Source organism: Phasianus colchicus, chromosome Z (genome assembly GCF_987193195.1).
Source record: "Phasianus colchicus chromosome Z, bPhaCol1.hap1.1, whole genome shotgun sequence".
NCBI lineage: Eukaryota > Metazoa > Chordata > Aves > Galliformes > Phasianidae > Phasianus > Phasianus colchicus.
In genome coordinates this window covers 60631385-60696407 of record NC_143476.1, presented here as the reverse complement: position 1 = coordinate 60696407, position 65023 = coordinate 60631385, and the positions used below count along the sequence as shown (strand labels likewise).

General features: G+C 39.5%; 2 long non-coding RNA genes and 1 pseudogene across 4 annotated transcripts; 1 reads left to right on the top strand and 2 right to left on the bottom strand.

Moving 5' to 3' along the window:
• Nucleotides 1-4452: 4452 nt before the first annotated feature.
• Nucleotides 4453-26076, bottom strand: LOC149913025 (uncharacterized). Of its 2 annotated transcripts, none has more exons than XR_016461876.1 (3): nt 25998-26076; nt 12195-12385; nt 4453-4673 (listed from the first exon to the last, which is right to left on the bottom strand). It is a non-coding gene; the product is annotated as an uncharacterized LOC149913025 (long non-coding RNA). The 2 variants fall into 2 exon arrangements; XR_016461877.1 differs by lacking the exon at nt 25998-26076 and adding an exon at nt 13834-13932.
• LOC149913024 (uncharacterized) lies at nt 24382-36220 on the top strand. Of its 2 annotated transcripts, none has more exons than XR_016461874.1 (3): nt 24382-26279; nt 27958-28002; nt 29111-36220. It is a non-coding gene; the product is annotated as an uncharacterized LOC149913024 (long non-coding RNA). The 2 variants fall into 2 exon arrangements; XR_016461875.1 differs by having other exon boundaries at nt 26191-26279; nt 28696-36220.
• Nucleotides 36221-57463: 21243 nt separating this feature from the next.
• Nucleotides 57464-58315, bottom strand: LOC116228792 (ATP-dependent (S)-NAD(P)H-hydrate dehydratase pseudogene; annotated as a pseudogene).
• Between the last annotated feature and the right edge of the window lie 6708 nt (nt 58316-65023).

Sequence of the window (65023 nt, the reverse complement as noted above, 5' to 3'; positions counted from 1 at the left end):
ACCTACGAATACTCAGAAAACAGAGAGAGTACAGAAGTATTAGGCCTTAAGCCTTTCTCCAAGAGTTCTTGGGAGTTCTTTATATCATCCCTTGCCTTGTATGACACACCTAAGAGAATGTGCCACTACTGAGTCACCTGGAAGACAGATCTTGGCATAGTTTCTCCTTTCCTGCCCCACATTTCATTATTTTAAAAAAATAAAAAAGTCTTGAAGTGACACCAAGTTCTGCATACATCCAATACCTTTTTTCCCAAAGCAAAACTCTGTTTTCATAGGTAAATAAGCATGCTGTTTAAATTAGGGCACCATTTTTTGAGGGCATGGAATGGGAAGGTAAGGTCAAAAAGAAAAGTGCCACAAGCTATTTTCCTGTCTTGAGAAAAGATGGGAAAACAGCCTTTGCTTCAGAGTAGCATTTGTTTCAAAAGAAGAACACTGTATTTATTGTCAAAGTCTGGGGAATTTGCAAACATAACTACATCTTCAAAATGTCATGGAGTCCCACAATAAGAAAAAGATGTATGGATAGCTAGAGATGGGAAAGTCCTTACACACACACAGTAAGTGCAAGTGAAATGCAGGAAACACAAAGCAGGGAGAAGGAAGGGAGCAGGTTCCATGAGACATACATTACTCTGCTCCCCTAAAGAGCTGCAGCCATGTGGGGTGGGAGGGACGAGATGACATGCTAATGAGGCTGAGCTAGATTATGCCTATTCAGCAAAACAGGCTGGTTTTTGTTACTTTCCCTGAAGTAGTTGTAAACTATTGGATTACCTCTTTTGGCAGGAAATGCTGTAGAGCCACTTCCTGAAGGGCATTATAGGCCATATTAATGCTAAATCACAAGCCATCCTTAAATTAATATAAGTTTTCTGTATTCTTTTTCACAGGACCAAAATTTGCTTTGGTGTAATGAAAAAGTCCATTTCAGACTAGCACCTACAATTTATTCTCTTGCAGTTATGGGCTTTTAATGCTTCTTCCTTTATGTTTCAGCTGGACTTAACGACTTAATTTTTCAGCTTTTTTTGCAGCTATTGCTACTGTATCTCTGCACTTTTCCTGCTGCTGTGTTGTGGGGACTTTTCTTTCTGTGAATGCTTTTCCCTAGATTCATCAATTGGCTTTTTTTTATCAAGACTTCGAGACCAATGTTTCTCTAGTGGACTATTTTCTTTATAACTTTGAGTAAGAGGTCTTTGTCAAGCACTCTCTGTTCTTGCCTCTGATGGGAAGGTGAATACAAGATAAGCCTTGCCCCTTTCCAGACCTCTCAGATGGAACTGGCTCCAGGCTGTATAACTTCATTATGTAATTTAGCTTTTAGCAATAATTTCAATTTGGATGAAGTTCATATTTTTCATGAGTTATTACCTAACTTCAAAAGCAATGTCTTCATAGTTGCATCAAGACACAAGGCCTTATTCAAATACAGAAGCTATCATAGTGGAGAGAATACGTTTAACAAGTGCCATGTCACAAGTTCTTTTTCACAGTTTTTCTTCAATAACGACAAATCTTTGCACAGAGTGATTAATTTATGGTTAATATCATTTTAGGAACAAGTAGTTCTTTTTTAACAAACACGGTAGCCTGTAAAAGAGCCTGGTGTCTAACAGCACGTAATTGTTCCATTAGAGAATTATTGTGAGTACTGAGGGCATTGGCATCAACACTGCCATCACATGGTGCTCCTTGCCATAACCCCCCTGTGGTGGGTGCACTGTTCAGTACACTGTGCCCTTAGTTTTATTGTTGCTGAGTTTATCTGGAGTGTTCAGATCCCTAACTGTTCACAACCCACCGCAGCCATGGTCATTGCTGTGAGAAGGAGGGGCACCAAATGGTGCTCCTCACTTGTGGAATTCCTTCCCTTGAACCATGGGATCTGAACAGTAACAGAATTTTGCCTATCTCCATCTTTCCTGTATTCAGGCTGTCCTAGTTGTAGAAACACAACCTTATCAATGCATAGCTTTTGGGATTCTTGTACTGACGTGCTGTAACCCAGCACACCCAGCTGTCACCCAGCTCCCAGGTGCTCACAGTTTGTGGTGCCACCAGAGTCTTTCTGCTTCCTGCCTCAAAACGGTTTCTTTGACTACTTATCTTTGGATTTAAAACTTGCTCAGTGAAAAGAGCATCCAGAATTATCCTTTCAGTATCAATCGTTAAATATGCTTATGTTTTTTCAATTCTTATATGCAAATATTTTTATATCCTCTAGAGGATAATGGTCTTGTCACAAAATCACTTCAAATGTCGTTCTTAACATTCTTCTCATGAGAAGAGAAAGCTGAAAGACCATAAGCAGTGAAGTTCCATTTTATTGTAAGCAGTCCATAAAAACTGAGCTCCACAGATACTTGATAGAATTCTGATGCTGTAGTACCTCTGCTACTATACCCAGTTTTTGAATATGTGACAGATGACAGTCTCTATGTGTTTTGGTTTCTGAATTTCGCAAAGAAGAAAAGATATTTTTAAACTTGTGATGGTGTAAACTTAAGTTCATTTTTCTTTACCCCATATTTTTGTGTGCTGTCATTGAAGATACAGAGCCTTTGTAAATTTTCTCCCCAGGTCCACCCATTATCCATTCTTGGTATAGTATGCTCATCAGAATATAGCCCAGCTTTTGCTTGGCATTTCACTGCTTTGTCACAGAACTCCTGTAGATTGGATGACCTTTGTCAGTCCTAGAAAGAAGACATTTACAGAAGTGTTCTCTCTAACGTTTCCAAAATTTTGAGGACTGTGAAAGGGAGACAGAGGGAATTCCTAGAGCAGTTTGCAGAAGAATGAAAATGCAGAATATTTGAGTATTTACATCAACCTGTGTGTATTTAACACCTCATAGGATCATCACAGTGTGTTTCAGTATTTTTGCATGTAAAATATTCAGCCCAATGAAAAGTTAATGGTCATTCTGCCTGAATCTTTAAAGGTTGTGAGAGGGATTTGTTTACTTGTTCCCATGAAGTTATATATTTCCTTCAACACATGCTCAGTTTCTGCTATTAACATATCCTCTGTGGAAGTAATTTTCTTTTCAAAACTATTAGTGCCAATTCTATATGATGTTTCTTGAGTGGTATTCCCAGAACAACAAGATGCTGTAATACAATAACTTTTACAGAAACTTGCACAATACACATACACCTGGCTATATTTTCAGCAGAAGCAATAGGCTGCAGATAAAAACTGAGGGCAGTCTGTGACATACAGAATAAGTAGAAAAATAAGAATACAGATCTTCAGCTGCATGTATGTCTGTGGAAACTCTAGATGAAAATCTTATTCGGTTGATGTAACTACTAGCTACCTAGCTCTCTGCAGCTGGTTAATATTCCTATATGCACACACATATACAAATGATTCTACTTTTTCCACTATGAAATCCCCTTTGACTGAGCTTAATAACTGGGCTCTAGACTCACTACTATTTAAACTGTACAATTTATCTTCAGAGATTTGTGTTGCTGTTTGGTTTTCGTTGAATAAAATGTGATTGAAATTGATTTAGATAGTTTTCTTAACTAGAAAAAAGCCAATATAAATCTTATTCTGAGCAAATTTTGGATATTGTGCTATCATTTTTTTCAACTGACTAGAAAAAAAAATCATTAAGAAGAAATAATTGTTACAAGATTTTAATAAAGAACATGTCAAACCATTTATATCTGAAAATAAAAGATTGATGTATTTTGTATAAAAAATAAATTAATCTAATGACCAAATTAACTTTTTTCTTTAAGATTTTATTTTATGCCCAGCTGATGTATCAAGCAATTAAAGTCCAAGTTCTCCAATTTGTTTGATACTGGCTATTTTCCTGTTGATGGTACCAGTTATAAACATAATTCTTCAGCTTTAACTCTTCACTTTAAGCTAAGTATCAGTGCTAACACTTTTTCCTGTAAAATCCTACAATTTGTGATTTTGTAATGAATAAAGTTACAATACTGTGCACCACTGTCCATTTACATTACACTGCGAACCTGATCCAACTCCTGTGTAACCCCATAAGAATGTCTCCACTGACCACACTGAAGTTCATAACTACCACAATACCAGATTCAAAAAGGTTAGAACTTTATCCAAACTTTTGATTCAAATCCATCTGCAGTAAAACTACAAAGTAAATTCTTTATTTCATCTTAGTCTGCAATGTGTATTCTAATTGTGCAGAGTTTTAGAGAAGAAATTAGGCTTATAATGGCATATAAGGAGCTGCTAGTCTGCCAGTGAAAATACTCCAGCAAGTATTTTCATTGGCAACCGTATTAGAAAGCCTATTGCTATGTTTTGACATCAGTGGATGTTTCATTCCAAATGTATTATTTATATACTATTCACATACATACTGGTCATTTTTTGTCTGCTTTGTTTTTGTTTATTCCTTTTAAAAAAATAGTGTAATGTTGATATCCTTCTGAAAAATAACTGTGATATTTGTGCTTTTATTATCAATAAATGTGATTATTTGGTGGATTCAGGCTCACATTGGCTTACATTAGGCACATATAGCAACGTTTTGTACCTTCCACCACCCATGCAGGATCATGAAACTTGACAAAAGAGAGATGTTGGTGTGGATTCTCTTCTTTCCAATTTCACAAAAAATTCCTAGTAGGTACACATAAGCAAACAAAAGCCTGACGTACCTGCAGAAATAAAAAATCAGGATAGAATTTGTTTTGCAGACCATGATTATAATGGCTTGTGAGAAATCACAGAATCATAGAATCACAAGGTTGGAAACAACCTGCAAGATCATCTAGTCCAACTGCCTTCCCATTCCTATTAGTACCACAAGCTACTAAACCATATCTCGTAGCTCCTCATCCAGGTGCCTCTTGAACACTGCCAGGGATGACAACTCCACCACCTCCCTGGGCAGCCATTCCAGTGCCTGACCACCCTCTGAGAGAAAAAATTTCTCCTAATGTCCAACCTAAACCTCCTCTGGTACAACTTCTGGCCATTTCCTCGGGTCCTACTATTTGCCTGGGAGAGGAGGCCAAGCCCCTTCTCATCACAACCTCCATTCAGGAAGTTGTAGAGTCCAATGAGGTCTCCCCTGAGCCTCCTCTTCTCCAGACTAAACAATCCCACTCCTTCAGCCGCTCCTCATAAGATTTGTGCTCCAGATCCCTCACCAGTTTTGTTGCCCTTCTCTGGACACGCTCCAGGTCTTTCTTGTAGTGAGGGGCTCAAAACTGAACACAATAATCGAGGTGCAGCCTCACCAGTGCTGAGTACAGGGGGATGATCACCTCCCTGCTCCTGCTGGCCACACTATTTCTAATGCAGGCCAGGATGCCATGCAACTGTCATTACAGTTGTTTGGATTGTATATTTTTTCTTGAAAGCTCAAGATACAATCCCAGCGTAAATTGCTGGGATTACCATGTAATTATTTTTCTGAATCACTTTTTGATTGTTCCGGCTTTGAACAAATCATATAGATATGAAGAAGATAGATCAGATCTATGTTTAAATATTTGCACAAAATCTCTATTCATACATAGTTTACAGTATCATAATCTGGAGCATATTTATGCTTTACATAAGAAGATAAAACCACTTTGAAGTTTAACCTTCCTTGACCATTTTAAATTTGATACATTTTTCTAGAAGGAGAAATTTGTTGAGAGAGCCAGGTATAATTGAGTGCATACAAGATCAAGGGAATCTTGAGCTCATAATTTTGTAAAATCTTACCTTTGCCCACAAACACAGGTCTTCAGAACAGTAAATAAGCATATGGATAGAGTAGAAATATTTTCAGCCCGTTTTTTATTTATGTCTTCAAATACTTGAAAATGACCACCAGTTTTGCTTCTAAAAAGAACTTGTGGTTTGTGTGAATTGCCAAGTCCATGGCCATAATTTAATCCACGCACTTGGCTTGTATTTCTGATATTATAGGAAGTCCAGTTTTTTTGTCATCACTGAACCTATTCAAAATACAGTGTTACACATACAAATTTTAATTTTGTGGTGGTAGCTCACCTCTCATTTTCATCACCTATCAAAAACTCTACTGAACATCCATTTGTGAATAGATGAAAAAAGCTTTAAAATAGATACATGGAGTAAATATTAAATGATTTACTCTTGTCCTATCAATTTGCTGCTAGTCCCAATTTTGTGATCTTGTAAATTTGGAAAGCAAAGTAAATTATCTGTCTGTTTCTGTTTTCTTTTAAAATTTACCGGTTTTTGCACATCCACATACACAAAATGCCAATTCTTCTTCAATTAAGGAGTGTCACTGCAATCCCACAAATGTTTAGCATGGTAGTAGATTTGAAACCATTACCATTAGGAACTGCTGTGCATCTACTGTACAATCCGAAGACAGCTGAAATGCTGTGCAATCTCATTCTCAGAACAGCACTTCTTAGAAAACTGGGCAATACATAGAATACTATATCTGGATGCCCCAAGATAAATGTTGCCTAAAAGAAAGAAATCCTTAACTTGTTTCTCTTCATTGCAATGAGAAAATTAGTGTGGTCAGGAAAATCTGGAAGACTGTTAGAAAAAAAATCATTGTGGTCTGGTTTGAAACACATCAGTGGATTTAAAGAAAATCTTTGCCTCAGGAATGTTTTCTTTTTTGGGGGGGGGAGAAGGGGGGAGAGTTGAGGGGGGCAGAATAAAAATGTGGAACTATTATCAAGCAAAATTTTATTGAACATATTAATTTCAGAATGCATCTGTCTTGCAACGCAACTCAGTGTTCATCTTTTCCTCAGATAAAAGGCATATTTTTCAGTACTTTAGTGCAAAATGATTAGAATTATTCAGATTAATCTTCAAATTTTGAGGTTCATCCAAACTGATCAAAGGAGCTTTACTTATCACTTAAGATAGGTAGTTTCTCTAGACTGATACTCATGTGGTCAGAGTTGTTACAGAACTACCAACAAAGTTCTTACTGGACTTGGATGTGCACAGAGTTAGCATAATGACTCCTTAGTAAAAAGCTTTGATTTGCTGTTGAAATGTGCTACGTAGGAATGTTAATATTATTTATTTAAAAAATAAACAGAATCCAAACTGAGCACTCCCCAAACTCTGAGAGAATGCTGAAACCATATCCAAAATTGTGGTTTTAACTCAGCTATAATTTACAAGTTATAATTGACATTGAGCAGAAGAAGTACAAAGTACAATGATAAATTCTACTCACCATCCAAACTGAAAAAATATAAGTGTTTTCTTTGAACTACACAAAACAAAAGAGAGAGAGAGAGAGAGAGAGAGAGAGAGAGAGTAAGAGGTTTGGGATTCTTTGCTCTCCTCAGATAAAAAAATAAAAGATACTGACCTGAAGAAATAAAGTTTGCCAATTTCAAAACAAATTGAAAATGTTGATAAACCAGTATTCTGATTACAGCAACTGAGCAGAATTAAGGAGCTTTCTAGTGAAAGAAAAAGGACCCAGGAACTAACTATTGTGGAAGCCAGTTTTTAAAAACTCTTACAGATTTAAAAGTCTCTGTATAAACGTATCCATAATTTTCCTATGCCAATTTAATCTTATTAATGACAACTGTTTGACACACAGGTCGTGAGAACTAGGAAGCAGACATACAACTGCTGAGTGACCCCACTTCCAATTGACCTCAGTGTAAATTACACCTTGGATGATATTCTGACAAATCAGGGTGTTAAAGAGCATTAATGGCTAGAAACAGATTTTCAGCAATGCTAAGAAACAAATTTGTCTTTTGCATGTTTGTAGGCAAAAGTAGTAGTAGGCAAAAGTATCCTTTGACTGTCGTCCTGTGAAATAATTCATAACTCCTGACAGCTGATCAGTTTTAGCATAAAGCAATTATTACTGAACATTAATAGAAATTTATATATTTTTTGTGTTTGCCTCAGGCTGAACCTTATTTTTAGTGAGAGTAGAGCCCTTGTGAGGGAGTACTAAAAGTATTAGAATTCAGGGACTAAGCATAAGTTTTCTATGAAAATCCATGAAGAGAATGATTTCATATGTCAGTAGGAGAAGTATCACTAAAACAAAATATAAGAGAACAATGTATACCATAAATGCACATCAAGCATAATATCAATACAGATGGCACAAAACTGGGAGGAGTGGCTCTTATATCATATGGTTGCACTGCTATCCAGAGGAAGCACAGGATGGAGAAATGGGCTGACGGGAATACATGAAAAAAGTTTTTTCTTCTCTACACAGAACATGACTGGAAAAGATGTTCATATTATAGGAGAAAATAATTGTTTTCTGTGGTTTAATCAGTTCATTCGGATCAAACTTCAGATAAAAGAAGCTGTACAACAAGCTGAAACTGTTGTGTTGCCAAGAATGGAGCAAATTTGAATGGACATGAGTAGTGATGAAAGAAAGATGCTGTGGAGAAGAAATAGAACAGGAAGACAGTGTACTATGTGGAACACAGAAGAAATGCTTTAAGTGAATTTGTGTTTTACCCATAGCCAATTCAAGCACAAGTGGTGGCCTGCTTGAGCCTGGCTTTAGTAGCCTGAAGAAGGGAAGGTGCGTGTGTTTGAATAAGGTCATACCTTTCTCTTGAGACATTTCATTCCTCTTGGCTAGAATACTTATAGGGTAAAATTACAAAAACCCATCCATGCCTAAATGCAGAATCTCTTCCAAATATCTAGGCAAATGTGTGAAATATGAATGCATATTACCTTTCAGGTTTATTTATGCACAGCGAAGAGTTATGAAACCTTTTAATTTCAATTACCACTTTAATTAACATAATAACTTAGAATAGTACTATTTATTTCGCTTTGGCTTTCTCCCAAGTCAAAACCACAACTCTCATTCTATATATCTTCCTTGGCTAACAAATATTCTGTCTTTGCAGTTTTTATGTCCTGTTTGTGTTCTTTCATTTTGCTGCCAGACTTCCTATTTGCTTACATGGGACAACCTCCTCCATTTGCTATCTCATAACTATGAAATGTAATAATTACCAGGTGCTGATGAAGTGTCACAGGCTTTGAGAAATAAATACCAAATTTTAACATTGTAGGAGTTGCATTAATAGCTATAAGAGAACACACAACTAATAAATCAGAGAGACGATGCGGTCAAAATTGTACAGAATTAGAACAGCTTTTTTGATGGGACACAAGTATAAGGAACAGAAATATACTTTAGAAGTTTACAACTGAAGGCATTCATTATGAATTTCTTGCATCCTGCTATTCACAAGAGTGAATAAATGCTTTGCAGGCCACTTAAATAGCAGTGTTTTTTCCCCACTGAAAAAAAAGTCATAGTAAAAAGACACTTGCTGAAAGGAGTGCTGAAAAGAGAAATGAAACAAGTGCTTTGTCATTCTTATGTTACAAATGAACAGTCCCGTTGTGACAAGCCAATACAAAAGAAGAAAATCTTAAAGTAAAGCTTTGATTTTATATATTCAAAATGCACCAGAAAATGTCAAACTAATAAAGTGTTTTGTTACAGAAATTGGGCCCAAATACTTGAAGATCCTAATCTGTTGAGTATTTCTGGAGTATCATAGAGCTGCAAATTCACTTGCGTTGAAAGAGACCATTTTGATCAAGATCAACCTGACCTATAAAGTCACATCTATAAACCATGTTCCTTAGTGTTGTGTCCATGTATCTCTTCCATACACCCAGGGATGGAGACTATGCACTTTCCTTGGCAGCTGATTCTCATTTTTTACCTCCCTCTCCAGTAAGGAATTGTTCCTCACACTCAATCTAAATCTGTCCTAGTACAACTTGAGATTGCTTCCTTGTGTCCTCTCATCTGGCACCTGAGAAGAGAGACTGATGCTGTCCTAAACACAACCCCATTTCGGGTAGTTGTAGGGATTAATGAGGTTTCCCCTCAGACTATTTTTTCTCTGGACTAAACCCCAATTCCTCAGTCACTCCGTATATGTCTTCTTTTCTAGTCCCTTTTCCAGCTTTGATGCTCTTCTCAACACGTGCTCAAGCAACTCAAGATCTTTCCTAGCACATAGGGGTCACTGACAGGTGGCAGTAGTTCCCTGGATCATCCATTCTACCCTTAAAATTTGGCGTGACATTGCTTTTCCAGTCACCAGGAACTTCACCTGACTGCCATGGCTTTCCAAGTATCATTCAGAGTGGCTTGTTACTACAGCAGCCACTTCCCTCAGAACTCTGGGATGCATTTTATGGAAGTTCAGGTTCTTCACGTGGTCGGGAACCTGGATCTTCATTTACAGCAGGAGGGGCGTTGCTCCCCAGTGCCCAATTTCCGATCCAGCTCACTCCTTGTCAGTGTCTTCCAACACAGGACGCTGGCTACTCTGGAAACAACTGACATTACTAATAAAGACTATGGGAAAACAGATAGATAGATAGATAGATAGATAGATAGATAGATAGATAGATAGATAGATAGATAAAGTACTTCAAGTTCTCCTTCTCCTGTTAATGTATTTATAAAAACAGTTTTGATTTGTCTTTTACTGCACCAGCCATGCAGAGCTAGCTGGACGTTGGTCCTTCTAATTTCCTGACACTTCTGTAGTACCCAGCCTGTTTTTCCAGAGTCTCTAAACTCTCTTCCCGAATTCCTGAGGAAGCTCTCTCTTCAGCTATGCTGGTCTTCTCTCACACCAGTTTTGAGTGTGGTGTGTTGATAAGGCCTGGCCTTTGAAATTTCATTATTGAAGAAGGCCCGACCTTTCTGACTCTTGCCTTTCCAAACTGCATCCCAGGAGACTCTGTTAGGTAGGTGAGTCAAGATGCTAAAGTCTGCTCTCTGGAAATCCAATTGCTTTCCTTACTTCACCATGGATCAAAAACTTAGATGAATATAAAACAAGAAAATCTTGGAGTAAGGCTTTGATTTTATATTTTCAAAAGGCATCAGAAACTAATGATGACCTAATACAGTTTTTAATTAGAGAAATTCTATTCTAAATACCTGAAAGTCACAACCTTGAAGGTGCTGAGTATTTCTGGAGTATTGCTGGCACTCATTCTGAACAATATTCAGATCCGTTCTGATGACAGTGATTTTTCCTTATGCTGGTACTTAATCTGGTCATCAGTAAAGCCAAACTAGCCTGATCTTTGATTATGTATTTTCACTATTATTTTTATGTTTTTAGGCACAACATTTCTGGCCCATCCAAGCAGCAAATTATAAATGTAAAAAATCATTATTAAGTGCAGAACTGCAGTAAACAAAAACAGTATAATTTAGAGACTAAGAAACCACAGGCATACATACAGTTCTGTGACCCTCAAGGTGCACTGGGTTACATTATTTTTATATACAGATCATGATGAACATGGAAATATAAAATAGTATATTTTAGATCAGAGAAAACATATTTCCTGCAGAGCAAAATGGAAAGGAACAATTACAGTCTTGACATTGCCAAACACTGAACTTCAGCAAAAGGGTTAGAAAATTAAAAGCAAGAAATGCCATTTTCCATAAGCAACATGATACAGTATGTGATATATTTACAGTAGGATGTGAATATTTGTGGCTGTAAGTTTGTGATGGGGAGACCATTTCTCCTTCTCCACTGATATAATATTTCAAACAGTGGATTATAATTTTTGGATGCTGTTCAAAATGTACAAAATTCAAAGACTGGTGACATAAGTTCACTTCATCTATGGTTTCATTTAATAGGGCTTCGCTGTATTATTTTTTATAACTATACTATTTTCTGCTTTATTGCTGAATCTTTCAGCTAGCTCGCTTTATAGAAAATGTAGCAGTTTCATGAGCTATAGTGATGTTACAGTGGTTGCATGTCTAAGTGTGTATGTACCTACCTATCTATACCTACGAATATATATATCTCAGAACACTCACTGTTTTAAACTTTAATCATGCATAAAAACTGCAAAGTGCTCAGAGTTTGAAATGCTTTCTTGAGTGCTACAGAAATAAAATAAGAGTAGTTTTGGCAGAGTTTAGGATGGATCAACTGCCTAAAGGTATAGTGTTCCATTTTGCTGTGATAATCTCTGGAAATATAGCTTCTATTCCAACCAAATTAAATTCCCCAAAAGAAGTTTAGGAATATGTCAGCCTGTAGCAGCTGTAGAACTGCACATTTTCCCTCTTGCCGTACTTCCCACCATACATCAGACCATGAATGCTTTTCCTTGCTTTTGACTCTCCATTTAATACTCACAGACTGAAGTGAACATCCAGAAAACTTCCTCAAGGGTAGGAGTTCCCACACTAATGTTTCAGCCTGGCCCACACTGCAAATGAAGAGACATAGGACAACTTCTCTTTGGCATCTAACAAAAACTGCTGGCTTGTCAAAATTACACATGCATAGGTAAAGAGACGATGAAGGACTCAGTGAAATCCTGTGGGCTGGGAAAGACAAAATGTTCTTATTAACATGAGCTTCCTCACACAGACATGGGGTCTCAGAAAAAAAGACTAAGTTTAGGTACTTAAGTTTATTCTGCTTTTTTGAGAGAATCACAGATCTACCTCCAATGTAATGTTAACACTTTAGTGTTTTTGTAACAAACTCTAAATTCTGGAGTCATTCTTTTGAGAATCTCAGCTACACAAGACTAAACAGCTTGTAAGAATTGAAGGAATAGAATGAAAGCATAAGATGGCTGTTTTGAAAATCCTACAATGTCTGCTTCAATTTCATTTTTATGAGGAAAGGCTAAGCAATCTGGGTCTGTTCAGCCTTGAGAAAAGAAGACTCAGAGGGGATCTTATTAATGTTTACAAGTATCTTAAGTGTGGGAGTCATAGGGACATGACTTGACACTTTTCAGTGGTCTGTGGGGATGGGACAAGAGGAAATGGTCATAAACTGGGGCATAGGAAGTTCTGCACCAATATGCGAAGGAACTTCTTCACAGTGAGGGTGATGGAGCACTGGAACAGGCTGCCCAGGGAGGTTGTGGATTCTCCTGCTCTGGGAGGAGACCTGCCTGGATGCCTACCTGTTCAGCCTGCTGTAGGGGGCCTAATTTGCAGGGGGGCTGGACTCGATGATCTCTAGAGGTCCCTTCCAACACCTACAATTCTATGATGCTGTAATTCTGAGATTCACTATTTTGAAGCACCACTTGCACCTGCTGAGCAATGCTGAGTGTGCTCAGTGTTGATCTGTACATTCTATTTTATACTGTGCTGTGTTCTATATACTTTTGATCCTGAGGAGGACTGAACGTTTCCGGCTGAGTTCCTTCCAGAGGAAGAAAAACATTTTAAAGCTGTTTCTTAGAAACTACAAAACAAGATCCTATTACAAAGAAAAGATGGACTTAAATATGGAAAAACCTTCATCTCAGTGCTAAATTAGCTGAATATTTTCAAAAGAGAGAAAACAAGCAGTAGTAGGATATTAGGAAAGGAACAGAGAAATTCACAGTCAGTATAAACATAAACACAGCTAATATGAAATATAAACTGAAAAATGGACAATTTTCCTTCAAATTAAACATTATATATAAATGGAAAATCAAGGCTGGAGCTGTGCTACTGCAAAACAGTGAAATACCAACCAAAATATATAGATTGCTCTGAAATTAATAGCTCCTATTTGTTTCCATGGAAACTACATCTCAGACCAAGAGCACAACAACACTATTTGATAGAGCAAATTCTCAGCTACAAAACACTATTTTCCAGCATAGTCATCACCATTAGCTACGCATTTCCACCAGTGAAGAAAAGAAAAGTACAAGAGTCCACATGTTGCACTCACAAAACTCTTGGTCATCTAGATGGCTTATCTTTCACCTCACTGTCACCACTGCTAAAATGCACCACCACTGCCTCACTGTACTTACATCCACTATTTGGTCTCCATAAATCTTCAGGGAGTGTCCATAGGTGTCAACGGCTGCAATTTTTTCTGCATGGAAGGATTCAATTCCACGCCTTTGCTTTATACTCATTTTCATGTCCGGTGCCATTCTGCCAGACTACCCCTCTGCTGCTACCTGTTACGTGGCAACAACAAGGAATGGAATATATTCTGGAAGGTTCAACCTCTACTGCTGTACCTCCACTATCCACATTTGGTGTTGTGGATAAACATAATAAAATAGGATACACTACTTTCAGAGAAGCCTGTGTCATTCTTGCAGGGCAAGAGATTCATAAGGTGGGGGAAAAAAAGAAGGCATTGTTTTGTGATTTAAAATAATGCTTAGAATATGGAAAATGAATGATTTTAAAACACAAGGAACAAAGAATTGGTTACATATAGAGACTTCTTTTAACCTTATCCATTGTGGCTTCAGCTATTGTAATTTCTTTAACAGGAGAAGCAAAGCAGAAAGGAACATCTTTATCTGAGCACAGTGGGAATTGTTTAAAGGACAGAGAACAGCAGAGAAGCTGAAATTCCATGCTCTCCCTAAAAGGTGGTATTTCTTTCCTACAACCTATTAGAACATTAACTGCTATATAATTAAAAATAAAGTTCTTAGTGAAGGACTGAAGAAAAGCTTCCCTCTTTTCTCCCATGTGCTTTTCAAGATTTTAGTTTGTTGCCACCGTAAAAAATTTTCTTTATACTTTCAGCCTTGCTTTCCTTATTATCAGGAAATACATTATCTCTTTGAGATAATGGTAATCATGATCTCTTACAAAGTTTCTTGCAAAACTTGCCAATATCTTGGACTCCAAGCAGTAATGGAGTAAAGCCTATGCTTGTCATTTCTTACCTTTTATATACAGAAGACTTTTTTCAAAGGCATAAGTGACATACTGCATTAGTGTTTTAAAGTGTGTAAATCCCTAGTAACTCATGCTTCCTGGCATACATTTTGTCAGACAGCAGCATAATAACGTCCTGAACTGGTGACATGGCACACTGCAGACGAGGACTTGAGCCAGAGAAACAGCTCCCTTCCCCGGCCCTGGACTAACAGAAGTGGGAGCCTTGCTTGCAAGCAAAAGTTTCTAAGAAGAAAATGCTCTGAATATCCACAGGAAAGCTGGTACAATCAGTACACAGGATTCTCCCAGACAATCTAAGGCTTTACTGGGGAAGAAAAAAAAACACCACCACAACAGAAATCCTTTAACTCAGTACATAAATGCAAGAGGATTGTCAAAATGGGTAGGCAGTTTTATCACACTAAAAATTGTTATTCATATAAAGTAAAGCTTTGTTTAGGCTTCAGTGAAAGCAACCAAATTTTAACAACAGAAGTTCTGTTCTTCACTTTTTTTATCTCCCTTTCCACATTCAGCTCCTCTGTCCCTGCACCTGCTTCCAGTTTTGGCTTCTTGGCAGTTATGCTTAAAGAGACATCAGCTGGCAGTGGCCAACTGTTAAAAGCTCCCCTGCAATGCAGCTTTGCAAGTGCCAGCCATTTATTCTCTGGTGCATTCCAGCTTAACACAAGATTTCTCTCCCCATCTTTTCTCTGCTCTCAGATTTCACTTCCAGATAACAGCAAAAGATTTGAATTATGGCCTACTTTTTTGAGAATGGGTGAAATGTGGTCATTTCTGTTTGCTGTTGTTTTTGTAATATATTGATCTAATAGGTCTTGCAGAGAATTTCAACTATAACACCATTTCGTCATTGCAGACATAGCAGTTGGACCACAAGTTTTGTTCTGTTTGAATGGTTTGTCCTTCCAGGCAGATGGCAGGATAGCTAAGCTGCAGAGATTTTGGTGTTATTTTCCTGCCTTTGTGTTTCCTCTTCTGCTTTTCGAAGTCCAGAGTGCTATCCTTGAGAAAGAAATATACATAAAGCAGGAAACAAAAACAGGGGGAGGCAGAATAAGTATTCAACACAGACAGATTGCTCTCATGCTGCCTTGCAGTTCACAGCTCAGTCTGATCTCCAACGTACTAGAATAAATTTAGAGCTATTAACAACATCAGATTCATTAGACTGGCTCCAGATTTCCATGCATGGAGGGATAAAAAATTGGCCCTAACCAGACATTTTTCAATTCACTAGATTATTTCAGCAGAGAATGAGAGAGTGCCACAGATGTGTGTGAATTCCACAGTATATTTTCTTTGGAAATTTCAAACTTATCTCTGTTGTGTGTTGTCTGAATTCTCTTCCTAAGCCATCTGGGGAGATGATAAAGAATGTGATTTTCACAGTCTGAACTTCCAGCGTTTCTTGCTGTATCTCAGACTCTCTGGAGATAATGCTGGGTGGGAAAGCATTGCTCCACAGCTTCCAGTACAGATAGCTTCCAGTACAGATAGTTTTTTTTTTTTCTTCCTTTTTTTTCTTTTTTTTTTTTTCTGCAGCAGCAGTTTAATTTCCATATTCCTGTTAATTTGAATATGTCTATTGACTATAACCAAGGTTGAACCATGTTCTTCTTTGCTGAAAGGTTGGCCATGAGCCAGCAGTGTGCCCTTGTGGCCAAAAAGGCCAATGGTATTCTGGGGTGCATTAAAAGGAGCGTGGCCAGCAGGTCGAGGGAGGTTATCCTCCCCCTCTACTCTGCCCTGGTAAGGCCTCATCTGGAGTACTGTGTCCAGTTCTGGGCTCCCCAGTACAAAAAAGACAGGGATCTCTTGGAAAGAGTCCAGCGGAGAGCCACAAAGATGGTGAAGGGCCTGGAGCATCTCCCCTATGAGGAAAGGCTAAGTGAGCTGGGTCTGTTTAGCCTTGAGAAGAGAAGACTGAGAGGGGACCTGATCCAGGTCTATAAATATCTAAGGTGTGGGGGGCAAAGTGGCGAGGCCAGACTCTTTTCAGCAGTGTGCAGAGACAGGACAAGGGGAAATGGCCAGAAGCTGGAGCATAGGAAGTTCCGCACCAATGTGCGCAAGAACTTCTTTACGGTGAGGGTGACGGAGCACTGGAACAGGCTGCCCAGGGAGGTTGTGGAGTCTCCTTCTCTGGAGATATTCAAGACCCGCCTGGACGCCTACCTGTGCGACCTGGTGTAGGGATCCTGCTTTGGCAGGGGGGTTGGACTCGATGATCTCTGGAGGTCCCTTCCAACCCCTACGATTCTGTGATTCTGTGATTCTGTGATTCTGTGAAAGCTACGCTGTTCATGGAAGCGAGGAACAGTGTGGGATGGAAACATTAGTAAGGTCACTGCACACTGTCTCTTTGGAGTAGAGAAAAGGGGTATTTCAGAACAGCTACAGTAAAGCCAGGGTTGAAAGTAGTATTGAGTTTTGGAGAATACACAGCTCTGAAAGAGCCAGTAGGAACAGTACCCAGTTCCAGATGCTTTGCTAGATTATGTTTCTTAAATGTGAAAAGCTTAGATGCAATCCACAAAGTGTAGGCCAAGAACAGACACGTTTCAAGCCTCTGAGGATGCCTCTGTCAATGGCATATAAAACAGTTGCATCTTAATGCCTAGTTTGTGTTTGAGAAATTGTGACTCTGAGAACGATGCTTAGAATCCAAATGTTCTGGCTTGGAAAAGAATGCTCACATGTAAACCTGATCCATAAAAATACCGAGAATGGAAATGACAAGTTCAAGCATTATATAGTATGAGGTGAAAGAGATTTTAAGTTGTGAAAAACTTAACTATCTTCTGTTTGATTCAGGGGAAGGTAAATTCTCTTTTCTTTGCAAACAAGAAACATTGCATCAAAGATACATGGCTCTAAACCACAGAGTGACTTCCAATAACCTGATTTTTTTGCTATGTGCTTGGGTCAAAAAGGGATGGAGATTAGTATAATATCATTAGGCATATTTTTGCTTGTAACTTTGAATTGGAATCTAAATCTTTCTTTCATTAACCCTAAGATTGCCAGGTAACTGAGAAAAAGGAGGGAAAATCTACAAACACTGGGAAACTCTGTATGCCTTTAATTAAACAGCATGGAGTTGAAGTGCTCAAGCACAACTTTCGCTTACATCTGTTCTAAAGCTGCAGCTGCCCAATAAGAGTGGAATAATATAGACCAGGTTTTGTAAAGTTGCTCTTGCAAGATATAGAAAGTGGATACCTCTTTTGCTGTCTTGAAATGGAGGAATTTATTTCCCTGTAAAATATGAGCTTGGCTCAAATTTGGCTTTCTTTCAGAAGTACTTGATTATATATTGAATGTCTCTGATATAACAGATCATTCTAGAGTTTCTCAAAACCTTTTCAAAACTACAAGCATCATGGAAAAACTGAAAGAACTGTCTGGTTTTGTTAACAAATATTGTTTTTGTCCTAAAGATTTGGAGCAGCTTCAAATGCTGAGTGAAAATTACAGGACGCTGAAACCTTGTGAACAGATTACTAAAAACAACTTGAGCAAACTTTGCATTCCCCAAATTCATATTATTATCAACTCTTCTGCCCCTATGCTAGTCTAAAATAGCCATACTATCTATATAGATAAAAATACAGTCTTTCCTACTTAATATGTAAACTGAAAGCTTTTACTGCAGTAAAACAGGATGGGACTGGGGGTAAAAATCTCTGATAGAGAGAATGCTTTATTTCTATTAATGCTAATTAATCTTAATGAAACTAGAAATAATTCACCTGATAGAAAATCCTCTAAAATTGAAAAGCCAAAAGGAAGGAGAGAGTTGGTTCCAGTGTATGTGATAGGCTACAGAAGAAAACAACTTTAAGAAAGGAAAAATTACAGAAAAAATAGTGAGACTACAAAGGCACAATCCATGTAAAAGTGGCATGGAAATTATTGTTATTATCCACTGTCTTGATTTTGGTTTCATACCATACAACACAGTAGAACTGTTTAATGGGAAAACAAAAATCAGAAACATGCATGCATATGCATGTGTATGTACAAACACTGGACAAAAGTTCTGAAAAACTTTCAAACATCTTCACCAAAAAACAATCATCTCTTTTGTTACTCAGGTTATTACTGCACTGGGCAAATCAGTTATCCAGGGCTTCACATTTATTCACTTCAGCTAACATACAAAAATTATAAAACAAATTAATGGGCATATTTTTGAATGCAATGAAAACTTTGGGAGAAATGTTGAGTCTATAATCTCAAGTGCTACACTGAATTAAAGGACAGAGAGATTAAGTGGGAGCAGCATCCAGAGAAATACTGAGATCTCAAAATGCTTTGAAAAGGATGGAATCCATAATAACAGTTATCCTTAATTGATAATAACACTTTACAACTGAGAGGAAATGTGCTAGGAGAGCGGAATTTAAAGGAATGTGCAAATATACAACTAATCATTTCTCTCTGTCTATTCAAAGTCAGATGCCTTCATGCAGGTGGAAACCAGGGATATTGGGAAGGAAAAATGAAGCCTTAAATAATCTCTGAGAAAAGCAGTATCATTTTACAAGATTAGAAAATCCTCAAACCTAGTCTTTAATATTTTGTAATATAAAACATTGTTTTGAAAACAAAGCTTTCACACGGAAGGAAAAACTAAACCGATACAGAATGTTTACTACATTTTAGATCTGCAGTGAATTTTGTTACCGAATTCTGAAGTAAAACCCACATTTCAGTGATATCAATAGAATAAGGGTTCATTTCTTATTTCTTGGTCAAATTCTGTCATAAATAGCAATATTTAATCTAAAATCCTAGTACAGTATAAATCAACCTGTGCTGTTAACCTCTCCTGATACAGAAGGAAATGTTAACTAGGCATTTCTAAACAGCTGGCATATTTCAATCCAGAGGCTCAGAACCTCATGCAACCTTCTGTAGGGAACCTGCTCTAGCAGAGGGTTGGCTACATGATCTCCAGAGGTCCCTTCCAAACCCTGCAATTTGGATTCTGTGAATGTGGCAATTGGCTTAAAAGTGGAACATATTGCTTAATGCAATATTTATTTTTAAAGTATTATTTGAAGAAGGCTCATGAAGCGTCACACAGTACTGAGATGCCTTGCTTCTACCTAGCTGAGTATCTTACACAGATACAAAATTGCTTGAATAGTTTGGCAATAGATATATGCCTGATATTTGGAAAGTTGTTCAGAGCATGTTGATTAACCACATTCTACATTTTCAAGCAAGAACATGTTGGTTTCATTCTAAACACATTCACAGTATTTAATTGATAACTATCCCACATTTACATAGTCCTTAATCTAGAAGGGCTTTGAAGTACTTTGCAAATTATGGAACAACTCATTGTGAGGGAAATCATCTCCCATTTTCTGCACAGAGAAGGAGGGCAAAGGATTTTATCTACATGTGAAATACTGCTTTTCCTCTCTGAAACTCTGAAGAAGCCAGTATACTGCTTCTAAAGGGCCAACTTAGGCAGAGTGTAATTAGAACCTGTATTCTGTTCCAATAATATGCACTTTTGCTGATACTTCGGTTACCTGGGACTTTAGATGCAAGATCTGCTCTGACTTTTATCTCATGTCTCTTCTTCCTTTGCACTCAGTGCTTCTTTTTGCATCTATTTTCTGACTAGGATAGTAGATGAGAACAGTCAGAATTCCCTTAAGCTGACACCAGTAGAGCATAGAACATCTGCCAGATGCACTTCCAGAAAGGTGGGCTCCCCTGAATACAAACAGGGCCATTTTCACACTCACATGTTTTCTGGGAATGCATCTAGAGATACAAAAATGATCTTTGAGTAGAAACTTCCTAGATCCTCCTCTCATATACCTTCTCCAGCTGGATGTTATTGGTTTTCCAGACCAATGGCTGTAACCTTCAAAAAAATGATGGAGCACAAATCTGGCATTATAAAAACTTTCAGACTAAACAGTGTATAGCAGTGTCCCATGGCTTCTGTGAAATCTCATTTTGCACATGCTTGGATTCTCAAGCAATTTGCATTTCCTCTGTTTTTCTCCTCCAGGATGTCAACAGAAGCTGCAAAAATGTCATCTCTTCTGGTGTGTGTTTTAAAAGAAGAGTGTATCACTCTTTTTCCTAGGGTCCAAAAATAATATTCTTTTTGTATATATTCTATTTATCTTGGTGAATTCTTGTATTTCCATTTCCATACCATTCCACATCTTTTTCTTTTAAATTTAACTTTCAAACACAGTTGGAAATTCAGCTCAGTTCAGTTATAAACAAACAATCCGTCATTTTTCATGTAACTAAAACAAAGTAATGCTCACTGAATAAATGCTCCTTTAATCAAGATCTCCATCTTTCTGCAAGTGCGTAGTCTCTTCTGTGTTTACAGCATGCAGTTAACACATACTATTATTTATTCTAAACCTTTTACATCTGAGAACTTCAGATAAGTTAAATTCTAGAGTGTCTTGTTTGCTGCTGATATCTTCGGATGCAGCACAGTCCACTGAAGAAAAAAACCATCTTGCACTCATCTTAAAATATATGTATTTATATACATGTACACACACAGTATACATACAAATGTATACTGCCCAATAGAAGGCTTGACTTCTACAATACACAGAAATACATAGACTACTCCAAAAATAATGCTTCATATTTATTTCTATGAAAACTGCAACAGATACAAAGAGCACAATAACGCTATTTGACAGATAACATTCTCAGCTACCAAATGTTATTTTTCAACAACGACATCATCAATAGCAATGCATTTTTGAAGAAGAGCACGCAGTGCTCATAAACATATTCACCAGTGGAGGTGATCCACTATTGCTATCACCACTACTGAAATGCATCACCCACTGCCTCACTGTGCTCACATCCACTGTTTGATCTTCATAAATGTTCAGCAAGTGGTGATGACTGCCAATGGCTGAAATTGGTAAGAGTCTTTCCATGACTGGGAGCAAATTACTGGGAGTGAAATTTAACTGTTTTAATCCTCTCCTTCTAGAACAAAAACTTCACTTTTAAGGATAGTATGCAAGAAACAAAACAGTATGCAGATCTTGATTACAAGTAAGAAATGAAAGAATTGTAATTCATATCTCAAAGTGAGGAAAATAAAGAATTCTTAAAGAAATTATCCACCTCCCTTCCTTGTACTATCTGGTTGCTACCATGTTTACTTCCCCAGGTTTCTGGACTCACAAAGATACCTTGCCAAACCTAACTCAGACAAAGTACAAGGAGAACACTCTTATTCCTTTCTTTGGAGGAAGGCTGGGACTACCAATATTTGGCACACAGAACTCCGTAAATATTGGGAAGGAGGGAAAGGATGGAGAGGGAATGGAAGAAAAGAGAAAGAGAATAGATGCCTTCAGGATTCCCTATGTTTTTGTTGGCAGAGCTCCTTGTTTGCGGTGCAGGTGTGCAGGAGACCTCCCTGTCGTCACCACAGCAACCTGCCCATCTAATCTGCTGAATATATATTGAAAAAAAAAAAAGAAAAAGAGAGAGAAACAAAAAGAAAATCCATCCACCCCCCTTTTTGCTCCATCCAGGAGCCCAAAAGAAGGATATAGTCTCTAAGCATTCCTTATATTTCCCTAGCCATTTCCCAGGCAACAGCCACCAGGAGTTGGCGGACCCTGTGGAGAGAAAGCCTTGCCTGTCTGGAGCATCGCATCACCAGCTGCAGGCACTTCCCTCCCCCTCCACAGGACTCTCTGCTCCCTTTGCCTGTACTCAGACATGGCCAGCATGTGCAGGCTGGCACACAGCACGCAGGCCTGGGCATCTCATCTGGGCCTTCTCCAGCACAGCAGGGCAGGACATGAGCACACACACTTCATCACCCTTGACTTTGCCTGACCTCCTGTCCCAGATTGGCACCTGGAGAGTATGACAGAACATTTCAAAACAATCATCACCCCTGCATTTATTCTGAAGTGATCCCACATCCCTTCTATTGTGGCTGTTTCATTGTTCACTGTTGCCAATAACAGGACCTAACTTTGTAAAGTTCAATCTCCCATAGGAAAAATCTAAAAAGTTTTACATTGCATGGTAATTGTGGAGCTCATATGATCGAGCAGCCAGAGACTATAGCCATAAATTCTTCTGAAATGCCAGATGGAGACTCAGCATCAGTATTTGAGAGAGGTTATAAGAAGAGGGTTTTGGAAACCTTTGAAGATACTTAAGTCTACAGTCACCTTGCAGATGAGCTGTGCCGCTAGAATTGTGTTTATCTGGTAGAGAAAGGGCTGGTGAGAGAATTCTCCTTATCAAAGCTGGTAGTTTAAAAAGCAAACCCGTGCAGTTTCAGTTATGACAGCTGTTTCTGGGATGTGAAGAGGTTTTTTAGAACTGTGGGCTCTCTATCCCTTGTATCCAGCAGTGAAAGCTCTCATTTGTCTTCCCACCATCGTGTTGATGCAGCTGGGTTTGACACTGCTTACCTCAGCACTTTTTTTGTTAAAAGGCAGAAAGCTTACTTATGATCCCAGCCTTTTCCTATCAAATGACACTCAGCTAGTGGTTTTGGTGACTTATTTACTGGCACTAGTCCAGCAAAAACAAAAATGGACATTCACAACTAATAAATCCTTTAGCCCAGATAGCTTCAGCTACATTGGTATGGTTACATCAAATTGTCCAGACTGATATCAGCACTCCCTGGGAAGCTGAATCTTGCAATTGCAGGGGGATGCTTCTTTCTATTGTGTCCTATATGCTTTCACACAGGCTGTACTTTGATCTTGCGGCATACTTTACATTTATATGCACAGTGCAAGAAAGAGAAAGTATGCCTTAAAAAAGAAGTTATTTTCTTCCTTCTTGCTTGTTGGATATATTTGGATAAGTGCAGTATAAACTATATAGTGTAAGGGTATAAATAGCCTATGTAGCACAACAACATAAACTCCACAGGAGTGACTAGACAGATGGGAAGAAAGTTTTCATCTTTCTCAGCAGCACTGAGGAACACTATTTTACTGCAGACAAAGGGTCAAAAAAGTTTAGCAGCTATAAAAAGTTTAATGTAACTGTATGCTGTGCACTGCTGCATACCATCTGAGGTCACCCCATCCATAACACTATAGGAAGTGAAAGCATTCCTCCAGAGCACTGGTGATAACATTGTTTAGCATTGCATTCATCTTTCTGATCACTGCAGCTTCCTTATAGAGCCAAAATACAGCATAACTATTTGTTGAAGGGCTCTGCTTTCCAAATACATAACATAGCTCCCTGTAAAAACTTTTTACACTGTAATTCAGAAGGAATAATTTTGAGCAATTGCTTCTACAGCAATTTCCTATTAAATCTGAAAAGTGATTCATTTAAAAATGCACTGGAGAACTCAGAGTTTGCTAGACTAGGATGAAGGACTCCATCATATGTGCCTTGCTTTAAGATCAGGAGCTGAACTCTTTTTTGTGATATTTCATCAGAAAGTAACTAATGGATCATCCTAGCTTTTTTGCTTTCCATCACGATTTACCACTTCCTTATCCTTTTTACTTTAGCAGTGACAAGGAAAAAAAGCAAGATTACCCTGTATAGAGGTTAAATACTATGTAATGCTGTGGTCTTCAAGTTCTCTCTAAAAAAAAAAAAAAAAAAAAAAAAAGCTAGTAATGCATTGTTGCACAGAGAACGTCTACCTTACAGTTGTAGCATATGCCCGTTGAAGGACAAAGTCTACAGTTAGATCTGCTACCACACAGAGATATCTAGGAAAGATCAAGACATCTAGGAAAATGGTGGGAAGAAAAAATGAGGGAACTGTTTGGTACTAAACTATCATCTAGAACAGCTGTGTGGGAGGTATGTACATGCACTCTCTCTCTGACACATTTTGTTAATGAAACATGCTTGATAAAGCATGCACTCTGCCACTCTATGACATCCACTTACATGAAAGAGTTAAGAAAAAAAAAGTTATCATGAAAAGAATGATGGTTCTGCAGTTAAGCCTGGCAGCCAGGAGACCACAATTCAGTGCCAATAGCTGTCACATGTTCCCTGCATGACCCTGGGCACGTCAAATCATTTAATCTTGTATTGACTCAATTTCTCATCAGTAAAGTAGGAACTATTCTAATCCAGACTGTATTTGTTTTCTCTTTGAGACTATAAATTCAGCCTTTTGTTTACTCAGACTCCTGGACAATGATTCATGCTCAAATATATGCATAGTGCAGTATAGCTTAGAATTCTAATTTACAGCAGGATCACAGAATCACAGAATTATAGGAGCTGGAAGGGACTTCTAGAGACCATCTGCCAAAGCAAGCTCCTTAGACCAGGATGCACAGGTAGGAGTCCAGGTGGGTCTTGAATGCCTCTGGTGAAGAAGACTCCACAACCCCTCTATGCAGTCTGTTCCAGTGCTCCATCTCCCCAATTGTGAAGTTCTTACACACATTTGTGCAGAACTTCCTATGCTTCAGTTTGTGGCCATTGCCCCTTGTTCCATTGCCACATATCACCAGAAATAGTCTGGCCTTATTCCCTTGCATCCCACACCTTAGATATTTATAGACATTGATCAGATTCCCTCTGAGTCTTCTTTTCTCAAGGCTGAACAGACCCACGTTGCTCAACCTTTCCTCCTAAGAGAAGTGCTCCAGGCTCTTCATCTTTGTGCACATCCACAGTACTCTTTCCAGAAGATTCCTGTCTTTTTTGTACCAAGGAGCCCAGAACTGGACACAGTACTACAGGTGAAGCCTCACCAGGGCAGAGTACAGGAGGAGGATTATCTCCATAGACCTGCTGGCCATGCTCTTTTTAATGCACCCCATGATAACATTGGCCTTCCTGGTCACCAGGGCATACTACTGGCTCATGAACAACCTGTTGTCCACCAGAACCCCCAGTTCCCTCTCCACAGAGCTCCTTTCCATCAGGTCATCCCCCTGTACTGGTGCATGTGGTTATTCCTCCCTAGGTGCAAGACTGTACACTTGCTCTTGTTAAAACTCATCAGGCTCTTCTCTGCACAACTCTCCAGTCTGTCCAGGTCTCATTGAATAGCCTACTGGTGTGTCAGCCATTCCTACCAGCTTCATATCATGAGCAAACTTGCAGAGGGTGGATACTATCCCCTCATCAAAATCATTGATGAATATGTTGAACACAAGACCAGGCCCAGCACCAACCCCTGAGGAATACCACTAAATACAGGCCTCCAACTGACTCTGTGCTGCCAGTCACAACCCTCTGAGCTCTGCCAGACAGCCAGTTCTCAACCCACCTCACCATCTACTCAACTATTCCATACTTCCTCAGTATTGTTACAAGGATGTTGTGGGACACAGTGTCAAACGCCTTGCTGAAATCAAGGCAGACTACGTCCACTGTTCTCCCCAGTCCACCTAGCCAGTTATGACATCATAGAAGATTACGAACCAGGTTGGTTGAGTTTGACCTTCCCCTGGTGAACCCATGCTGACTACTCCTGATAACCTTCTTCTCTTCCAATTGCCTGGAGATGGCAACTAGAACAAGTTGTTCCATCACCTTCCCAGGGATGGAGGTGAGGCTGATTGCCTGTAGTTTCTTCCTTCTTGCCCTTTTTGAAGACCAGAGTGACACTGGCTATGCTCCAGTCTTCAGGCACCTCTCCCATTCTCCAAGACCTCTCAAAGATGATAAAGAGTGGTTCAGAAATCACCTCTGCCAGTTCCCTCAGCACGTGTAGATGTATCCCACCAAGGCACATTGATGTTGCCTAGATGCCCTCAGACCATCTCCTCCCTCACCAAAAGGGAGCCTTTTGTTCCCCAGACTCTCTCACTTACCTCCAGGGTCCAAGATTCCCAAGAGGGAGTCTTTGCAATGAAGACAGAAGAAAAGAAGTCATTCAGTATCTCTGCTTTCTTGGCATCCCCCACTACAAGAACACCCTCCTCATTTAGTAGGGGACCTATATTTTCCCTAGTCTTCCTTTTACTAGTGATGTACTTTGAAAAGTCTTTCTTATTATTCTTTATCTCCTTTGCCAGATTCAATTCCAGTTTGGCTTTAGCCTTCCTTGTTGCATCCTTGAAGGCCCTAACAACATTTCTATATTCTTCCCAAGTGGTCAGACCCTTTTTCCACATTCCATGGACCTACCTCTCCCCTTTGAGTTTACGCATGAGGTCCTTGCTCATCCACACAGGTCTTCTGCCACCCTTTCCTGATTTCTTACTCATAGGGATGCACTGATCCTGAGCTTGGAGGAAGTGCTATTTAAATGAAGACCGGCTCTCACAGGCCCCCTTACCTTCTAACACCCTACTCCACAGAATAGCTCCAAAGTAGGTCCTGGGAGAGATCACGTTGGCTCTCCTTAAGTCCAGCAATCCTACTTTTTGGTTTGCTTCTTCTACTCAAGATCTTGAACTCCACCATCTCGTGATCACTACATCCCAAGCTGCCCCCAACCTTCACTTCCCTAACAAGCCCATCCTTATTAGTAAGAACAAGGTGCAGTCACACCCCACCCCTTATCAGTTCCTCCACCGCCTGAATCAGTAAGTTATCTTCAACACATTGCAGGAACCATCTGGAGTACATGTGCCTGGCTATGCTGCTTACTCAACAAATATCTGGATAATTGAAGTCCCCTGTAAGAACCAATGCCTGGGATTGCGAGGCTACTTCCAGCTGCCTGCAGAAGGCCTCATCAACTTCCTCATCCTGATCAGGGGGCCTATAATACACACCCACAACAGTGTCATCCATTCTAGCCTGTCCCTTAATTTTCACCCACAAGCTCTCCTTTGGTACATCACCATTCCCCCAGGTGGAGGTTGATACATTCTAGCTGCTCTCTCACATAAGGAATAACTCTACCACACCGCCTTGCCAGCCTGTCTTTATGAAAAGAAAAAAGGGATATTTATACAGGAATATAAAAAAGGAATATTTATATAGGACAAATATTTCAAAATTTAGAAGCAGGATAATTGTGATATGCTCAGCAGAAAACACACACTGCCCTGCAATGAAAAATATAGAAATTTGAGAAAGACTCTTCCATATTGTACAGCTAAAATGATAACAACTTATGCAATATTCAGGAATTTTAAAAATTTAAGTAAAAGTATGAATTTATGAAGAAGTAGAGTTACAAGAGTCTAAAACAGATCCATAGTGCATTATTTATTATTATTTCTCATCAATTATTTTCTTAAACTTGTTAAACTTTCTTTCTTCTGCCAAACCAGGTTCCCCGCAACATTTCAGTTGTCTTCAGGAGTCACATCCTGCAGGTAAATTAGAAACTTTTTTCATCTAAGAAAAGCAAATGTACTGATGTTATATTTAGGAATGGAAAGACATGATTTCAGCTCTAGCAATGTTGTATATAAACTGGTTCTCAAAGCAGATCTCTGTTCTCGTGGGATCACAAACACCTTGTGTTTCTCCTAACCAGAGACATGAATTTCTAGTGCAAGAGATTGAGTTTTCCTAAAAGAATTTGAAAAAAAATGATCAGAGGTGCTCTTTAACACGTTCTTCTGTAGAAACATCAGTGTGTTTGATGACCATTACAAATGCCTTTGCCTTCTCAAAAAACATACCATACTTTCAGTATCTGACTCTGCTGTAGAAATATCAATTTGTATCTTTATTTTGCTGGCTATAGTAGGCCTATATAGCTGTCATGAAGAAAAGGTTCCACCTTCCCATTTCTTTATTATTCATTACATGGAAGAGCACAGATTCAAATAACTCTTTACTGTTAAAAGATAAAAGAAGTGATGATTTCTGTTACACTGACAGTACTCCATCCAGAAAAGGGAAAAAAATCTGTCACCGAGCATTCACTTGTTATCAGCTGTACTCAATTAGCCAAGGAGAAACCTGTTTAACAGCCACATCAGTATTCAGCAAAGAGCTCATAGACTATAAGTTCCATGGAGATCATTGGGTTGACCCGAGGTTGATCCCTTGAATTTCAGACTAAAGTGTGTAGGAGGTCTGAAAAGTGCTAAAAACCAGCTGCAAAGGAGATATTAGCCACATATAAGAGAGGTTCCAGATGCTTCCGAAGTAATTGGTACTGAAACACAGCTCCTTCTAGCACCTTGACTGCTGGTGCTAAACTGGATGTTCAAGGGAAAGATTCTCTCCACCCATCATGCTACTGATGCCACTTGGAGTAAGTGGATTGCGTTGATTACACAACAAGCTCAGATGGGACACCTCAGTCGTCCAGGAATCTTAGAAGTGATCATGGACTGGCCCAAAAGCAAAAAGTTTGGACATCACCAGGAGAAGAGATATCACATGATAAAGAGGCCCCACCATACAATGAATTACCAGAAAATGATAAGAAATATGCCCTGTTCACTGATGGATCATGTCACGCCATAGGGAAGCATTGCATTTGGAATACTGCTGTGTGGAGCCCTCCATGACAAGTTACAGAGGCTCTGAGGAAAAGGAGAATCAATCCAATTTGCAGAGGTAAAGGCTGTCCAGCTGGCCCTTGTACATTATGCTGGGAAGAAATATCTTTTAAATCTAGGTATACTAACATGAGCCATTGCATCTCTGCTCCTAAATAAATTACTGCACCTAAATAAGTATTGACACAATACTCAGCCAAGAATCATAATTCTGAGCCTGAAATCATTGGAGGTCAGTGAAATGACTGCACTGCCTGGAAGCTGTTTGCTAGCTATCATAGGTAGATGGTGCTGCATTTTGTCTTCAAATGCTTATTCAGCAAAAAGATAGCTGCTTTGTGAAGCAGGGGAAGAATTTAAAGAGTGTAAAATGAAAAAAAAAAAGCAGTATCAAACAAGAAAATGAGACACTACTTTATATATGCAACTTTCTTATCATTTTCTCCTGAAAAATAATTATTGACATAAGATAAAAAGTTGTATGTATTAATATATATACTAATGCATATATTAATGTAACTATAAGTGCACAAATACTGACTTAAGCAGCTTCCCAGAAGCAAAATCCTTCTCCAGCATGTGGAGTACAAATAGTACTTGTCCAATTTTCTAGGGGAATAGAGGAATTTTTTTTCCCATGATAAGTGTCCAGAATAACTATAGAAAAACTCAGTGCTTAAGGTTTCCTTTTTTATTTTATTTTTTATTTTCTTTTAAGTCTACAGGGATAGACAACCATTTTAGAGATGAAATTCTCTAGCTAATACTAAAGAATATCACATAGTTCCTTACCCTCTCTCCCACAACAAATCTCTGCCGAAATGTACCTGCATTATGTTTCTCAATCACTTTTCACAGTGGGATACTGTACCAACTTGTAGTTAAGGAATGACTTGGACTCAGGGAGACTCAAATGTAGTTCTTGGTCCTATGCCATAGAATTCTTGTGTAGTCCTGGATGCATTTCTTATCTCTGTGCATCTTAGTCATTTGTTTGTACTAGAGGTGTGTAACAGACTTAATCTCACAAAATTATTCTTTTATTGTTAAACTGTAAAGACATCAGGAAAAGAATTTCACTGTTTGTTTGGATGACTAGCAAAACAGGGTCATGATCTTAGTCAAGACTGCTGGAAAACACTGCAGTCATTGTTGGTATTGTTATTATTATCATCATTACTATTGCTGATATGATGGCACAGCTATTCTATTAGACACTACAGAAGTTGTCACTTTTACTGTGGAGATACAGCTGCTTCATCCAACAATTGCTCTGATTGTATCAGATAAGGTCTTAAGCTCACTTGATCCTGTCCATGCCACTGAGGTAAACATGGTTAAATGTTTACCTCAGGTAATCATGGTTAAATGCTAGGAAACCTGTGTAGCATATTTGATACTTGCTAGGAAATACAATTAAAAATACTGTAGGGAATCCTTACAAAACTTCTAAAGTCTTGCAGCAGACTATACAGACATGAACTACATTTTCTCTTAAAAGATGTATTAAATATTTCACTTCCCATTTTAACTTTTCTTTTACTTGACAGTCTCACTAATGGAAATGAAATAGACTGCAGAGCTTAGAATTTCTGCTTTTGAACTTGATCCATGAAATAGTGTGGTTAATCCATATAGGTACGTCAAAAACAGCAAAAGACAATGACAGGTTGGCAAGATGCTGCAAAGTTAGCAATCTATTCAACTTCCAGACTGAAAACAGCCATAGGGGGAATTTCTGGATAACTGATATCATAACATATATCATACAGAGTCCTAATGTATATCTCTATGAAATCAATGGAAACATTAGATCTTGGGCTTCCTGTCAAAGGACTCTAAATAAGACACAATAGTAGTTTCTAGTTTAAATAATTGTTTTCCATCTCAGGACATAGTAGAGAAAAGGTGGAAGTAAGATATTGGAGCCATACAGTGTAAGACAAAAGTAATTCTTAAACAAAATTCCACATTAACTTATACAAGCAGTTTAACAGTATTAACAGCATATTGACATAAACAAACAGGTAATGAAGGATACTCAGAAGGTGCTGTTACTGAAATCCTTCCTTGGTTTGGTCTTTACTGCTAAGATTATCCCTTGAGAATCCCAGACCCTGTCAGTAAGAGAAGTAAGAGAGAGTCTGGAGAAAGGAAGGCTTGCCATTCACTGGAGATGATCTGGTTAGAGATCATCTGGGCAAACTTAACACACACAAAATCCACAGGCACTGATAAGTCTACCCACAAGATCTGAAAGAGCTGGCAGAAGTGATTGCCAAACCACTCTCTACTCTCAGGTTATCAGGATTACTGAACACGGATTCATCAAGTCAAAGTCATGCTTGAGCATCCTTGTGATGCCATCTAGCCTTCTATGATGCCATGACTGGCTGAGTAGATGAGGGGAGGGCAGTGGATGTTGACCAAATTAACTGTAGAAATTAAAACATTTATTCTGTCATACTGGTCAGAGAATCAGGCTGTGGGAGGGAGGGTAAGTGAATACTTGAAATGAGATTAAAACAAAAAAAGCACTCAATTTTCCCAGTTTTTCAAATATATGAGCAACATTCTTATCAGAATCTGCAAAATATGATCTGGAGCTAACTAACGGCCCAAACTGACACAACTTTTAAACAAAGGCCTCAAATCTAACCTCCTCTGTTGTCCAGGCACAGCATGGAGTATTTCATTCAAAAAAGTTTTGCCTCTAATTGTTGTGGACCTTTTTTCTTTAATGTAAATTAAGATCTTGTTCAAATTCAACAAGAAAATTTGTGCTTTATTTTGTAACTTAATTACATCTCTTGCCCCCTGTCTCTTTTCTTGCTTTGTGATTAGTTATGCTTCTAACCATTCACCAGAAGTAGAATTAATATAATATCTTAAAATGATAAAATACAAAATGTGTGTGGGTTGTACTAAAAGTGTATGTCTTCCTTTCTTCAGACTCTTTCTCTTATTGACAGAGTCTTTTGAAGGGAAAATCTTAGCAGTAAAGACAGAAGCAAAGACCACCCTCTGAGTATCCTTCATTATCAGGGCACCGTCATCATACAGACAAAATACAAAAAAGATGTGGGTTCTACTAAAATAACCCACACCAACAGGGATATTAATTAATTAGATGTAAACATGAACACCAGTAAATCACCGCAGAGTAAAACAGAAAAGCTGTGTAATCTCACCTGCACTTTGTAATAGTATATGCTATTAAAATTGTAGGAGACATTCCACAGGCAAGTTTATACATTCTTGATTTGCTTGATATTACTTCTTGAATTATTACTGTGCTATACATGCATTATTTTCACGCAGGAGCAAGAATGTAATAGGTAAAAAAAACCAACAAACACAAGACTTCAGTCATCTCAGTCTTCCATTAAAACAGTATACAAGTCAAATGAAAACAAATTTTTTTCCTGAAGGTTAGTGACATAATACTTCTGTTTCACCACATATTCCCTGGAATTGTTCATCTGAAAAGCAGATTGCTAATATCTCTCATGCAAGAGAATTCACAACCCGTGCTCTCCTCTGAGCATATGACATTTGGAAAGCAGCTCAGATTACTAAATTTAAAGTTTACATTTGGCAGGTTCTGCAAGGCTCAAGTTTGGCAAGCATTCTGTAATAAACAAAATGGCATTATTTTTCATCATATTTAAAAATATAATTCCCTGAAGATTAAAAGATGCTTTGGGGAAAGAGGCTATTAGAGGCTATTTGTTCCTTTTTTTTTTTTTTTTGGTAGGAGAATACTCAATTTATACAAACAAGTTCTGCTTTAATGAGAGTGGCAGCAACACTTGTTTTTTGACTCTTGCTTTAATTGTTTGCAACTCCCTTTGCTAGAAGTGCTAAAAAGAAAATTCCAAAGAACTCAAAGAAAAGGGCCTAGTCAGTTTCTTTGCTTTGAGTAGGAGCCTTTCCAGACAGACTCTGCAGAGCTGTCCACAGGGGAGCCAGTTGTCGAGCTATTATTACTTGAATGGTTTTCAGCTACAATGTGTTCCCAAGGTTAACAAGACAGTTCAGCTAAAAATAACCTTATATACAAAGTGGGGCTAGGGGGAATTCAATATTATAAAAAAAAACTAACAAAAACTTCAAGGACTGGCTTGTACTGGGAATGCCTAGGACATCCAAAGTTAAGATTAGAACTTCACCTCCAATAAAACCATTTTGAAAGACAAATAAAAGCACAGTAGGACAATTTAAGGAGAATGTAGCTATTGTATCTTGATTTCCTGGCTTCAGCCACCCTTTATCGTACCCTTAATGCTCCTAAGCTGAACTATTAAGGGCAGGATGGAATGGAACAGCTACTTTGTGTATATACAAAATTTAATTTATTTTATATACAAAATTATTCACTTCATATGAATAATTCCAAAAGTCCATGCAAGAAAAGCTTCAGTGTTCATGTACAAAGATACAGTTGGGACAGATGGGACTTCTACAGTCGGCATAAATGCTTTCTTCAGCCAATGGTATATTACACCTGATTCTAGGTTTAAGGGACTTTTATAGGTTTTCAAAACTGAAAAGGGCAAGTGGTTTTTAACTCTTCACTGCACATGCAGCAAGTACACTCTCAACATAAGGGCGTGTCACATCAAACTCTTCAGACATAGTTCAGATGCACTCGCTTCTGCTAGAATGAGATTTTTCCTAAGTCTTCCGTTCTCAGCAATGTTAACAACAAATTCTCTGTGAAACACACCCTAGCCCAAAATATATTAGTTCAAGGGAATGTTAAAATTAGGTCTCCTACATATACATTTTCTGTGGTTTCTGTTGTTACTCTCTAAATAAGCTCTCATTAAGGTTTAAGCAAAATTTCCCTGTATATTTAGGGCAAGGGCATTTTTTCATATGAAGTTGTTTAATCACAGATCCAAAAGTTTAGGTTAGATCCAAAAAGACATGAGTCTAATATGGATACTGCCTGTCATCGTGGCTTAGACAAGAATGAAGGGCAAGATCTTGAGCATAAAGGCAACTCCTGAGCTTGCAGTGAGAGTCCTCAGACAGTACTTACAGTGCAGATATGATCTCCTTAGTAAACGTTTGTTCATTGCAGTGGTTTGCTTTGCAGCACATGATGAAATTACTTTGCAAACATATCCATAAAACCAGAACATATATTCTTCCCCATAGAATCTATGCCTTTTACTCCACTGCAGGTGGTAACAAATTTTGTTTAGCAAAATTTGAGAAATATTAAGTTGAATAATAATGATACTATCTTATTTCAAGTGCCACAAATAAGCAGTGCCATTGTTTTTGGTAGAAAGAACTGTGAATCCAGCAGCCTGCAATTATTTAGGCATCCAGAGTGTATCACTCAAAAGTAAGGCTCAGGATCTCAGTAAATATAGTGTTAGCCATAACCACACTACATCATGGTTTCCTCTGTAGCAAATACATATGAGACTGAACATCCTACTCTGCTCTTCTAGTCTGCTTCATTTAACACATCACAAAGGCCATCTAACTTTTTAATCTTTGTAGATACTTTATCCCTTGTATAAAGCACTTCCCAGCACTTTCTTCATGCATGTGTGCATTCTGCTTCGTCTCTGTGCAGCCAAGTTACAGAACACTATCTCAGGTCTGTTGCTGGGTTGTCTACAGATGTTATCCTTTCAGAATCATGGCTCCCTCTCTCCCCTAGCAGTACCTTTCTCTATGCTATCCTACCACAGAAGCATAGAACGTCTTGGGTTGAAATGGACCTTAAAGATCATTCAGTTCCAACCCCCTGCCATGAGCAGGGTTGCCACTCAGAGATCAGGCTGTTCAGGATCCCAATGAACCCAGCCTTCAATGCCTCCAGGAATGGGCCATCCACAGCTTCTCTGAACAGTATATGCTAGTGCCTCATCACAAAATATACCTTTGACATCTAATCTAAATCTCCCCTCTATTTGTTTATAACCATTCTCCCTTTTCCTATCACTACCTGCTTATCTAAAAAGTAACTTTCCATCTTTTTATAAGCTCCCTTTTCATACTGGAAGGCTGCAATTAAGTTTTCCCAGAGCCTTCTCTTGTCCAAACTGAACAAGCCCAGCTCCCTTCACTTTTCTTCATAAGGGAAGTGCTCCAGCCTATTGATCATCTTCATGGCCCTCTTCTGGACCCACTTCAACAGCTCCACATCTTGTGCTGACAGCCGCAGGCCTGGCTGCATTAGTCCAGATGGGGCTTTGCAAGAGCACAGAAGAGGAGAACAGTCACTTCTTGCCCTACTGGCCACCTCTCATTTGATGTAGCCCAAATTACGGTTGGACTTCCAGGATGCTAGTGTACACTGTTGGCTCATGTTATGTTTTTGGTCCACCAGAACTCCTGGGATTGCCCCGATCCAGATGTGGCTCTTTGCAGTTGGCCTTGTTGAACATCATTATATTCACATGGGCCCACTTCAAGCCTTCAGGGGTCCTCTGGATGGCATCCCTTTTATTTTTTCAACTGCACCACTCAGCTCAGTGTCACCTGCAAACTTGCTGAGGATTCACTCAATTCCACTGTCATTGATAAAGTCATTGATAAAGACTGCTGGTGAAGACTGGGGCAAAGGAGTTCATGAGTACCTCAGCCTTCTCCATGTCTTACTGCCATTTCTCCTTTCTCATTTATAAGAGAGAGAAGACTCTCCTTAGTCTGTCTCTTCTGACCAATACGTCTAAAGAGTCCCTTCTTATTATTTTTTACATCCCTTGCCAAGTTAATTTCCATCTCTTCCTTGGTTTTACTCTGCAGATCCAGACAGCATCTCTATATTTTTCCCACTATCTTCCCCTGCTCTTGGTTGCTCATGTTCTCTAGGGTCTACCTATGTCCCTGTGGGGTTGTCCCGGCACTGCTCTCGGTCCTGTCCATGCCTTCTCAGCAGCTTTTACAAGGGCCTGGGTCTCCTGGCAGCTTCAGGTATCTCTCTCCAGGTCCTGGGGCCTCAGCGATATCAGAATTCCCCTGCACATTGTGATCTCCTGCTCTGCTGCAGAACATGCCTGCACTGGAGCTGATTGCTTTGTAGAATGACTACTAAGATGTAATCCACTAAAACAATTCCCATTCTGATTTATTTATTTATTTATTTACTTATTTGATTCTTTCTTCTTTTTTTTTTTTTAATTATGTTGTACTTAGGTAAAACTAATTTGCTTGAATTCTAGCACTCATTTTAAAAGTCTCCTTTAAAAGCAAAAAAAAGAGTCTGGAAAATTTCAGCTATTGTCCCAACATATAATAAAAGTATTATGGCCAACTTTGTAGCTGATATGTTCATAAAGCATTTCCTCACTTCCATCGAGAGAAACAGTATTTTTTTTTTCCTCACAAAGTGCTTATGTCTTTCAAAGTGCTTTTTCTTTGCTTATTCTTACCCTTTTTGATGCTCCCTTATCCCAGAATTTCCCATGTATTTAAAACATGCAATTAAAAATTGTGAGCTTTCTAAACTCAAACTGGACTCTAAGTTAAAGGAATCAGTATGGTCTTCACTACCACAAATCTGAACAGCTCTCAAGCTAATATACCTCTCAGTATAATCCAATTTAATGATTTGTCAAAGTGTACTTTTGACAGCTTATTGACAGGGACAACTTACAGATGGTCTCCTAATGGACACATAGGTTTAGCCTGGAAGAGAAAGAAGGCCCAGGGAGATCTCATTGCAGGCTTATAATATTTAAAGAGTGATTATAAATAGCAGGGAGACCAACTTTTTACACAGTCTGGTAGTGGTAGGACAAGGGGGAATGGTTTTAAATTAAAAGATGAGAGATTTAAATTAGACTTCAGAGGGAAATAAAAAAAGAAATGGAAGCATATATCATGCCTGAATTCTAAAATCACAGTGACTTTCCCTGGCATTCTTTTCATCTTCCTGAACTACTATAAATGCTCCATTTTCTTCAGAGTTACATACTTGGTAGATTTTGCAGTTAAGTAAACTAGAAATTCTTGGTTAATGTGCAACTAAATCCATCCAGTAGCAAACTCCCTGGCTAGTTGCTAAAATAGTCATTATAGCTCTAAAGAAGGTGCTCTATTGCTTCAGGTCTTCCTGGTCGATATTACTGATTGAAAACATAGTTACTGGTATGAACTCCTAGATGTCACATTGATTTAATTAACCCTTGGCTTAAAGTGAAAATTTTCTGTTTTAGAATTCAACCAAGAGGCTATTAGGGAATAGTTCATCAGGGAGAGACTGATAGCTCCTTAGCTCTATAACAGTTACATCTATTGGAACAAAAAGTAAATAAGAGGGCAGCCATGCTAAAAAAAAAGCTAAGAAAATATTAAATAGTTCAATTATCAAGAGTAGGATATGCATAAACAGAGTCATTCCATCTGCAACAGGGCCTGGGTGGGATCATGCATCCTTGTTGATGCAGTCAGTCAGGAATGATCATAAACTGATGTGAATTTACAGAGTAATGCCACTGGCTTAGAGTCACACTTGTATCTTACTTTGCACTGCTTTACCTTTGCTATATTCTTTGTAATCCTTCAATCTTATCATTTCTATAAAACAATAGACTTAACTTTGCACAGGGTAGGAGATTTGTTTACCTTACTTTATGTTCTCATTCCATGTTTTTTATGCTAATTTTGATAATAGTAACCAATCTAACAGATAAAAGAAAAGTGAAAACAAAGATTTTTATGATTTTACAGTATTAAATCATTACACGGTGCAGTGGGAGTAACAAACCCGTAACTTTTCCAAAATTTTATACATATGCCTGTTGTTTTCAGAGGTCTATTAGGATAAAATTAATAAACAACAAACAAACAAAGAAGTTTCAGTTCTGTCTTGTTGGATTGCACTCCACTTTAAGAAAATTGCAGGATTCAAAGAGAAATAGTTTTTTAATTTTTGTTTTGTGTTTCCTAAATTCCATTGCCACAAAAATTCTTTTAGCTCTCTCAGATGTGAGCAAAAAATATGCGTAGTGAGGAGAAAAAAAGCTCTTCTGATCTGATTGTATGATGATTCTGAAATGATACCCAGCTATATATTTCAGCAAAATTCCAAAAAATGCCCAATGTCTAAAATAACAATATTCAGGATGCCCTTCCTTTGTTGTAGCAACACCACCAAACCTGTGGAACACCACTGAGAGGCAGCACTCACCAAAACAGACTTTCAAAATAATGAAGTATAGGGAGAGGCCCAAATCTGTTTAAATATTATTGCAGAAGGGAAATGTCAGCTCAGTCAGGCTGATGACTCCTTGGGAGCCATTATTAGGGAGCTGACAGTGGTCTGAAGTTGCTCTGAACTCAGACAAGATGACAAAAGTTGAGCTACTGGCTCAGGGCATCGTAGCAAGCATTAGTATTCCTTTTTTCCCATGGCCAGTGAACTCCTGTCTGGTTTGCAGTATGGAAATGTAAACGAAAAAAATAAAAGCGAAGGAAGCTAGAAATGCCAGAAGATTAGTAAAGTGTGGGGAAAGAGGGTGGGTGGTTAAATGAGTATACATTCAATCTTCTTTTCTTTTTTTTTTGGGGGGGGTGAGCGGGGGGGGGAAGAGGAGGGGAAGAAAAAGCAAAAACAACAACAACAAAACAACAACAAAAAAGGGTTATATATTTCCTGAGGAGTAAAAGTATTTTCATTTAAAATAAAATGATGGTCCTGCTCCAGGACCATCTCCCACTCTGCCTAAGAAGGCAGATTCTCCCTGCTTCCTTTCTCCCACCAAGGGACACCAAGGCCCCCTGCAATCTGCCAGAGCCAGTGCCCAGCTTCTGAGAGTAAGATGGGCAGCAACGGAAGCCTGAGGCTCTTTAGTCCTGCAGAAAGTGGGGGCCAGGAAAGCACTGTTATCTGGGCAAGGTGCCAACTCCCCTCCTGCACAGTAGGCACATCCAGGGAGCTCTAGAGACCCACACAAGTGCAGAGTCAACCTGGCCCTGTTTTCTCTGCCATGTCAGGCTCAGTCCACCCTCCCTTCCCATCATGTCTCTGTCAGAGGGGGTTGGGCCCCTGCCCTGAGAGGGAACCTCCACTCCTGCTGCTGACTTGGTGCCAAAATGGCATTTCTGGAATGGCCTGCAGTCCATGCATTCTAAATACACTTGCAAAGGGAAGGACTGGACAGGCTGCTTCTACACATTGTAGGTAAATATCCCAAGCAGAGTTTCCTCTTCTTCCTCATCCACTCCCTTTGGAGATAAAACACAGGACAGCAGGTCAGACTCCACCTGACTATGAGAAAACGTGGACCAGACTCAGGCCCATCATCTGCTCCTCTGTCCTGCAGCTCCATTTCAGTCCAGCCCAGTGGAGCTGGGAGCAATGGAGCTGAGTCCCTTTGACATGTGTTCAAGCGTCCAGAGGTACTGGGCCAAAATGCACTGAACAACGCTTGAGAAAGATGACAGCACTCTGCACAGCCCTTGAAATTCCCCCCACATTCTGGCACAGTGGAGACCAGCAAGTCCCCATCACAGATTCTCATCTGGGTCCAACCCTAAAGACCTGACAGAGACTTCCAGAAATGGTAAAATTTTGAGGAGTGCTACTAAAGTTCCAAAGAGCAGAACTGATCTTTCAGGTGTGGTGTAGAGAGACTGCAGTCACTTGGATGTGTGCAGGAAAGTAGAAGACTGCTGTCTGGAGGCAACTTTAAAGCCAGCCCTGCACCCAACACTGCAACCTGGTAGGAGCCCCAGGAAAGGAGGGGAAACCCAACTGCCACGATGGTATCTGCCTCAAAGTCACATAAAAATCAGGAAAGTGGGCATGGACAGGCAGCAAGCCCCTGTGAGGAGGGCAGCAGACTCTATCTCAGCCCTCATTGGGTGAACAGTGAAGGACAACTTAGCCACTGACATTTGGTGCCCACAAAAACTCAACAGAGAGAAGAATTTGGAAACACTCATAGGGGCATGGTGGGAGCATCAGCAAGGTGTCCAAGGACATTATAGAGCTGAGCCAAGGGAACTGCTCTGACACAGTTGTGCTGTTGGGCCCTGTGATTTTGTTTCATACCTTTGATCTCAGAGATCTTACTCCACAGTGCAGCTTCCTTTTGAGAGGGCCAAGCACGAACCCAACACTGTGAGAGCTGCTGGCCTGTGTCTATACCTGTGCAACTCGAAGCCCAGTCAGGCATAATGATGCAATTTTCATAAAGGCCCTCTGACGCTGCCTCTCACATGTCCTGAATTTCCTAGGAAAGACAGAAATGAAGGAAGGAAACAACCACGTGAACAATGAGCAAAGGAAGAAGCCTGTGTCACAAAACCCAAACAGCCTTGTTCAAAGAGCAAAAAGACTCACAGCATCCAGACAAGAAAATAGAGGATCTGTCAAGAACATCTGTTTATATGGCAATTTTGTGGGTATGGATCAAGGCCCAACAGCTTCTTCTCCACTCTTGACACTCTCTAGCTCAGCCTAGAGAAAGGTTCAGTTTTGCCACAGGCAGGTGCTGCCGAGAAGACACCAGCATTTCTCCTCTCTTTCCTATCAGCTCAGGACCAACAGAGGTCCCAAAATGCTGAGAGAAAGATGCTGGCAGTCACAGAATCACAGAATCACAGAATCACAGAATGGCCCAGGTTGGAAGGTACCTCAAGGATCATCATGCTCCAACCCCCCTGCCACATGCAGGGCCACCAACCTCTACTTTTAATACTAGACCAGGTTGCCCAGGGCCCCATCCAACCTGGCCTTGAACACTTCCAGGGATGGGGCATCCACAACCTCTCTGGGCAGCCTGTTCCAGCACCACTCCCATAGTAAAGAAAAGAAATAAGCTAAAACAATAAGCTCAACAAGCTCAATAAGCTCAAACAGGTTTTTTTGAGAGTTGCTCCCAATCTGAAAACACATATTCTTCTTTGTGCTTCCAAATGAGAGAGAAACCTTCTCAATACCTTATTACTTACACAAGCTCACTGAGGCCAGTAGGCATGGAGCCGTACTTAGAGCCAGCACTTGAAATGCGATGCTGAATTGAGTCAAATACCTCTGGCCACAAGTCACTCAGAAATCAGTTTCCCTTCCCAAACACTGCCAAGTGTCCTGGGGAAGAAAGACCAAGCACAACACAAGAATGGAACAGGGAAAAACTTTGCTTCAGGTTATTTCCTGGTAAATCACAGCTCCCATTGCCTGACCCATAACTTCACTGATGTCCATAGCAAACTGCCAGAATCAGGGTTGCAACACTAGTTACGAAAGATCTGCACATCTTCCAAGCCTGATATTTTAAAACAAGCTGCCCCAGTACTGTTTGAAGTCAATGACATTTACAGTCAGCAGCAATACTTCTACAGCCTCCAAGTCAGAGAGTCAAGGAAATAATATCTTGCTCATCACTGTATCAAGGACAGAAGTCAAATTGTGCTGGAACAGCATGTACTTCCATTTTGTATACGTAACAAAAGTGAGTACCCTTGAACTGCTGTGACGAAAGCCTTTCCATTTTGAAATTTAGATTCAGACAAAAAAACTAAAGTGCAAGATTGCTGTATCTCCTGAACGGTCCTAAAGTTCAAGCACGCTTTCTACAAGAGTACAGATGCCTCAGCCCACAGATCCTCAAGCCAATAACTTGATGAAACAGTCCTCCCTGATCTGACATTGCCTGCTCCTGCCTGACCAGAAGCTTTATGGAAAACAAGCTCTACCTATCAAAGGATGGGTAGCTGGGGAAAGCTGCCCAGGGCCTCATCCAGCTTGGCCTTGAATTCCTCCTGGGATGGGGCTCCACAGCTTTTCTCCGCAGCCTGTTCCAGGATCTCACCACCCCACATGTAAAAAATTTCTTCCAGTGTCTAATCTAAATCTCCCCGATTTTAAAACCATTCCCACTTGTTCTATCACTATCAGATTGTGTAAAAAAGTTAATTCCCCTCCTGCCTGTAAACTCCAACTACTGTAAGGCTGCAATGTGGTCTGTCCACAGCCACCTCTTCTCCAAGCTAAACAAGCCCAATCTGTCAACCTTTCTTCATAGAAGTACTCCAACTCTCTAATTTTTGTGGCCCTCATCTGGACCCACTCCAACAGCTCCATGTCCTTCCTGTCCTGAGGGACCTTGGGTCTGAACACAGTATTCCAGATGGGGTCTCACAAGGGCAGAGTAGAGGGGGAATATTATCTCCTACCTGTAATATTCCAGTAGAAAAAAGTACAGCAAGTCCTCCATAATTCAGACTCAATAAAAACTCTGAATTCTCTTTTCCTGAAAGAGTTTGAAGGAAGACTTTGAGTCCAACAAACATTGTATCTTACTAGAAAAACACAAACTGTGATCAGCAGAATACACAGAGAACAACAGGATGCAAAAGTACCTGCCTTTTTAGAAACAGTATGTACAAAAGACAAGTAAAAGCAAGCCTTTGCACACAGATGCCCTGGCCTGGGTCTGCTCTCACTGTACAGCTGTCAAAGTAATTTAGACTGCCATGTAATATCTAATCAACAGTGAAGAAATGAAACTGGGAAACAGATTTAAACTTTTACTTACTTATTTATGTATTTTAGGAACAACAATCATTCAGTATAATTAAAAATCAAAACTAGAAGAGGTTCTAAGAAAAAGGTTCTGGAAACTAAGGAGTTCACAAAGATATATATTTTTTTTCAGAAACTCTCACTTCATTATCCTCATTAAAAAAAAAAAAAAAAAAACCCACAAAAAACAAAAAACCTTAAAATTGCTGAATTACCTTCAGCCATTGTAAGTCTGTTTTGTTCCAGCTGCAGGCTTGCAAGTTGCATAGAAATGAACAGTCCAAAACTTGGAAATTATTAAAAAGTGGTTAACAACAATGTGGATTCCAGCCAACTCAAAAGAAAATAGAAGACTATTAAACTCAAAAATACTGCTATTCTGACCTCTCTCAGCACTATAATTTCCATCTGTTTATTTACAGAGACCTTAAAGAGACATGAAATAAAAAAGTTTGTGCTGTGGTACTGCTGTCAACTGTGCTTATTTGAAGAACAGATATATATTGGGGAATATTTATCTCTCATGATTGTCACCTGGTGTGACTCCTTAGACTCCTCCTTTTTGGAGTGAGTGGTGGTGACAAAGAAGCTAGGGCAGAGATAAAAACAGGGAGGGGGACAGGGAGAGATTTAAGGTGAAAATCACTTACCCTTTTGTTTAAAAATATAGCGTGTATACTTCACAAGTTCAATGAGTTTAACTGGAGGAGTATAGGAGTTGTAAACCGGGTTTATAGATCCAAAGCCTCTGTCCAATAAAATTCCAGTTTGGCAGTAACTTCTTGGAACGAGCTTTACTACTGAAAATCTAAAGTCAAGATATTTAGGAATCTTTTTGACTAAAATGCTCATCAGATTTATTAGCAGGCCCAATCCTGTAAAATAGGGGGTACTTTCAGTTCCACCTAAGTTCTCATTTCTTTTTCTGTAATTTTATTGGAAACCAATAGGATTTCTCAAAGTTAGTTATTCTATTCAGATAATTGCTCCAAATACTATTTCTTCCATTCAGAGACAAGCCAATGGATTAATTAATTATAAGCTACGCATAGCAGCTGACTTGGCTGTATTTTCAAAAAACATCTAGAGATTAGAATTAATCTGTAAGATTCCCCAAACTGCAGGTGTTCCCCAAAGACATTCACTATGTACACATGCTTTACCCTTACTGTAGTTAATGTTTTGTGATTTATAATCTCTACCGCAAATAAAAGAGAGGAAACATAATTGATGTTACACTTCGAATCCTAGCTTCAGCATTTCTTGACCATGGGACTCAGTCCATTACCTGATGTTACAGAAGTTTCTGTAACCTACTTACACTATTACACATAACGGGAGGAATGCTTCAACTATAATGTTTTAAATAAATTTTTAGATATAAAAACATGAAATATGCACAGCTGAAAATTCTCCCACATTGTCAACCGTTTTCCTTTCTTTTCCTTACCATATCATACAGAACCTGCAGAGCACACAGAATACCATAACGTTCTACTTCTTGTCCTAGAACTGCTTTCTTCCATGTTTTATTTTTCTATTCTGCATGTGTTAACTCTTAGTTTAACCCATCATTTACTTTATTTTTCCTGTAATTGTTCAAATATTCTTACTACCTAAATCTTCATTCAGCACTGCTCAATGCTAATAAGACAGCATGTGGAGTACTGTTTTCAGATGAGATCTTCATCATGTGAAAGACATGGACAGATGTTGAGGATGAACTGGAGCATCTTTCATACACAGAGAGACTGAGACAGCTGGAGCTGTTCAGACTGGAGAAGAGAAGTCTCAGGGGGATTTCCTCCATGTTTATAAATACCTAAATTACTCTGTAACATATTCCAGGTCATTATACTACTTTTTTACTTTTCTTTCTTCCTTTTTTCTTTTTTCTTTCTTTTTATTTTTTCTTTCTTAATCTTCTAAATAACCATTTATCCCTATATTGGAAACTGCACATAAAAAGTGAACTTGGTTACCAACTTCACATTTTCTGCTTAAATCCTCAGACAGCATTAGAGTCACAGAACCATAGAATATCTTCTGATGGAAAGAACACAAAAGGTCCTCCACAGGCTGGACATCTGATCCATGTGATGTGTCATGTGCTACAGGAAAACAGACTGCTCTACCATGGGCCCCTCTCAGAGGTGCAACCAGTATTGCACATGGCTCAGCCCATGCCAGCAGGATATCCCTCTTGGAGCAGCTGGAACTGACTCTGATCTGACATGCTGGGGCTGCCGGATTCTTCTCACACAGGTCACCTCTGTAGCTCCCCATTCTCCTCGCCCTTTGCTACAAAAACCTTGATGTATAAGAGAAACACAATATCCAGGATTCCAGCTACAGAATCTGGTATGTTTCTTCTCAAATTTCATATCACTGGTGCATTCTCAGTGCTCCAGACTATCAAGATCTATTAGGATCTATTGGAATCAGGAAAACCAACGTGCAGACAGAACTGAACTTGGCGAGGGATGTGAAAAACAATAGGAAGACTTTCTACAGGTACAATGCCAGAAGAGACAGGTTAAAGTGAGTGTACCTCCTTTGGTAAATGTAAAAGGAGAACTGGCTTCAACGGACGAAGAGAAGGCTGAGGTACTGAATGAGTTCTTTGACCCAGTCTTCACTGGCGGCCAGGATTCCGGTATTTCTCACGTCCTTGAGCCCTGCACCCCTAAACCTCTAGCTGGAGACTAGGGCAGTAAATCCCCCCCCTCCACTATAAGGGCAGAGCAAGTCCGAGACCGCCTCATGAAATTGAACGTGTACAAGTCTATGGGGCTGGATGGCGTGCATCCCAGGGTTCTGAAGGAGCTGGCTGAGGTGGTTGCTGAGCCACTCTCCATCATATTTGAAAAATCGTGGCTGTCAGGTGAGGTCCTGGATGACTGGAGGAAGGGTCACGTCACTCCCATTTACAAGAAAGGGAGTAAGGAGTACCCCAGGAACTACAGGCCAGTGAGTCTCACCTCTGTGCCTGGGAAGATCATGGAACAGATCCTCCTGGATGACATGTTTGATCACATGAGGAATGAGTGTGTGATCCAAGACAGCCAGAACAGTTTCACCAGAGGAAGGTCATGCTTAGCCAATCTGGTGGCCTTCTATGATGGAGTGACGGCATTGGTGGACAAGGGAAAGGCGACCGATGTCATTTATCTGGACTTGAGCAAGGCCTTTGTCATGGTCCCCCACCACATCCTTATCTCCAAACTGGAGGGATGTGGATTTGATGGGTGGACCACCTGATGGATAAGAAATTGGTTAAAACGCTGCAGAGGGTGATCATCAATAGCTCTATGTCCAGATGGAGGCCGGTAACAGGTGGCGTCCCCCAGGGGTCTGTCTTGGGACCGGTGATCTTTAACATCTTTATCAATGACATCGATGACAGAATTGAGTGCACCCTCAGCAAGTTTGCTGACGACACCAAGCTGAGTGGTGCGGTTGACACGGTTGAAGGAAGGGATGCCATTCAGAGGGACCTCAACAGGCTTGAAAGGTGGGCCCGGGTGAACCTGATGAGGTTCAACACGGCAAAGTGCAAGGTTTTGTACTTGGGCCGGAGGAATCCCAGGCATCCCTACAGACTGGAAGGAGTGGTCCTTGAGAGCAGCCCTGTGGAGAAGGACCTGGGGGTCTCGATAGATGAAAAGCTTAACATGAGCCAGCATGTTGCAGCTCGGAAGGCAAATGGTATCCTGGGATCCATCAGAAGAGGGATGCCAGCAGGGATGGGGAGGTGACTGTCCCCCTCTACACTGCTCTTGTGAGGCCCCATCCGGAGTACTGTGTTCAGGTCTGGAGCCTCCAGTACAAGAAAGAAAGGGAGCTGTTGGAGAGGGTCCAGAGGATGGCCATGGAAATGAGCAGGGGACTGGAGCACCTCCCCTACGAAGACAGGCTGAGAGAGCTGGTCTTGTTCAGCCTGGAGAAAAGAAGGCTGCAGGGTGACCTCATTGCAGCCTTTCAGTACCTGAAGGGAGCCTATAAACAGAAGGCGAATCAGCTCTTTGAAAGGGCAGATAACTGCAGGGCAAGGGGAATGGTTTTTAGTTGAGGGAGGAAAGATTTTAGTTGGATATCAGGGGGAAGTTCTTTACAGAGAGAGTGGTGAGGTGCTGGAACAGGCTGCCCAGAGAGGTTGTGGATGCCCTGTCCATCCCTGGAGGTCTTCAAGGCCAGATTGGATGGAGCCCCAGGCAGCCTGGTCTAGTATTAAATGTGAAGGTTGATGGCCCTGCATATAGCTGGGGGATTGGAGATTCATGATCCTTGAGGTCCCTTCCAACCCTGGCCATTCTGTGATTCTGTGATTCTATTAGGCCTACCTACCCCCACCAACTTCTCTGTCCAGGTCACTAATTAAGTATACCTGTGTTCCCAACAGCTTTAGTAATCTCCCCAGACCTCTGAAGACTCTGTTGACCAACCTTGGACTTCACTTCTTATCGTGACTTCATTCACGCGAACAAGAAAGAGCAGACAATAATCTGAGGGCTATTCAGGTATTATCCTTAACCCAAGTCCCAGGGAGGCAATAAACTTCCCTAACAGATGGGTTTGATAGACATGTCAGGCCTTCTGTTCCTTCAGAAAGGAAATACCTCTGACAAGGACCCATTTTCTCTTTTCACAAAGGTGGACACAAGAGGATCAAGCCTAACCAGCATAGGTTGATGAAGGGCAGGTTCTGTTTGACCACCATCTGGTGGATGAAGGAAAGGTTGGATGTGGATAGAATCAGCCTGGATTTTAGTAAAGCTTTGACTGTCTCCCACAGTATTCTGGAGAAGCTGTCAGCCTGTGGCGTGAATAGATGTACTCTTCACTGCATGATAAACTGGCTGGATGGCCAAGTCCAGAGAGTGTTAGTGAATGGAGTTAAATCCAGTTGGTGATCAGTCACTGTGGTGTTCCTCAGGGGTCAACAGTGTGGCCTTTCCTGTTTAATATTTTTATTGATAATCTGATCAAGGGGATTGAGTGCACCTTCAGGAAGTTTGCAGCTAATACCAAATTGTGAGGAAGCGTTGATCTACCTGGGATTAGGAAGGTCCTACAGAGGGATCCAGACAGGCTGCATCAATGGGCTGCTGTATGAACTTTTAAAAAGACCGAATGCCAGGTCCTGCACTTTGATTACAACAACCCCTTGTATCACCACAGGCCTGGGGCAGAATGGATTGAAAGCTGTGCAGAAGATGGATCCAGGATGCTGGTCAACTCTTGGCTGAATATAAGCCATCAGTGTGCCCAGATGGCCAAGAAGGCCAATGGCATCCTGACTTTTATTAGAAACTGCATAGTCAGCAGGTGCAGGGAGATGATTGTCCCTTTGTACTCTGCATTGGTGAGGCTACACTTCCAGTAATGTGTTCAGTTTTGGGCTCCTCACTACAAGAAAGACATGGAGGCTGTAGAGCATGTCCAGAGAAGGGCAACAAAGCTATGAAGGGTCTGGAGTACAAGTCTTATGAGGAGCAGCTGAGGGAGCTGGGATTGTTTAGTCTGGAGGAGAGGATGCTCAGTGGACAGTTTATTCCTCTCTGTAACCACTTGAAAGAGGCTGTAGTGAGATGAAAGTCAGCCACTTGTCCCAGCTAACTGGTGACAGGACAAAAGATAATAGCCTTAAGTTGCACCAGAGAAGGCTTAGATTGAATATTATGACAAATATCTTCTAAGAATAGTGGTGAAATGTAGAAAAAGGCTGCTTAGGGAAGTGGTGGAATCACTGTCCCTGAGCATTTTCAAGAAACATGTAGATGTGGCATTGAGGGGCATGGTTTAATGGGTATAGAGGTGAAGAGTTGATAGTTGAACTAGCTGATCTTTAAGATCTTTTCCAACCATGGTGGTTCTATGATTCAATACTACTTTACTACATTATAACAAATTGTGTTGTAAAAAAGTGCCTCTACTCCTTTAGTTTAGTCATTAGACATTCCTGATTCAAAAAGTCTGTGTAGGTGCATTTAACTCAGTATGGGCTTAGTTATGTCCATTTATGACAGTACAATTCAAGAGATGATGGTCCTGTAACAAGTGGTGCTCCCCAGGAGTGAGCATTGAGTATTGTTCAAGAACCTCATCAGTAATCTGGAGAAAGGAATAGAGACCACTCTCAGCAAGTTTGCTGAGATTCAAAGCTGGGAGGATTGTCTGACACACATCATAAGGCGGTGCTGCCATTCAGGAAGTCTGGGACAGACTGGTGAATTAGGTGGAGAGGAACCTAAAGAGCTTCAACAAGGGCAACGGTAAGGTCCTGAATGTGGAGAGGAATAACTGCATGCACCAGTACAGTTCGTGGGCTAACCTGCTAGAAAGGAGTTATGCAGAGAAGGACCTAGGAGTCTTGGTGAACAATAGGTTGACCATGAGTCAGCAGTGTTCCCGTTTGACCCTTCAGAAAGAAGCCAGTGGAGTGCATCAAGAAAAATGCAGCCTGCACATTGAAAGAAGTTATCCTCCTCCTCTAAGTTGTCTTGGTTAAGAACTGTGCCCAGTTTCAGAGTGTTGTGTCCTCTTCTGAGTTCCACGGTGCAAGAAAGACAGGGAACTTCTAGAGAGAGTCCAGTTAAAGGCTGCAAAGATCATCAAGGGCCTGGAGAATCTCCAGTACAAGGAAAGGCTGAGAAACTTGGAACTCTTTAGCCTAGAGAAGATTGAAAGGGGATCTTATGAACATTTACAAATATCTAAAGGGCAGGTATCAGGAGGATGATGCCAGACTCTTTTTGGTGGTGCCCTGTGACAGGGCAATGGGCAACGAGCACAAACTGGAACACAGGGAGCTCCATCTGAATTTGAGAAATAACTTGTTTACTTCAAGAGTGACAGAGACTGGAACAAACTGCCAAAGAGGATGTGGAGTTTTCTTCTCTGAACATAATGAAGATCCACATGAATGTCTTCCTGTGTAATTTGTTCTAGGGAACCTGATTTAGCAAGGGGGTTGGACTAGATGATCTCAAGAGATCTCTTTCTCTTATATATTCTTATATTATCTCCAGAAGAGACACTGTACAGAAAGAAAAAAAAAAAAAAAGAAAGAAAAAAAAAATTGATTAGTTTCCACTGTAACAAAAAAAATTTGAACGGTTTATGAAAAATTATAAGTTGGCAGTAAATCTTCTTATTATGAGGAAAATATGCTACAAGTGGAAAACACTTCACTGAGCACTATTTCTAAATAAAAAACATCCAAGTGTTTTCAGTGCTGTAATGCAAGTATTTAAACTTCATTTCACATACATGCCATATTTAAAACTTAAGTGCTCAGTTAAATTTAGTGCCTACGTGTATTTTTCTTTTCACTGTAGAAATATCTTGAAAAGTATTCAATTTAGTTTAGATAGAGTGTGCACAACATATGCAAATTTTCATGTTTTTGCATTTCCCTTGTAGATTAAACGTATAATAAACACAAAATTATGCGTGTGTTTCCAAATATGTATTGTTGTTCCAAACTGTGAGTCTCAGCATCATAAAGTGCATTCTCTGTTTTGCATCCAGAGCTTCAGGTATGGTACTGACAGTTGTAAAATAAGTTTTGTCACTTGGCCTTGCAGTAGGTCATTGCACATGCCCACATCACTTCTCTGGCAGTGGGAGACATTAGCTCATTTAGTTTTGTTGCTCTATATTAAATATGGCAGTTTTATAATTCAGCTTTTCGTCCACTAAGAAGTGGAGATTAAACAAAAATTCTGTTCCAATGAGCTCTGCAAAATGTTATTTCCTGTGTTAGACAGAGGCAAACACATTGTGAGAGAAAAATGGAATTGAAGGGAATGTCAATATAGTTTAAATTGGTCATGTAGCAAAATTCAGAGAAATAAGGACTGGGAATATATTCCAATCCCCACCACCCACCCTTGAAATTTCATTCCAAATCATACTGCTGTTTTAAATGAAAAGCATATTTTCTCATCAAGATTAGTATATTACTATTAAGTTGTTTATCAAATTCACTACTAATCAAAACATTTTGGAAACCTGCTGTTGTCCCTAGGGTAGCCTGAAGCATTTTATTCCAGGATGTTTCAGGAATGCTGGCTGGCTGCAAAACTGCAGAGGAAACTTCTGGCATGCCTGCATATACCACAGGATTTTCTCCCTAGAGAAGCTGTTCAAGAACATGGTGTTTTTAAAAGCAATGCCACAAGTGCTGTGAAATTCAAGTTTTAATTAAGAGCTATCCATGGGATTTTTTGTTAAATATTATGTAGGATTTCTTGAATAAGACAATTGTGTTTTTCAGCTGTGATACAAAGTATGAACTAATATAACAAGTGTCCTTACTGATAGCCATTATGCCGTTTGATAATTGAGTATGCTTGAAACTATGAAACATCACATCAAAATTCGAAGTACTAAAAATCAGAAGACAAAATCATAGAATCATAGAATGACCTGGGTTGAAAAGGACCTCAAAGATCATCTAGTTTCAACTCCATTGCCACAGACAGAGTCAGCAGCCACTAGATCAGGCTGCCCACAGCCACATTCAACCTGGCCTTGAATTCCTCCAGGGATGGGGCGTCCATAACCTCTTTGGGCAACCTGTTCCAGTGCATCAGCACCCTCTGAGAGAAGAAATTCCTCCTCTGTCTCAGCTTAAAACCATTCCCCAAATATAAGTTTGTGTGTTCTTTCTGGAATAATTGTTGGAAAGTCTGCAATTTCACTTGCCTACATGTAAATATCTAAATAGAGTCTCAAAGTCAAAGAGGTTCACCTAACTTATCCTTATTAGCTAGGTTTCTACACCAGAAAAAAGATGAGCCAGAAAGTCTGGCAATAAGATAGAGACTTTTGCTACTTCCTAAGTCTGATTAGTATGATATCATGAAGAGAACAAGATTTTCTTCAAAGGATTTTGACACTTAAATTAGAGATCCAATACAAGCCAGAGAATAAATTAAGGAAGAGGACAGAACATTAAAGACACCTCTGTTTAAGGCTGCATTCCTTACATACAGTAAAATTTGTACTTTACAATATGTGCAAAGTGCATGTATGTAGTACATGACTCGTTTCTAAGATCTTTTCTCTTTACCAGCAATTTGGACCCAAACTAATTCCTCATTCTATTCTGCTTTATCATAAAATGATCATACAACTTTCACTTAGCAACTAACAATACCATAACACATATGTGAAGGGAATTGGTTAAATTTATATGGTGCTACTTCAAGATATGAAGAGCTAGACTGACAGATTGGGATGAATATAGCCAGCAAAATTCTAGTTCTGTTTCAAATTATACAAGACATAGCCAGGCAGGTGCTGTTTCCTCTGTTATGCTTAGTATTGTTGTGGACAGTTCTAGACTCCACAATGTAGAAACTATGTTAAGGTACTTAAAAGTGTCCAGAGGAGGGCACCAAAGCTGGTACCAGGGCAGGATGGCGTGTCTGGTGAGGGGAGGCTGAGAGCACTCAGGAGGCTGAGTCTGGAGAAAGGGAGAACAAGAAACAACTTCACTGCTGCCTGCAGAGGGAGGTGCCAGGCTCTGCTCCTGGGAATCTACGTCTTCTTAGATTAACCTTCTGACTTTCTTAATGGTAAAAAACAAACAAACAAACAAACAAACAAAACCCAACAAACCAACAGCTGATATTCTGTCTTTTTGTCCAACAGGAACTTTGATAGTTTTTAGAATGCCGAAACATCTACAAGAAGAAATTAAAAAATGAAAGAAAAATACAACCTTCCATCTCGCCTGACTTGATGTTCTATAGTACTAACCTTTCATAAAATAATAGCATCAAATATAAATTAAGTATAGCAATCTGTATTAGTTGAGCAGTGTTTTAAACAGTTCTCAAATCATCGCCCACCAAGACTGCTTTATTTGCATAATAATCCTACTCTCAACACATTCTCTCTCCCATTCTTCCTCCTGACTCATCATCACAGTATTTGTTACCTTGTTCTTTGCTTATCTGTTACCTATTGGAACTCTGAATCTTTTAGGAGGAAAAAATAAAGAAGGAAATAAGAGTGGTTTTGGTTTTGTGCCAACCAAAACTGAGAGCAGATCATCATGTTTTGTCAGTCTGATGTCTAGATTTTGGTATTCCATCAAAACACCTCAACAGAAGAGTTTATAGGTGTATGCCGAGCAAAAGGATTTTGCTGAAAAAAGAGTTTGTTTGCTTTCCCTCTCAACCTATTCCTGGAATCCAGACTGAATTGTTATTGTCTTTTCTCATAGCACAAATTTCTTGAATCAACAGCTCTCACTCATCTCCCTAAAGAGTAATTCTTCTCTGGCAACTATTCCTAAGAAGCAGAAATAACTATACATTTCTGGACAAACACAAAAAAAATGACAAAAATACATTAAGTGCAGAAGACAGAGAGAGGTAGCTTTCATTTCCTCGGTTCCTGACTCAGTCCTGAAGACCAAATCAGTGTCCTTGGGTATGGCCTGTTTAAGTCTCTGTGTATTTAGCACGAAGGAGGATCTCACCTTGGTTCATGTTTTTTTTATGTGTAACATTCAGATGCAAAACAGGTATCTATAATTTGGCAGGAATGTGAAATAAGTTTTATTCAAGGTGACTGTATAAGGTCTGTTCCATCTGAAAATCTTGTCTTTTCAGAAAAATATTCTGAAACACATTTTCAGAAAAGACAGAAATGTTATTTGAATGTCTTAAAAATTAACTGAGATATACCCAACTAATCTGCCAACATAAATGAAGCAAGCTTGTCTATATTTTCTATCTAAAAGAAGCAGCTGTTCAGACCTGTGTTTAATATATTTAACATGTTTGTAAATGTATGTGCATGTAGACATATACACATTTGTGTAGTCTGTCATTTAAGATTAACAATGTCATCTACAAAATCATTGATAGCATAGCAACTTCTCATTTTTTTAGAAAAGGCTACATACTCATATGTGGCTGTTCAAGAGGCAGTAAGGAATATCTTTTTCTATTTTCTACATAAAATCAAAGCCTGGCTTTGGAATTATTTCACTGAAAGAAGTGCAGGAGGAAAAATATTTCTCTATCTTCCTCACATGACACCCACTGATAACTCCAGGTCATGATTATATGACATAATGTTACAACTGAGGAAAAAATACATTTTCAGGGAGCAAGGGGAAAACAGTTTGCTGCCTCTTTTTTCCAAGAAATCTTTGTTCCTTACATTCTTCTCAGTCTAAAAGTTTTTTATAGCTGCCACTCACCAGTTTACCTGATTTCCTACATAGAGGGATCCCACGCTGAATACATGACTATTACTGAGGTGCAGCTTTACAGCAGCATAGTGTAAATATTTCAGTTGTGCCTTTTTTCTTTTCACCACTTAGATGTAATGTTTCCTCTTTAACCTAGCTAGCCAAACCAATTGGCCAAATATAACTTTTTTTCCTTTGTGATTCGTTGCTGATAAGACTTTGTAGCATATTTTGACATCTACTGTTAATAATTATCTGTCTGGCAGTATTATGCTTCTGATAGAAATTATTTTCTCTAATAGCTGGTAATATTTGCTGCTTTAAGCATCCTGTTTTTTACAGATCATCTTTTGTCTGAACCTTTTTACTTCTTACTGCTCCAGACAGCAACTTTGTGTCTTTGGTGGTTCATGTGGTAATCACTGATTCCCACATCTAGTCAATTTGCCCATTGGTTATATGAAAGCTTCCTGTTTTGTTTTTCACTTTGTTCCCCACCCCATCTAATTTGATTCCTTGTTAATTGTCATTTTCACAGATTTACTCTATAGTTATATAACAATCTTAAGTGGCTATGTAGATATGCAACCAAATATTTAAGACTTCAACCTGCCCTTGCTGAAATAGCAATTTCATTTATCTAGAAATGAAAATTTGTACTGACTTTACTGTAAATATGAATTTTACTTTTGAAGTACTATCTGAAAATCTTGGGTATTCAGATTTCACAGACATATTTCGGATTTCACAGACATAGAATTTATTAATTTCAGGTGGGCACATTTTCCATTCTTCTATCTGCAACTTATTTTTTTTCTGCCTGCATCCTACTTTTTTTTGCCCTGCACAGCTCTGTAGGAGGGAAGCAAGACAAAAAGAAACTCTATGTTATAATTTCCAAATGACTTTTCGGTGAAGATAGTAATCAGTGTTCTGGTATGCTACCTGGATGACATCGTCTATCTTCCAACTGGAAATTGTTCCTCATGGAACATATAAAGGCACAGTGACACTGTAAAGAGATGGTTGAAGGTGCAGTGCTCACTGAAGTTGCTAATTGACTTTAAATGATCACCTAGAGGGCAAAGACATATCACAAACACATGTGCTATTCAAGTAGAACCAATATATCTTCTGGACACCACTGTAGTACAGCAGAAGATGAGAGAAAGGATATGACCATAGTCCTATAATGCAGTGTTGTCACTTAAGCTGGGTTCAGTACTGTGTTGATGGTGTGTTCTTATCTGTAAATGAAAATATCATTTCCTTGCACAAAATCTCACGCAGTCAATTGTCACTCAAAAACTAGAGTTTTACCTAATGGGTAAAACATTATATAAGTAGTAAAATTCTTTCACTCAAAAGTTAATTACATCTGAAGATCCCCGGAGTAATAATATTAACAAATGATCATCAGCAATTGATGCGTTTCACTGATTTTGACAGCATCAACTACTCTACTGGTAGATTGTTCACTGTCCTAGAGATCTTCAGGAAGAAGCTGCTTCTCTGGACATTTGGATTTAATTTGTGTGTGTGACTAATAAATAACTATAACAAATGTGTATAACGGGACATCTAAAATAAGTATTGGCCAGCACCTATTTAAAATTCAAGTGCAACAGCAATTTAATAAAAACAACTCCTCCAGAATGTGGCCATAAGGAAAGAGTTTACACAATCTGTTCATCTGCATAATTAGTAACTGAGGACCTGAGAACAGTTGGAACATTGCTGTGGGCAACCCAGGTCAGATTACTGATAATGTAAATAAAAAAAGATTTAGATTTCCAAAAATTGCAAACATCAGAATGTAGCTAACAGCCCTAACAAGAGCACATAAAACAAACCACAAGAGGGACAATTTGGAGAGCCATGAGAGGCCATAGGGCTACTGTAAAAATCAAGAAGCATGATATAATTTCATCTAAGGCATAAAAGAACATGAAAAGAGAATATGGGGAAAGAATTTAGAAAACACAATGTATTTTGCTTATCATTTACATAACATTATATGAAGTTTATTTATGCCAGACACATATTTGCAAATATTACTCTTGAACACTAGAGAAAAAAATCATTTTATTTACACTCATATAGTACCATAACTAAGCATTGTCAGGAACCAAAACTCTTGTAGCCACAATGCAATCCTCTACTTTCTCATGACTACAGTGGGGAAAAAAAGAAAACCACCACCAACAAAAAACAGAATGTCCAAGGCACAGCACAGACAAACAGGGCTTATGATGCAGCAGTTAGATGAACACTGATCCTTTCCAGTGATTCATTTGCTGCATCTTCTTTAGAGGCAGACGTTTTTCAGAACACTAGACCCGTGTAGGCTAGACCTAAACTTTTACAAAGTAGCTTCAGTTTCTAAGCTTCTAGGTTTTGTTTCACTGAGTCACTGAATATCCTAAGTTGGAAGAAACCCACACAGATCACTCAGTCCAACTCCTGGCTCTCCGCAAGACCACTTAAATTCAAATCCTTTATCTTAGAGCTGATCTGTATTGCCAGCAATCCTGTCAGGTAGGTCTGTGACAGGAAAAGACCTATCTTGGTCTTTACAGAGCAAAATGTCTCTTCACTCAGCTGCTGCACTCAGCTCCAACAGCTGCCAGTATTTTCCTGTTCCTGCCTTTCACCTGCAGTGCACAGTGAGCATACAGATACGTGCTGCCTTTTGTTCCTTCAATTCATATTCTTGCGAGTTAATAGATAGCCACCTGTATATACATACACTCATGTTCTCAGAGCTCCAAATCAGCAGGCAATTTGAGTTTCATAAGCATTTCACTCTGCCATTATGCCTAAGAGTCTGAGCAGATCATTTCAGTGTTACCACATTCTTATACTTCTCCAAATGATGATCTCAGACAGTTCAACATACCAAGTTCTAGATGGCTGAGACCTGCTAAAGGGCTACAAAAGAATTCCTTTTTCTGATTATTATAATTACTGTTTAATACTAATATACCTACAGCATGTCCTTATTCTGCGATAGGGAAATATTTTCCCAAAAAACAAGACCTAGCAGGAAGTTGTGAGTCGTCAAAATGAATGCTGCCTCTGGGACTGGAAATATGAAAAGGCTACTAGTTACATTCAAAATCTAAGGCAATGCTCATGCATTCCCTTTCCAAAGGGGCATAGTTTTTGCTTCTAGAAGTGCATATACTATCATGGCAAAACATGAAGTGCAGTAGTTAACTCTCTCTGGAAGAGTTTCACTCATAACTATCAAATGCGTTTGGTTTTTTTTGGCTGTTCATACTTCAGTTATTGTTCAATATCTATCCAAAAAAAAAAAAAAAACCACAACAACAGATGAATACTTTCACTTAGTTTTATTATATTACAACAGACATACAGTTGCAGGTTATTTCAGCCAAAATATTTTTCCTATTCCAAACTCATAAAAAACATCTCCATTAATTGCATTTTGCTATTCTTAAAAATAAAAATTAAAAAATTACCTATCATACCAGTGCTGCTACAGCATTTGAAAAAATGCATTACTTACTTAAATTCTATTGTAAATGCAGTTACTTTTGCAGTCACTGTTCTTCCTTTTCCTTGCTACTATGACTCTAGGTTTCAAAACCTTTGCTAAAAGCTGTTCCAATTTCTGAATCTATATCAGAGGTAGTCATTAAATGTCCAAATTTTTGAAAAACTTTTTTGTTACACTGCCTTGTGAGAGATCAAGTTCAAAATGCAGCTTCTACAAAGGGATTTTGACCATTTTTTCTCTCTACTCCAGCCTGAAATTCCCAGTGCACTAACACTCCAAGAGAAAAAGAAGAGAGGTCCCCATATCTCTGGTTACTTCCACAGTGACTGCATACAAGTACTTTCGTACTTTCTCTCTATCTGAAATAAGAATTCATTCTCTCTTTTGAATAGCTGTCAAATTCCCTATGGCTTGGCTGGGTCTTAAAACACATTTATGTCAATTACTACTGTATATGGGGTCTTTAAGTATGGTCTCATATAGTCTACCAAACTCCATATAGTTTGGAGTAAGAATAGCAGACTGGTAGCGTTGAATAAGAGAAAGCTGCAGGGAAATAAGCCACAGTCTATCCTTGGCATTCTGAGGAAGAATTTTCCCTCTGCCTAGGATAGGTCCTATGACAGTTAAGTGTGGTCATGGTAACCACTTATCCACTTGGTGGACATGGGTGGCACTGTCAAGAATTGGATGAATAATCAGCTCTGAACAATATAGTCTCTGATCTGAATATGGTTGCTGCATTTTTGATACAACATACATAGGTTACATTTGTACCCACTTTGTGGGCTGTAATTGCAGCAAAATACAGTGCTCCAGTGTACTCTTGACATCCTCTAGCCATCTCTATATATCTATCTTGACCTTTATGCTATTTTCTGGTTGGAGAAGAGATAATGTTTTGTCCCAGTTGAAAAATATTCCCCATACTCTTTAGAAAGCATATTAAGTGCAATGACTCACACCATGGCCAGAAGGCTATAGCAGTGGCCAAGGCTATCTCAGCCAACATGCCAACAGTGACAGCACCTTGTCCCCATACCCTTTCAGAGAAGGTTTCATCCAAATGAACTGGCTGTCACCATATGTGTGTGTGTATTTATTTATTTCACTCTCATGGCTGATCTAAAATAATGGCACAGAACTCTTCTGTGAGAAGGCCAGAGAGTATTGCCACCTCAACTCGAGTTGTTTTTTTTTCCTCCAAAAGTGTGAAGTAAATTTATCTCTTTGAGTGATTTATTCCCCTAGCATTTACATGTAAGGTAGTGTGGCATGAATTCTGATATTGCTTGACCTACTTGATAGTCTTCTATGTTGAAGATATCCTTCCCCTGCTCGGGACAACCCTAGGTGCCAGTTCATGTTGGAGGTCACCCAGATGGAAAGCACTTTGGCAGAAGAGGACCTGGGGATCCTGGTGGACACCAGTTTGAACACAAGCCAGTGTGCCTTGTTGACAAAGAAAGTTAATGGTATCCTGGACTGCATTAGACAAGGAGTTATCAGCAAGTCAAGAGAGGCAATTCTTCTCTACTTAACACTGGTGAGGACACATCTGAAGTGCTATGTCTAGTTCTAGTTCTCTCCCAGACAAGAGAGACGTGGACACACTGGAATGAATCCAGCAAAATGCCATGAAGATGATGGAGGAACTCTCATGTGGGAAAAGGCTGGAACAGCTGATACTGTTTAGCATATGTAAGTCTCCAACGGGGATTTTATCAGTGTATATAAATACCTGATGGGAGGTTGCAAACAAGATGGAATCAAGCTCTTTTGAGTGGTGTCAAGTGCCAGGACAAGAGGCAGTGGGCACACACTGAAGCACAGGAAATTCCCTCTTTTTGTGGTTTAATCATAGTAAACAGTTAAATACCACAAGAAGTTTGCTTGCTTTCTCTGAGTTGGATCTGGAAGAGAACTTGAAGAGTAAAAATGTGAAAAAATATGGGTTGAGATAAAGACAGTTTAATAGGGAAAGCACAAGCTGCAAATGGAAGAAAGCAAAACAAGGAATTCATTCATTGCTTCTCATCAACAGGCAGATTTTCAACCATTTCCAGGAAAGTAGAGCTTATTTGTAACAGTTTCTTGGAAAGACAAATGCCATTACTCTGAACATCCTATCCTAGCCCTGCCTTCTTTCTCCCCTAGCTTTTACTTCTTAGCATAACCACTTATTGATTAGTGGCAGAAGGTCTAGTCTGAGGCTAGAAACTAGGTTTGTGTCTCAAAGGTCAATACTGGATCCAGTCCAGTTTAATGTCTTCATTAACGGTCTCGATGATGGGGTAGAGTTCACCCTACACAAATTTGTAGACAATACAGAAGTGGGAGGAGTTGCTGAAATGCCAGAGAGTCATGTTGCTATGCAGGGGAACCACAACAATCTGGAGAAAAACGTGCTGATGAAGTTCAGCAACAGGAAGTGCAAAGATCTGTGCTTGATCAGAAACAGCCTCACACAGGGACTACTGAGGTGTAAAGGTAGGAAGTAACCAGTAGGAAGTCTTGGTGATCTCAGAGTAACCTCAGAGTCTTGGTGGGCAGTAAGTTGAACATAAGCTAGCAATGTGCCCTTGCAGCAAAGAAGATAAATAGTATCCTGGGCATTAGGCAAAAGATTGTCAGCAGGTCAAAGGAAGTAATACTCTCCCTCTTTACTCAGTGCTTGTGAGGCCACTACTACTTTTCAGGGCTTTTCAGGACAAGAGAGGCACAGACATAGTGGAGACAGTCCAAAAAGTGTCACAAAGATTATTAAAGTACTGAGACATCTTTCCTATGAGAAAAGACTTCAATCTAAGTAAGAAAAGGCTTAAAATTTTGTTATCAATATCTGTGGAGAAAGGGAAGAGACAAGTTTTTGTTTCAGTTGTGTCTAGGCAAGAGGTAATAGGCACAAACTGAAGCACAGGATGTCCCATCTGAACATCTGTAATCTGCAGGTGACTGAGAACTGGCACTAGGTTGCTCAAAGAGATTGTGAAATCTCCCTGCTTGGAATTATTCAGAAGCTATCTGGACAAGGTCCTGGGCAAGTAGCTGTAGATATCCCGGCTTGAACATGGGAGCTTGGTCCAGATGACTGCCTGAGCTCTCTTTCAACCTCAGCCATTCTGTGATGTGGTGGTTCTTCGTACTGTGAAGAATAACTTGTAGTCTAATGAGCATATAACCTGTAAACTGAGAGAGCAGACAGTGTGAATCTCTATGACAAAGGGAACACTGCAGGAAAAAAAAAAAAAAAAAGAAAAATGAAAACAGCAATCAGATTGAGCACAATAGAATTAAATTCTGCAAGAAAGTGACATGGTAGCTGATCCACACACAGGAAATGGCTTCAGAACCGTATTTTATCGGGAGACGCACATCAGTAACTTCAAGTATACTAATGAATTCATCATTATTTAGGGACACAGAATATTCTACTGATGGTAGTATTGCAAAAACAGCTGCATCTTTCACACAATCACTGAAAACATAAACAGCAAAGACAGTTTTCACAGTGCCATAAAGATGCTATAAGCAGTGCTTCAATCATTCTAAAATATGTCTATATAAAAGAATAGGTGAAGACTGGAAATGGAAGGTGGCATTTTTTGTACAGCTTTACATAGCTTTTTTGGACACTTGTCCAAAAACCCTAGCTAAGAGGCTGAGACTCACTAGACACTAGAGATTTTATTCAGATGTAATGCAAGTAAAATGGTGTGCAGCCCTGTAGATATCAAAGGCTAAAAACAATCTAAGTCATATCCCATTTGGACATGTTAGCAGAAGACATTATTGGAGGAAAGAATGAAGAAATTAGTTAGGATAGTCTCTACTTCCTTCAATAGCATGCCTCACTTAGCTAGAATAAACTAAACTGAGCACTTTTAAACATAAATAAAATAAAATAAAAACAGTTATTGTTCTGGTTTTAGTTGTGGAGATCATTTGTTACAATTCTGCCAGATCCAGTAATCTCTGATCACAAAAAAACATCTATCTGGATGGATGGATATAATGGCACACACATCAAGACCCATATGTGTGCGTTGTGCATAGTAGAGAATATGAACTAGCTTACTGTTAATTCATAACATACACAATTGCTGAGACCAAGCCCAGGCAGGATGGAAAACAAATGAGAATATGTGACTAATGCACTTTACATAACTCCTCTTCCAGCCACCATATTTAGTTTTTCTTTCCTTATTCCTACATTGTGGTCTTCACAGTCTTCAATAAAAGAAACCTGGAGGAGAAAGTCAGTGAATAGAAAAAATGATATTTTCCTGTTGTGAAGCATCTGATGAATGATCAGAACTCCTGAGTGATGCAGATGTGCAGAAAGTTATAAAATAATAGAATCATAGAATGGCTTGAGCTGAAAGGAGCCAACCTCCCTGTCACAGGCTACTCACTAGGTCACGTTCGCCATTCAACTTGGACTTGAGTGCCTCCAGAGATGGGGCATCAACAACTTATCTGGGCAACAAGGGTAAGTGCCTCACAACCCTCTGAGAAAAGAATTTCTATCTCACATCTAACTGAAATCACCCCTGGCTTAGTTTAAAGCCATTTCCCCTTCTCCTAACACTATCAGACCATGTAGAAAGTTGGTCTCTCTCCTGTTTATAAGCTTCCCTCAAGTACTGGAAGCTGCAGAGAGGTCTCTCTAGAAACTTCTTTTCTTCTTGACCAATCCTGGAGACAGAACTCTCTCTTTGCACTGGCCCTTCTGAACTTTCAAATAGTGTCTGTCTCTCCTCATGATAGAGCTTAGCCTTCAGAGACAGAGTTTAAAAAATGCCTGGGACAAGGTGTTACTGGGGAGGTTACTACACCTGGAGTAGGATAATAAGTAGCTCTGCTTAGAGAGAAAGCATATCAAAAAAGATATTTATCACATGGGGTTCTGGAGAAGATAGTCTCAGCACACAATGAGGACCAGAAACTACAAATTGAAGCACAAAAGCAGCACTCAAACCAAATGATTTTCTTTAACCAGGTTTGATTAACACAAATTAGCTCACATAAATTTGACTGGAAGGGATTTCTTTAGAATCACAGAATCGTAGAATAGATTTCTTTAGGAAACACTGCGTGAATTACAATTACAATTTTGCACTGTTTTGGAGAAACAATCCTGATATACAAGGAAGCCAAATTAACATTAAATGTGTAAGATGTTAGAAGCAGACTAGATGGACTTGGTCTCATTTGTCTTACTGGTGATGCTTCTCAGCTAGTAATAGCTGTACAATTCTTATCAGTGACTTTGCATTGGTAGGAGTAAGGGTCCATCACCTGGCCTTGCACTGGGTGTTGCTTATGTTGGGTTTATGTAGCAATGTTTGGGACAAGAGGGAGACGAGGGGTAGTGATGGAGGGCAGGAGTGGCCTCAGTGAACACAGCACAGCATTTACTGCATGTTAGATCAGAATCATCTCCAGCAGGCTCCAAGTGGAACCTGCTGCTGGCCAAAGCAAAAACAATGAGACAGTAGTTGCACCTATGTGAAAGGCAGCTTTAAGACAAAGAAAATATGCTGTAAAACAGCAGCTGGCAGAAAGGAGTAAGAAATTACAGACCCCAAGGTCAGTTCAGGAGGAGGCAGGAGATATTCCAGTTACAGAGCAGGAGCTCCCTGTAGCCAAGAAGAGGATCATGGAGGAGCAGGCTGTCCCCCTGCAGCCCATGGGCATTATGTGGAGCAGATCTCCATGTGTATCCATGGAGAAGCCCACAAAGCATCTGTGGATTATGAATAAAGGAGGTACAGCCCATGTAGAATCCCTACAAGGAGCACCCCAGGCCAGAGCTGCAGCCCATGAGGAGCAGTCTGCTGTACAGCTGGAGGACTGAGGGAGCTGCTGCCTGTGTGGACCAATGTGGAGCAGTGTCTGAAGGGCAGACCCTGTGATATGGAGCCATGCTGGAGCAGCTCTTGGAGAGCTGCAGCCCCATGCAGGATCAGTTTGTGAAGGATGGCATCCTGTGGGAGGAACCCCAAATGGAGAAGGGGCAGAGTAACCATGGGGTAGAGATGAAGCATTAGGGACTAACTACAGCCCCCATTCCCTGTTCCTTCATTTGTTTTGGGGGAAGGACATGGAAGGTGAATGGGAGGAAGGTATTTTTAGTTTGCTCTTCATTCTCACTGCTCTAGTCTGTTAGTAACAGTCAATAAATTATATTTAACTCCTTTATACTGAGTCTATTTTGCCCATGATGATAAATGTTAGGTTAGCTCTTTGTCCTTATCTCAGTTTTTGAGTCCATTTTCACTGTATTATCCCCATGTTTCTTTGAGGAGGAGCAAAAGAGCAGTGTGGTGAAGTTTAGCTGCACACTGGGTGAATAGTATAGATAATAGTATAGATAATGCCCAAAAGACCAGAAAGACTTTATGTTCTGATTGAAATAGAGAAGATATTTTGTCACACCCATCATCCAGTAACTTTTGAACTCAACACAAATTTGAGGTTTTGTGCACCTATGATTGCTAAAATCATCTAGCACCTATTCCAGGAATGAAGAATGTTAGCTACAGTGTCCTGGCCAGCTTTCAACACAGTTAATCATACTGTGCCAACATAATTTCCCTTGGAACTGCAGTTGGAGTTGTTGCTTTTCACTTCCTCCTCCTAAAAACAGTGTTTTGTTTTTTCTGGAATAGCGGAGTCACTGAGTTCCACCTAAGAGATGGTGCATCCCAGTGCTGGTAGAATGGATCTTTTAAGTGCATTCAGCTAGCATAACATGTGGAGTCCTTTCTGGACTAGAATTCATTTTCTAATTATAGAGTAGTCTTAAGAAGGTAGAACAAGACATGATGTTATACATCAATATCCTGACTCAATTCATACTTTCTTAATTTGAGTAGACCATCTGCTGAATTATATTAGTATAAAAACATATTTTGGCTCTGAATAGTTACTACAATTTCCCATGAAGTTTTTTTCTGCTCCTGTGAGGAAAGATGCTACATTTCACTTTGTAAAAAGTGTTTCAATTCAATACTCACTCTTATCTTCACAAAATGCATCTATCTGCCTTCCTCCTGCCTCTCACAAATGCACACATTTTGTATTAAGTAAGAATGGCCTCTTTGATTTAAGAAACAGACTTGGTGGGTGGAGTTTTTAAAGTAGCTTAGCACAAGACATACAACATAACTATAAAAAGTGCTCTGGTTACACTGTTTGGCACTTAATGGTTTGGATCCATCCCAAAGCCAAGCCACGAAAAAATCCTCCCACTCCAAAGGCTGCACAAGGTGACAACGCCTCCTCTAAAAACATAAACTTTACTCACATGGTTTGGCCTGCCAGTAGCTCTCATCTAGTAAATCACATATTCTTCAAATGTGCTTTGGGACTATCAGGGGGAGGAGGTGTAAAAAGTTAAACTTTGTGGCTGATGAGGAAAGAGCTGTCTCTTTGAACCAATAGGCTGAGCACACGATACAGAAGTACTCCTTCAGTATTTTACCCATTTTAGCAAGCAGCACCAGAAAAAATAATTTACCAATTAGTCAGCAGGTTTCAGCATCATTAGCTTCTATATCAGATTTGCTACCATTCAGAAATGCATCAGGATACAAAGCAGGAAGAGTTAAGTATCTTTACTGGAATCTGA